The sequence below is a fragment of the Amblyomma americanum genome, chromosome 5, assembly GCF_052857255.1.
Source record: "Amblyomma americanum isolate KBUSLIRL-KWMA chromosome 5, ASM5285725v1, whole genome shotgun sequence".
NCBI lineage: Eukaryota > Metazoa > Arthropoda > Arachnida > Ixodida > Ixodidae > Amblyomma > Amblyomma americanum.
Genome location: NC_135501.1, coordinates 24,845,756 through 24,917,147, shown reverse-complemented (window position 1 = coordinate 24,917,147; position 71,392 = coordinate 24,845,756). Strand labels below are relative to the sequence as shown.

The window sequence follows — 71,392 nt, the reverse complement described above, 5'->3', positions numbered from 1 at the left end:
CGCCGAAATAAGTCCTAGTGCGGTGAGCCAACAAGTTCGGCTGCTTTGAGCGTGTCCAGCGACAATTCGTCGTTGCGTGAGCCCATACGCGTGGTGGTCCGTGAAGAGTTCCAGAAACTGACCCTCGCCTCGCCCGATCCGACAGCTGCGGCTCTTACCGAAGTCGTGCGCGACGGGATCCACCAAGCATTTTCACCGCTTTCTCCCGTCATCCCCGAGCCACGCCCCATGAGCTACGCCGCGGCTCTCCTTTCCGAGTTCCACCTGTGCAACGTTTGCCGTGCAACCCGCCGCCGCCTCCTAAACGACCTGCATTGCATCCACCGGCTCGGAAGGCGGCTGTGCGGCACACTTCTGATCGGCAGCCGCACTTCTACGATTGCGGGGAGGCCGGCCAACTGTATCACCCTTGCCCTTACCGCGAAATCGGGCTCCGGGGTTTTCTACGTGACGCTCCCTGTCCCCGTTTCAGTGAGCGACCCCACGATATAGAGGAATACCTTTCTGCCCGTGACATTTCCCCAACCCTCCGACCACAATCTCAGTCTGCCTCACGCTTCACGTCGCCCAGCCGGCAGGCTTTCGCAGATGGACTGCGGAGTTGGTCTCCAAGCCCACGCCGGGGAAACTGAAAGCGGCGACCTCATGGGAAGGTTGCTGACAGCAGATATTCCGAATGCCCCCGAAGACGCCGGAGCGTGATGCCGAGATCCCGATGCCACCGAAACCTGATTCTGTGATACCGAATTTTCCTGACACCAACGCAGTTGTCAACGCCGACCTCCGCATTCACGTTGACTGGCACCCATTGATGGCTCTAGTTGATACAGGCACGGACTTATCAATAAGAAGCAAGCAGCTCTCAGATCGCCTCAGCAAGGTGAAAACAGAATTGTATGGACCACAAATTCATACTGCTGGCAGTCATCTCATCAAGCGTGTCGGAACGTGCACTGTTCGAGTCACCATTGCCAACTCTGCTTTTGTTGTTCTGCAGCACTGCTGCAAGGGACCTGATCCTACGAATGAACTTCTTGCGGAAGCATGGTGCCCTCATAAACCTTCCTGGCCGTCTGGTAACATTTTCGACCCCTGGAACAGTTTCAGCCGGCACCGAACCACGCAGAGCGGCCCTGCGCATTATAGACACGGATGTGACCATGCCTCCGCGATCCTGTCCCCACGTTACCGTCATTTGCGACGACCAGTGCAGTGCTGACGGAGTAACAGAACAGAACACTGCGATTGTTCTCTGTCATGGGGCCTGCACCGCGAGAGGTATCGTAAGGGTACGCGACGGCCTGGCAGATGTCTTTCTAACGAATTTCGGGACCGAACGGTAACACATCACCAAAGGCACCGCGGTCGCATACTTCCAGGGCATCGCCGAAACTCACGACTGCCTTGCCCTCCAGAGCACGACATCCACCTGTCGCACACCCCAGTTGGTTCTTGCTGCGAACCCTGGCTTACCACCAACCGAGTGGTAAAGACAAGTCGGCCTTCTGCATCAGTTCCAAGACTTTCTCGTCTACTTCGGCAGTCAAACAGACACCTCTCGCTAAGAACCGCATAACAACGGACGACAGTGCCCGACCGGTTCGACAAAACCCATACCGTGTCTCATTGCGGGAGCGTGAAACCATAGCTCAGCAAGTAGCAGAAATTTCATTTCATTTCATTTTCATTTCGCTTTATTTTTCCAGAACGAAAGTTACATCCTAGAAAGTTGCAAGGGTTGAAAGCTGCCAAAAAGCATCTTGACTGGGCCCAAGCACCTCTTAATGGCTGTACGCGGCAAACGCACTTTAATTACAGAAGAATCAAGCAGAAAAAAATGTTTACCAATATATATAGGTTTAAACAAACACAAAAACAACGAAGTAAGTGACATATCGATTCAATGCGATGGAAACAATGAGCATGTGCGTTCACTAACAACAGTTTACAGACGCATGAAAATAAAGAAAGAACTCGAGAAAAGTAAACAGAAAAAAAGACACTCAATATGCATACATGGCACCGGCAGGCAACAGAGGCTCATAAAATGCAATCTGGCTATATATTAACAAAATACATGTTAATTCACTTGGTCTAACGCTACCATAACTTTGTGTTTATTAAGAGTGGTCGGTAAATTGTGTTCAAGCATTTCTACTTTATAATTATTTCGAAAATATGGAATATACCAGAGACAGGAGCTTCGGGTGTAGATTCGATTCCAAGCGGAGCTTAAATGTGCAGTACGTATTAGGAAATCTCTATCAGCAGGAGAAGAATGGTAAAAAAAACCTCGAAATGCGAAAAAATACATATGTTCAAAACTAATTACCTTATAATTTCTAAACGGAGTTTGCTTTGAAGAGATAAGGAAGGTTTCTAATGTAGCGGATCATTTTCTTCTGCAGAACCTGTATGTTTATCACACTTGTTTTTGTGGTGGCTACCCGAACAGTTACAATAATTCAAAACGGAACCTAGAAGAGCTTGATGAATTTGAATTTTCAAGTGAGTGGGAAGAAGCCAACGACATCGTGATAGAACACCTGCTACTGAAGAGAGCTTTTCAGAAACATTTTCCACATGCCGGTCCCAGCTGAGATGCGACGAGAAAGTAACTCGAAGAATTTTGTGGTTGCCGACAATTTGAATTTCTTGACCTGCGTATTTAGGAGCGTGTTGTAGTTCAACCGGCATGTTTCTTGCACGGAAAATTATTACCTTAGTTTTTGTAGGGTTAATTGGGAAGCAATTAGAGGAGGACCAGTTCTCTAGTTTCTTAAGGATTACGTTTCACTCTTCTTTTAACTTGTTTATGTCGTCACCGGAGATAAGTATACTGCTATCGTCGGCGCATATAGTAAATTTCGCTTCATCATGAATATGCACAATGTCATTTATATAGATCTTAAAAAGCAACGGGCCCAGAATGCTGGCTTGAGGTACACCGTTTCGTACCGCCAGAAAAGAAGACTGATGGTTGTCGATATACACAGATTGTTTCCGATTTTGCAGGTATGCTATGATGAGGTTTGAAGGTGTCCCACGAACTTCATGTCGAGAAAGTTTATGAGTTAACATTTGATGGTTTAGGGAATCGAAAGCATTACTAAAATCTACGAAGAGTCCGACAGTGAGAATGCCTGCTTCAATGTTTTGCAAGGATACATTCCTTAAGTGATAACAAAGCTGTTTCCGTCGACTTGCCCTTTCGGAATCCAAATTGAGCCTCAGAGAGGATTAGTTTTGCAATAAAAAAATTCCATAGACGTGAAAAGATTACTTTTGTAGCGATAGCTGCATTATGGTAGCATTTCGAGCCTTCAGCGTGGCGGCGCATTGGCGGTGGCGGCGCCGCCACCCTGTGGCTGCGCTGCCATGCTGTCACGTGGTGCGGAGCAGCTGTCGGCGGCGCGCCGCCATGACTGATCATGTGGTTCATCAAGTGGTTGGTCACGTGACCAAGTTCCACTCGGCCAGCTGTAGCTATCGCGTCGCTCCAGATTTAACCAAAGCTAAACCACCGCCAATTTTTTCCAAGCTCTGAAAAGACTGGAATCACTGATATTGGTCTATAATTGGACACTACATCTTTATCTCCCCCTTTAGCACAACTGTCACTCTTGCTTTCTTCATTTCTTCCGCGTAAACTCCTCTCGTTTCAAATACCAAATTGAAGGTTATGCAAGCACGGGTGCAATAAAAGAGTACACATTTGACTGGTTTTATCTGAATAATGTCAACATCTAAGGCTTTGCTATTATTTAAATTCATAAGGTTGTACGTAGTTCGGCCTCATTGGCGGCCTCAAGGAATATGATTCCGAAAGGGCTAGAAGATGAAGGAACGTTAGGTAGGTGCATCATAGGTGAACTGGTAGTTAAAAAATTGCTGTTAAAATGGTCAAAAAGTGCCTGACCGGATAATTCAGAGCCCTTATAGATTATTCGTTGAGTTGGTGCATTTTTCGTATTGCGACGAAACAAGTTATTTACAACTTTCCAGACAACGTCTGAATTTTTCATATTAACATCAGAAAACAGTTTTTGATCATATAAAATCTTAGCAGGCCGAAGCTCAGCATTTAGATTATTTCTTGTTTTTTTTTTCAATCGGATTAGAGGTTCTAGAGAGCGATTATTTAAAAAGACATGGTACAACTTGTTTTTGCGCTTTATCCTTCTTTTGAGCTCCGGCTTGATTCATGGCTTTCTTATTCGTTAGACTGCTTAATGTCCTTGAAGGGAAAGTGCTTAAAATATATTTCTGCAAAAACCTTGATAAACTCTGAATATGCATTATTGGAATCTTTTATATCGACTATAAATGACCAGTTCTATACACCACTGTCGCACTTGAAAGATTCAAGAGTGTCATCTGATACGTACTCTACTGTGTAGGAGTGAGTTTCATCATTTTTGTATTTGTTTCTCCCTGATAAGAGAGAAAGATGGGGCAGCAATCGCTAAGGTCATATGCAATTGTTCCAGCATCTGAAACATTGGATTCAATATCTGTAATCTGGAGATCAAGACATGATAACGTAGATACTGTGATCCGAGTTGGTGACATTATTAAGTTTACAAAACCAGTTGTCTGAAGTATGGCGGCAAAGTCGCGTGCTGCGGTGGTATTATCTAACATGTCTGTGTTAAATTTTCCCCCACATTAAAGCTGGAATTTAAATATGTGAACATAATCCAAAAAGTTTTCAAAGAAGCTTATAAATTGTGCTATATTCCTGTTGGGAGGTCGGTCCACTACTGAGATGATTTCTGAATTTACTTCTATTGTCAGTATTTCATAACTTTCATTTACCGCGGAGAATTCAAGATTCATATGACATTCCTGGCGTGTGTCAATATAAATGCTGCAGGATGGCGTTATACTGCCATCGAGGAGCCCCTGGGCTTTGCATTTGGTTTTGGTTAAAAAGAAGCAGTCTGCGATTTTGCGTTCAGTACCGGAAGCTGAACCAGGTTACAAAAAAAGACTTCTACCCGATACCACGCATTTACGACTCTCTTGACCGGCTGTTGTGGCACGCGCGCTACTTTCCTTCGCTGCACTTCAAAAGTGGTTACTGGCAGATGGAACTTAACGAGCGGGATCGCGAGAAGGTTGCGTTCGTGACGCCTGATGGTGTTTTGAGTTCAAGGTCCTTCATTTTGGTTTGTGTTCGGCTCCGGCAACATTTGAGAATGATGGACGCTGTTTTATCAGGCCTGAAATGGCAAACATGCTTGGTATACCTGAACGATGTTGTTGTCTTGTCACCAACATTCTAAAAACACCTCCAGCGCCTTTTTACCTTGCTACGGCAATAAGATCTGCCGGCCTGACGTTAAAGCCCGATAAATGTCACTTTGGTTATGAGGGGGTCCATTTCCCGTGCCATTTCGTCAGCCATAGCTGAGTCCGGCCGGATCCTTCTAAAACGACCGGCATTTTCAAGTCGTAAGCGACTACCACTGTCTCTGCTGGTTGACGAACTTACGGGATCACTCTGACCGCCTTGAGCGTTGGAGCTTACGTCTTCAGGAGTTCGACATGATCATTGTGTACAGATCGGGGTGCCAGCATAACGATGCCGACTGCTTGTCCAATCTCCAGTCGAGGTTGCGCGCAACGACGACGAACCGGACTTTCGTCTCATCGCAGCCGTAGACGCAGCGAGTATTTCCGGTCAGCAACGCGAGGAAACGGCGCGGAAACCGCTCATCGACTTCCTGGACGCACGTGCCATGGAGGCTTCCCAGCCCTTGGCAAGTACGCAGTCCTCCTTTTGTATGCGGAACAGCGTGCTCTACAAAGCCAACTTTCCTCCAACCGGAAGCGACTACCTCCTCTTCGTTCCACCGAACCTTCGTGAAGAAATCTTGCAGACTTGTCTTGAGAAGCTTACCACCGGTCACCTCGGCTACGCCCGCACTCGAATCTAAAAGAGCTATTACTGGCCTAAGCTTGCAGCGACAGTGCGACACTATGTGCACACGTGCCGCAATTGTCAACGACGAAAAAGCCCCCTTTAAAGCCAGCTGGGCTTTTACATCCCGTACAAGTGTCCAGAGTCCCGTTTCTGCAAGTTGGCATGTACCTTCTCGGCCCTTTCCCAACTTCACCTTGCTTCGGGAAACCGGTGGATCATCGTCGCCACTGATTACCTTGCAGGCTACGCTGAAACCAAGGCCCTCCAGCGCGGCACAGCTGCCGAGGCTGCGAAATTTTTCGTGCAGCCCATCGTCCTGAGGCATAGTGTCCCGGCACTTACTATCGCGGATAGAGGAACCGCTTTCACTGCCAAACTCTTGCAATCCCTCATGCGGCTCAGTGGCACTACATAGGAGGACAACTGCCTACCATCCCCAGACAAATAGCCTGACCGAGCACCTTAACAAAACTCTCCTCGACATGCTGCCCATGTACGCTGAAGTTTAGAATCGATCTTGGGACGATATCCTGTCATATATTGTTTACGCGTATAACAAGGCTCTAACAGGCAACCACGCGGAGGACGCCCTTTTGTCTGTTCTACGGCCGCAGTGTCGACAGTGTTGGAAGCAATGCTGCCCCATTATGGGCGTAAAGCCGCCGCGGTGGCTGAGTGGTTATGGCGCTCGGCTGCTGAGCCGAAAGACGCGGGTTCGATCCCGGCTGCGGCGGTTGAATTTCGATGTAGGCAAAATTCTAGAGGCCCGTGTACTGTGCGATGTCAGTGCACGTAAAAGAACCCCAAGTGGTCGAAATTTCCGGAGCCCTTCACTACGGCGTCTCTTATAGCCTGAGTCGCTTTGAGACGTTAAACCCCCATAGACCACACACCATTATGGCCGTGACCACGACGTTGACGCCGAGGAACTTACCCTTCGCGCAGAAGAAGCTCGACAAGTTGCGAGAGTGCGCGTCCTGAGCAAACAAGGCCGTGTCGCCCGATGTTACAACCGCCACCACAGACTGATGACGTTCGTCCCGGACGATAAAGTGTGAGCATTAGCCCCCATTCGACGCCGCGGTTTTTCCGAAAAACTGCTAAAGCAGTGTTTCTGTCCCTACAGAGTTCTCTGCCACCTATGAAGTTCTTCCGGATGGGGTTTCACGGACTATTCGCCGTCAGCAGAGACCAGAGATTGTTCATGTCGTGCGGATGAAGCTTTATTTTTCACGAGGCATTTACTGCTAGGTGCCACGCGTTACTCAGCCTTGATTTTTCTTTCTCCCTATTTTATTGTTAAAGCATCGGGACGATGCTCTTTCCGAGAGGGAGGGTAATGCCGAGTCTACAACAATAGCCGCTCGATGGCTGCTAGGCACGCAGCTCGTGCGCCACGCTGTTCGCTTCTGAAGAAGAAAGCGACGTTCCGTCTGGCCGTCTCGGTGTGCTGTCACATCTTGTCAAAGCTTCTCGGTGTTGGCGCTTCTCTGCCGTCTAGACGAGACCTACGAGCACCAGCTGCTACATGACAATATTTACACTGCACCCGGTATGAGTAGCTGTCCTCGGCGCGGCGTCAATGCGACGCGTGAGATCGTTACAACTAAATGACGCCTTAGTTGCGCATGGGTATCGTGTGGTTGCAATTGTACGTGGCACAAAGGGAAGAAATGAATAAAAACACAAGGCATGTAACCAATCGAATGAGGTGAAGGAACATGGAAGGCGAGCGGCAAACTTGTGCACCTTCAGTCCTGTGTTCGTAGCGGCCCCGTTTGTCACGCCGGACTGCGGCAGCCACGGGCTACCATCGATTCGGCGCAGCTGGCCCTTTGCGCCCCTCCCCCTGCCCCCCCGCCATCCATTCCCGGTAGCACAAAAGCCAAAGACACCCTTCACGTCTCGTTTCCCTCCCTGAAGGCTTCGCTTCGCTCGATGCGTCTTGCGTGCGTCCGGCACGACTCATCGTCCAAGTTGCCTTGCATTTTCGCGAAAAGGGCCACGAAGGTGTGAAAGGTCACGTTGATACATCACCGTTGCTCCGGTTGGTGGAGAATGAAAGTGCATCCGCGGTTGTCGAATGCGTGAGGTATGTTGAGCCGAAGGAGCCGGAACAAAGTCTTGCCGTATCGGGGTTACGGGGCTACGTGAAGGTTAACATGGCGCGAAATAGCAAGGACTGCGGAAGGAACATGCAGGCACAGACGAGCAACGGAGCGAATGTGCGAAGATGCCTAATGTGTATTCAACACAAACGCAAAAGCTGTATTTGACTAACGACATCGTTGAATGAGACCACCTCGCTCTTCAAGCAAAACAAGTGAGATAAAAGTTTTCAAGGTTTTCCTGACAAAGGCTAATATTGTCCCTCCACAATGGTCACAGCGACGCTGTTTGGCAATTTTGAGAGTGTATGCAACATACTCTGGTATATATGCACCAGTGAATGGTTAAGAAAAGAGCATTGAACTTGTAGAACACGCATAATTGAGCTAGTTGGTACATCATTTTAACAATTCTAAAAGCCCTGCGACAGGGGACACCAAGAGAAAGAAAGAAAACGAAGGATAAGCGCTACTATCAACTGAAGTTTATTGGAAAAAACCTTGTGTGTTTTTTTTTAATAAACTTCGGTTGATAATAGCGCTTCTCCTTCGTTTTCTTTCTTTCTCTTGGTGTTCCCTGTCGCAGCGCTTTAGAAAGTGTTAAAATGAACTTGTAGAAATCACAGAGACTACGCTACCTTATAGGGATACTGAGGACAACGCTATCATTTTTTTTATTTTGTTAGCGAAACCCGATACTTGCATGGCATTTCGTGGCTTTGTTTTCGACTTGCCCGGCAGTCAAAGATGCACTTATTGCTAAGCTTAAAGATTTTTTCCGGCCGCTCTGATTCAAACTCGCAACTCTGTGAAGACGAAATAACCGTAAAGTGAAGTAATCTGACTAAAGGTGGAATTCCTTATTACTGGTGGCGAGCGGGGCATTCCAGCAGCATCCCAAATGAAAACTACCGCCGGTTGGAGTTGAAAGCCTCTTCTAAGCCGTCGCTTCATTTACTTTCGCACCGGCGCCATGACGAATTACGTTTCCGATCCCTACAAAGAAGTTCGCGCAAAGAAATGGGGCCTGTACTTAGCGACGTCAGCCCCCCACAGCGTGCGATGCTTTTGAGGGCTGAGGCGGCGTGTTTGGCAGGATAGTGCAAGCGCCGAGGAGTATGCAGCGTCAGAAGCAGCCAACCTACTGGTGCGGCGACTTTCACCGCTGATCCACCGTCCCGACTGATGATACGTAATGTGAATTCTCTAATAACAGAATAACAGCCCAATCTGCCGCGGTTGCTCAGTGGTTAAGGAGCTCGGCTACTGATCAGGAGTACCCGGGTTCGAACCCGACCTCGGCTGCCGCGTATCGATGGAGGTAACACGCAAGAGGCGCCCATGTGGTGTGTGACGTCTGTGCACGTTAAAGATCCCTAGGTGGTTGAAATTATTTCGGAGCCCTCCACTACGGCACCTCTTTCTTCCTTTGTTCTTTCATTCCCTCCTTTATCCGTTACGGCACGGTTCAGGTGTCCGCCGATTTCTGAGACAGATACTGGGTCATTCTTTTGCTCAAAACCAACTTTCAGTTCATGTCATAAATAAGAGTCCTCGTAGTGCTGGTTATGCAGCCCAGAGTCTTGGTACGTTGACGAAGCGTACAAGTAGAGCGGTGCGTTTGCTAAGCTGAAGGTTCGTCCAACATTGACTAGCCAAAGGTGTTTTCCTCGTCACAGGTGCGTACCACGGCTTAAACTTTGTCCGAGGAGCGCTTACAGAGGCACTTGGAGTTCCTCTGCTGCTCTGCACTTGTAGCTTGAGGCATGACAAAAACGGTACCACGCGGGCACGCAAAGCGCAAAGCCGCGAAGCGCCGAAACATACCGAAACTCAGCTGGCACCCTGTGGCGCCGCCTAGTATAAGTTTTGTTCAGCTTCCAACATTCAGCTTGCTTTTTTCCCGTTTTCCTCATGTGATGAAAGTGTACTGGCGGTTTCACAACAAAATTTATACACTTCAATATCGATCAGACGCTTAATCTTCATGCACACTTGTCAGCCTCAGAGATCCGTGTGGTTTTTCAGGTATTTCGTCATCGCGCTTGTACGTGCGAAATTGGCCTGTAGTGGCGATATTTGTATTTAGTCGTTGCTCTTTTTTACCGTACAACAGCTTTGTTATCTGTAGGAGTGGTCTTTTTGTGATTAAGAACTAGAATTTTATCGATACAAGACAACTTCAGTTTCCGGTCAGTGTTAATGTAAGATGCACGATTGATGTGGTCACTGGTAGCAATTTTTAGTTTATGATTTGACTCAATGTTTTCAAAAAGCCCAACTCTCGAATTACTACCCAGATTCATGTCCAGGAGCATTGTGCAAAGTTCTTAGAACATGGTATTTGAATTTAATTATCGTGTGTACGCTCTAAGCTCAAGGCTGAGCTAGTAGTGACGTTTTCACAGACAACTGGTGCATCGCAAGAAGGGGAAAGAACCCTGTTGTGTAGGATGAGACCGAAGGAGCCATCTCTCTGAGGTCTTCCACGCTGTACATATGGTACACAGGCAGGCCCGTGTACGAGAGTTCAGGTTTCTACTGACTCTGGACTGAACGTCAGTCGATTTCAGTTGTATGGCACGTTTGACGAAACTTATTTCAACCTCTCGATGACACGATTCTGCCACGTCGGCGGAATTCATAAATCAAAATACGATTTTATTTGGACATTTCTCATTTTAAACCTACATTCCACGCCTCATATAATTGAATTCCAATTTCTTCGAGAGATTAATGTTTTACATGCGCCGCAGCTAACCGTCACACTGAGCCGAGACAGTCCAGTAGGTGATATTTGGCTTACTGCTTTATCGCACTTTTTCTTAAACCACTTCGCGTATTTCCGTGCTTGCACTTATGCGATTAATCAATGTTGTAGGTTCAAAGTCATACTAGCCACGAAATAAATATCTGAGTGATTCCAGAACAAACAGCAGCAGGAAATTCCACTGAATCATCCGATGCGGCGAGTCTGTTGAACGCCATCTTGTTAGCTGAGCCATTCAACTGAGACTCCCGACCTCAGCTTACGTGAACTGCCTTTGAGATGTCGAGGATAGTCGGCACTGCCGTGTAACACCGCTGTGTGCCATTTATTTCAACTCACGGTCAGCCGAACTGCCTCTTGAGACACCTGTGCTACAGGGGTGTGACATGGCAGGAGGACGCCCGATTCCGTGCCGCAGCACCATCAAGGCACGTGTGGCCTTCAGGGCAAGCCAATTCATTCCAAGAGACCCTGACTTGTGTATTAGGCATACCCATAAAATCAAGCTTGGCTCTAGGAGGCATCATTCTCCTCTTCTTGGAGCTTAAAAACTTAAAATTATATAAAAGTCGAGTTCCCGCAAGCATTGGTAGGATGGCAAGTTGGGATAATTGGGCTACGTTCACAACAAAAGAAATATACAGCGCGAACAGAGGCGATGGACGAAAAAGTCTATAACCCAAGCACTGCTCACTCATAATGGCAAAGCCTTTAGCGCAACAAAAACGAGGACGTGAGAGGAAGACGGGACAGCGCTAACTTTCAACTGGCGTTTATTAAAACACAGAGGCATATATGTAGCGAAGCAAGCATGGAAATACACAAAGGATACAAAAGATCACACTCTACGCATGCGCCCACCACTGCAGTCTAGGAAAGCGATTTTTTGTCAGAAAGATTAACAGAAGGCGTGCTAACACAGTCCGCTCCCCTTTTCCTAATCAACCGGGCTTCGATTATCTCACGTGTGCAGCGGTCTATACTTTTCGCCTCTACTGTGCATGCGCCGAACATGGGCGCGCATGTTTTGCTAGGAAAGTGATGACAATGTTCAGACAGGTTACCGTCCCTTGGGTTTGCCACGTTCCGTTTGTGTTCAGCAAGCCTTTCATTAAGGCATCTGCCGGTTTGCCCTATGTATACCCGACCACAGGTTAAAGGAATACTGTATACCACCCCTAGCGAGCACTCCACAAACTTATTCCTATGCTTCGCTTTACATCCCCCTGACTGTCTTGGAAAAGGGTCCTTCAACTTACACAATTTTGACAGCTTGTCTGGGGCAGAGAATGTCAACTTCACATCAACCTTTTTGGCAACCCCCTTAAGCCTATGGTATATGCCGTGCATATAAGGAATCACCAAGCACTGTCTCGGAACTCAAATTTTAATCAGAAGGAAAAACGCACCAAAGCACCTAGAAAACGGCGCATGTGTAGCAATCACATGAGTAGTCAACATGAGGGGCAAAAACTCAAAACGCGAAAAATTGGGCGGGACGTCCTGTGCCATGACTTATGGCACATCAAGTGTTGTCCAAGAACCGTATCTCCGAATCATAGTTACTGAAGTAGAACCTAATAAATTCAGGCACTTATTAACAGCACATTTTAAGGGCTGAGATATTTTGCCGTGTTTTTGAATGTGTATGCGTCTGTTTTTTTGTTTTTTCCAAGTTGTTCTTGAGAGGCTGTGTCTTTATTAGTGTTGATGCTTGTAATGATGTTAATGTTTAACAAGAACCCTGCACTTTGTATTGATTTTTGTTGTACCATTGTATATGTAACGACTACTCCCCCCCTTGTGACGATTCGTGCACATGCACCGGTCCCACGGCGAGCCGGTCAGTGACTTTTCTTGGAGACGGTTGGCCGCGCCGTCCTGACGTCGGGTCGCAGCGGAGAGACATGACCATATTTGGTTGTGGCGGAGAAACATGACCATATATGGTAACCGTCGACGGCCCTGTCGAACGACGCTTGAGTGTCCCCGTCATTATGCACCCCTCGAGAGCCACGGGGGAGTGGACAAAGGCGCGGCCACGGCTGAAGAAAGAAGCAAAGGCTTTAAAAGCGGAAGCCGACGGGAGGAAGGGGGAGAGCGATCGGGGCGAGTGGACGAGAGGGCCGGAGACGGAGCGAGGCAGAAGACTGGGGCTGCGCATTGACCTGAGCCCGGGGTCTAGCCGTCGCTAACGTTCGACCTTCGCCAAGGCGCCTCCACGCCTGGCAGCTCATCCAACGACCAGCCGAGAACGAGGGCAGCACAGCCACGAGGAACTCCCAGCCCGGCCGCTGCAGACAACCAGCCATTCATCGAGCCCGTGCCACACCACGCTGACTCAGCCCCGGCGACGACGAGCCCAGCTTCTGTCCCGTAAGCGGCATCGAGCCAGATGCTTTAATTAAATCACTTCAAAATCATTTTGGAGTCTGTGCATCAATCTCCTCATGCCCAGTGTGGACCCAGGGTCATTTTAAGAAACTGGTTCATCACATAGGTGTCAGAAGTGGGGTCCACACTTAAATCATTGGGCAAAAGCTGGACTGCACCCCCGGCGAGAGGAGCTTGAGGCACTGACTATATTTGGTCTAATATGGAAGAAGCCCACTCGAGTGCACAGCCCTTTGGGGCAAGCGTACTTGCATTAGCAAACATGGTGGAGAGATTCACTGGCGACGGTCAGGGGCCGTCTATTGTTGAATTTTTTGACATGTTGGAGCAGGTGTGCAAAATGGGCGGGTTAACGGATGTACAACAGCTGGGAATGGCGAAATGTCGCATGTCAGGGGCAGCACATGATTTTGCCTGGAGAGATGAGGGAGTCAGGAAGGCGGGCACGTTGGCTGAATTTAAAAAGCTAGCGTTTAAATATTTTGACAGGGAACCTTCTAGCGTAAAGCTCAGGCGGTTCCTCGACGCTCGGCAGAAGCCGGGGGAAGACGCACGCGCGTTTGCCTCCCGCCTTCGCTTCCTTGGGAACGAAACCCTAGCGCGAGAACCGGGGCCTGATAGTTCGAAGCAAAAGCACGCCAGAGAGCTGCTCCTGGAGCAGATGACGTCCCAGTTCATCACTGGCTTGAGGGATCCGGTGCGCAGGTTTGTTCTGTCTAAGGCGCCGTCTACTTTTGAAGGAGCGGTAAAGGCAGCTGTAGACGAGGAGCGTAATGAGTTGCTTGTCTCCAGTGAGGAGAAGGTGCGGCTTGTAACAGAGCCAAAAAGTGCAAGCGCCGACGCGAATGTTACTCAGTTGACCGATAGGCTAGACCGGCTGGAGGCGCTCCTCGCGGAAGGCCTACAGTTAAATAACAGGGGCAATTTCCGGAACCGTGAAAGGAGGCAGGTTCGCTGTTATGCTTGCAGAGGGTACGGACACGTTGCCAGGTACTGTCCCGAGCTAAACCGCGAATCTGGTACGCCAAATGGGCAGCAGCGAGCGCCGACCAACACGGGGATGGAACAAAGATATATTGTGCCAAAAAAACGCGTAGAGTCCCCCGCAGCCGAGCCGGTTGGGGGGGGGGGGGGGGGAGAGCAGTAATAGCTGTGCTATTGTAAGCGTTTTTGGAGAATCCTGCCCGATTGCCAAATTCGTGGTAAACGGGGTCACTTGCAATCTGTTGGTTGACACTGGCTCCCGGATAACGCTCCTTAAGCAAAAGTTTTTTGATCTGCTGACAAGGAAGGGAGACAGGCAGGTGCATGAGGCCCGAGAGTCTCCGAAAGTAAGATTCGTGGGCATCACAGGAGCTGACCTCGGCACGGGAGGACTGTACCTTTTGCGCTTCACAATCGGGAACGAAAGTTTTGACCATCCCAGCTACATTTGTTCCGATGCTGTGTCGTTGCCGGATGGTATATCGGGCCTCGTAGGTCAGGACCTGTTACGGCAGCATGGCATCGATCTCATATTAAGCCAGAACTGCCTTTCCTGTCGCGGGGCTTTGGTCCCATTAGCAAATCGAGAGGCCGAGTACGTTGCACGAGTGGACTATGGGGAACAGAGCACGAAACAGGGCTCGCTAACACACGCGGGCGTTAGTGTTAGGACAACGAGAGAAACAGTGGTGCCGCCTCGGTCAGAGATAATCTGTGTGGGAGCGATGTAAGCTCAGATTGATGAGGGACACATAGGAGTCGTTGAACCTATAGAGGGGCTCGCAATAGGACTGAGTGTGGCGGGCTGTTTGGTCACTGTTGACTCAAAGAAAAGGGTTCCCGTCCGCTTATGTAACTACTCGCAACAAGAGCTTCACCTGCCGAAAAACAAAAACATAGCTACATTCTCCACGGCTGAGGTAGATGAGCAGGGTACCCCGATTTGCACTACGGGCCTCGTCAATGAAAGGAAAGGAAAAGAAGGGAACCTGCAGTTTGACCTCTCTCACATCGACTGCAAAGAGCGAGGAAGAGTTGAGGCTCTCCTACAGCGCTACTCGGATGTGTTCGCTGCATCGAAGCTAGACCTGGGAAAGTGCGGAGTGATTAAACACCGCATTACGACTGGCGACTCGCCACCAGTGTACCAACGGGCCTATAGAATTCCCTACTCACAAAGAGAGGAAATGGATAGGCAGGTCCAAGAGCTAATCGACAAAGGCATTGTTGAGCATTCCAAGTCGCCGTGAGGGGCACCGGTACTCCTAGTTGAGAAACCCGATGGTTCATTTCGACTGGTAATAGACTACCGGCGATTGAATTCCATTACAAGGATAGATCCCTACCCGCTGCCACAGGTGCAGGAAACCCTCGCGCAGCTTGGGTCAGCCAAGTATTTTACAGTTGTCGACCTCGCATCGGGGTTCTGGCAGATCGAAATGGATCCAAACGATGTCGACAAAACCGCATTTAACACCCCGTCTGGCCACTTTCAGTGGAGACGCATGCCGATGGGACTTGTTAACAGCCCTGCAGTCTGGCAGAGAACTGCGGACGTAATCTTGGCCGGTTTGCTGGGAAAGAGGTGCTTCGTCTACATGCACGATATAATAATTTACAGCAGCACCTTTGCCGAACACTTGGAGGCCATTGAGGAAGTGCTGGTCAGATTGCGAGCTGCTGGCTTAAAATTGAAACCTTCAAAGTGCCAACTTCTACAGCGGCAGGTCAAAAACCTTGGACATATCGTTTCCGCAGACGGCGTAGAACCTGAAGCGGGAAAGTTAAGTAGCGTCCGCTACTTCCCTAGACCAACTGGAGTTCGAGGCGTTCGCGAGTTTCTTGGCTTAGCCGGATACTACCGAAGGCATGTGCGAGATTTCGCCCGAATCGCAAAGCCACTGACTGCACTAACAGCAAAAAACATAGAGTTCGTATGGTCGGAGGAGGCAGAGGTGGCGTTCGAAGAACTAAAGGAAAAATTAATAACCGCTCCCTTGCTAGGATATCCAAACTTCAGCCAGCCTTTCATTGTAGCGACTGACGCCTCGAAGTTTGCAGCGGGTGCAGTGCTGTCTCAGAATTTTGACGGCAAGGAGCACCCTATCGCGTTCGCGAGCCGGCAATTCAGTCCAGTCGAGCAGCGGTACAGTGCCACTGAGCGGGAGTGTCTTGCAGTGGTTTGGGCCGTGCGGCACTTTCGGTGCTACCTCTATGGCCACAGATTCAGGCTAGTGACCGACTGCCAACCCCTTAAGTGGCTTCTAAACGTGAAGGATCCGAGCTCGCGCCTCGCGCGCTGGAATCTGCAACTTTAGGAATACGATTTCGAGATAGAACACAAGCCAGGCAAGGTGCACACTAACGCGGACGCATTAAGTCGAGCTAACCTGGTACGCAGCGTGAATGAGTTTTGTCCAGCCATAGATACAAACGATCTCCGCGCCGAGCAGCGAAAGGACAAAGGGCTAGAGAAAACATTTCATGCCATTTCTGGGGGGATCGCCCGGGATCCCGACAATTGTTATTTTGTTGACAACGAAGGAACCCTACGAAAGCGCACCCGGCCTACGCGGTCAGGAACGAAGGCTAGCCAGGTGTGGGAAAGAGTGGTGGTACCAAAGTCAATGGTGCCGCACGTCTTGAGGGTTTTTCACGATGCCCCATACGCGGGCCATTTTGGAGTAATGAAGACGCAAAGGAGGTTGGAGCGCTACTACTATTGGCAGGGCATGCGTTCAGATGTTAAAGAGTACTGCGCTAACTGCCGTTCTTGCCTGGAAAGAAAAACTCCGAAAAACCGCAGGCCGGCCCCCCTTCAGGAATTCGAGGAAGTCTCGATGCCTTTTGAGAGGGTTGGCATGGATATCCTAGGCCCACTTCCGACTACGACAACAGGAAACAAATATGTACTGGTGTGCGTTGACCACCTAACGAAGTATGCTGAGATAACAGCACTGCCCGACCAAAAAGCAGAAACTTTGGCACGTGCCTTTGTAGAAACAGTGGTTCTGCGGCACGGCGTTCCGCGGCAGTTGTTAACGGATCAAGGGTTAAACTTTGTGTCGAGGTTGATGAAAGATGTGTATAACCTTCTGGGAATTGACAAAAGACAGACCACCCCTTACCACCCGGCTTGTAACGGTGCTGTGAAGAGGCTTAATCAAACAGCAAGCAAACTGTTATCCCATTATGTTTCGCGAGACCAACAGGATTGGGACCTCTGGATACCGTTTGCTGTTTTTTCTTACAACACGGCGGTGCACGAGAGCTCCGGTGACTCCCCTTTCTACCTCTTGTACGGTCGCGACCCAGACACACCGAATGCGGTGGTTGATGGACAGAGACGGGTGCCATACGGGTCACTAGATGATTATCGAGCCGAACTGACGTCTCGATTGCAAGTGGCCCATGACGTAACAGCCGAAGCATTACGGGAAGCAGCCGACAAAAGAAAAAGGCGGTTCGACACTAGGGCTAGGGCGGTTCCTTTCAGGGTGGGAGACCGCGTATACCTTCAGTGTGTGCAGGTCAAGGCAGGGTTTGCCCGTAAGTTAACGCCCAAATGGAAAGGACCTTACCGCATAGTAGAGCAGCTATCGCCGGTTAATTTTCGCATTCGGGAGATCGCAGGGGCCTCAACCGCTGTGGTCCATGCTAACCGGTTAAAGCAAGCACCAACATGCTCGCCTCTTTCTGAAACGGCTGCCTCAAGGTAACTGGAGGGGGAGGATAACCTTCGCACGGAGCCCGCCATTGTAAATAACCCTGCATTGCAGAAAAGCGGTCAGAGCGGCCGGCACAAAAATTTCAGTCCATGTGATGAACTGAAACACTTCATGCAGTCGCAGCTCGGAGGCGCCCTTCTCGAGGAGGAGGCATTCCAATCTGGCAGACGTATTCCAGCCGCTAGGTACTACCTCCGTAACCGAGTAGTGGACAGGGAGGTACCTCGCTAAGACTACATTTCCTTGTTTTGTACATTACAAGTGCGCTTCGTTTAGTTTCATTTTTTGTTCGTTCTCTTGTTTGAGATGTTGTACATACTGTTAATTATGGTCTTATATTGTGCACTCGAGTGGTATCTACGGTGAAGAATTGTTCTGAAACTCCGCTCTGGCTCGGTGCTCGTGGGGAAGAAAGGAGCGACTTGTGCGGGATACTGGCCCGAACAGCGCGGCGTGTGTGTGTGCGCGTGTGTGTGTATGACGAATTCCTAATGTTCAATGAACATTCCTTTTAAGAAGGAGCGGATGTGACGATTCGTGCACATGCACCGGTGCCACGGCGAGCCGGTCAGTGACTTTTCCTCGAGACGGTTGGCCGCGCCGTCCTGGCGTCGGGTCGCAGCGGAGAGACATGACCATATTTGGTTGTGGCGGAGAAACATGATCATATATGGTAACCGTCGACGGTCCTGTCGAACGACGCTTGAGTGTCCCCGTCATTATGCACCCCTCAAGAGCCACGGGGGAGTGGACAAAGGCGCGGCCACGGCTGAAGAAAGAAGCAAAGGCTTTAAAAGCGGAAGCCGACGGGAGGAAGGGGGAGAGCGATCGGGGCGAGTGGACGAGAGGGCCGGAGACGGAGCGAGGCAGAAGACTGGGGCTGCGCATTGACCTGAGCCCGGGGTCTAGCCGTCGCTAACGTTCGACCTTCGCCAACGCGCCTCCACGCCTGGCAGCTCATCCAACGACCAGCCGAGAACGAGGGCAGCACCGCCACGAGGAACTCCCAGCCCGGCCGCTGCAGACAACCAGCCATTCATCGAGCCCGTGCCACACCACGCTGACTCAGCCCCGGCGACGACGAGCCCAGCTTCTGTCCCGTAAGCGGCATCGAGCCAGATGCTTTAATTAAATCACTTCAAAATCATTTTGGAGTCTGTGCATCAATCTCCTCATGCCCAGTGTGGACCCAGGGCCATTTTAAGAAACTGGTTCATCACACCCTTATGTAATGCCCTAAACCAAAGGCCTTTAAGGGTAAATAAATGATGATGATGATGTGACAGAGAGTTGCTTATTTTCCTCTTGATGAAAAACACTTCCATAACCTCTCCTGTACGCTGATCGCAGCGCCAGCGAAGTACCTCGGTTCGCTAAAATATCGGCTTACACTCCTTTTTACCTTCGCAATGAGCGCAGTGTTTTGACAAAGCTGACGATGCTTTTTCGTATCCTTTTCGGCGAATACTCAAGCACCGCCCGGTTTGTCCGATATACACCTATTGGCAAGCAAAAGGAATCTGGTACACCACCAAACGCACACAATCCGCAAATCCTGATCTGCGCCGCACCGATCACGTAAAGGTGTGCATTTTTTTCTTTCATTGCTGATATCTGACCCTGTCATCGTGCAAAGGGGTTGAAGCTTTGCGGGTGCTCGCAAACCACGCCAATAGAAAAACGGCGAGCAGCGTTCCTCACATTGTGCGCAATGCGGTGCAGGGAATGGCAACTTCTGTCTTTCGGGCTCCCATTTTTGTACCTCCGTTTGTGGACCGGAGAACCCTGAAGATGGCAGTTAGTTTTTCGCATGCTTGTGTTACAACTGAGAGCGAAAAACCTGCCGCAATCAGTCGTTGCTCCTTCAGGGAAACGTCTTCTGCTATGGAGTGTGCACAAGGTATTTCTAGAGCGGGCCTTATGCAGGAGTGGGCTCTGGTGTTTTTAGCAGTTTCGAGTGCCCTGAAAAAAAAAGTTCGCTCTCGGTCTTTTGGAGCATGGTTTGTTGGCCCAACATGTCTGGCCATCCTTGATGATTAGCCCGAGATCCAGAAACTGAAGTTCACCTTTTTCTGGCATATCTAATGTGAACTTCAAACCGGAGCCGCCGCGTCGGTTCATTGGTTATGGCGCTCGGCTGCTCACCGGAAAGACGTGGGTTCGATCCCGACCGCGGCGGTCGCATTTTGGTGGAGGCTAAATGCTAGAGGCCTGTTTACTCTGGAATGTCACTACATGTTGAAGAATCCCAGGTGGTCGAAATTTCCGATGCCTTCCACTGCAGCGTCACTGAGCCGGAGTCACTTTGGGACGTTAAACCGTGTAAACCAAAACAAACAAAACGAAACCAATACAAACCCACAGCGTTTTATTAAACACTTTCAGCATATCAACTGCGCGGCTAGCATGTCATCTCTTATTTACTACTACAAGATCGACATATGTCGAGATCTTAAGAGCAATTGTTCAGGTTTTCACTGCATTCTCCCATGGTTCCATTAAGCTTATACACTACACAACTACTTGCGCTCATTCCGTTCGCTACTCAATTTTCTGCTGGCTAATACCTAACGTTTTGCTCACATGCGTAGTTTCTAGGAAATGCCGCTGGCACTCAAACGTCTGATCACCTAATTGCCGGAGCGTGCTGTCCAGCTTCGTTGTTTTAAGAGCTCTTATTACTTACGTTTGTTAAGGACGCGTCTCTCTGCAGTGAATGCCAAATTGACCAAAACAATTACCATGGTACACCACTATATCACATAGCAACAGTGAGTGCGTAGCACCTCGACAATACCATTTGTTGGGCGAATTGGTGCTTACGATGATCCATAACAGCGCGACAGACGGGAGAGAGAAAAGAGGACACAACACAGCGAAATTACTGCAGAAGAAACTTAATGTTTTGTCAATTGATTATCCTTTTAAGATAAACCGCTCGGGCGATATGATCGATTTCTTGAAATGCCACTACAATAATAAGCTGCGTGGTTTTTCAGCCGATGTAAAGGATCTGTCCTACACCTTTCCTCAAGCAGAAATTCTGTAATCTGTAAATGACCACCATGGTGCTATAGCGTTTCAAAATGAGTGCGGAATTTCCACTGGTGGCTTCCTCGAATTGCTTTCCCTCTATCTTGTCTCGATGTTTGCCGTATGGGAAGGCCAGGTTTCTATTCAAAAAGAGAGAATTTGTATTGCTTCGTGCTTAGCACCTTTTCTTAGCGATGTGTTCCTAGCTGCACGCGACAAAATGTTGAAAGAGCGTTTGGACAGGTGCAGTGTTTGTCGCATTTATAGGTTTGTGGACGACTACTTCGTGTTTTTAGACTGTGACAACATTGATTTCGAGCAGCAATTGCATGACGTTTTTTCGGTATTCTCAGAGTGCCTTAATTCATTGATTTTAACACACGAAGTACCAGTGAATGATTTTATTAGGTTTTTAGATATTTCGCTTCATTTAACTTCACCTCATGTTTGCTGGACTTTTAAGCTCCGTGGTGCAAAGCTAATCTTGCCTTTTTCATCAGCTCATTCAAAGCTGGTGAAGAGAGCCATCGCTTATTCTGTGCTTTACAACGCTGTTAAGAAATCTTGTGTGCACAGGTTGAAGCACAGCTTCTGCAACCAACTTTTCCGCCTGACAAAAGGCTGGGTACCATGCTGACGTTTTAGGTTCTGTTGCATAAAAACTGAAGAAAAAGCTCGGATTTGATAGGATAGCTGAAGCGACACAAAAAGAAAAGAAAAGGATTGCCGTGGTACCGTGTCTGCACCAAGTCTCGCACAACTTGAAAAGAATTGTTAAACATGCTGGCATGGAAGTGGTCTTCTCGGCGCCTAAGCGACTGCCTAGCCTGGTCAGAAAAGTAAATGCAGTGGAAAGAGTGCCACGCAGCCGCTTTATGAGGCACGCGAAACAATTCGTGCCTTGCCAGGAAGGAGTTGTTTATTCTCTGCCTTTGTCATGTGGCAAGTGTTACATCGGCCAAACTGGCCGATGTGTTAACGAAAGATTGAAGGAGTACGAATACAATGTCTCTCATGACGCCCCCACAGGCCACGTAGCAAAACATTGCTGACACTTCAAAGATGACGAGGACGATGACTACTCAAAAGCCTGTATTCCACTCTACAATAAATGCTCTGTGATAGCAAAGAACCGCGACTCGCTAGCTAGAGAAATAATAGAAGCCCACCTGATAGCTAGGACCTCAGACCAATGTATCAGTACTCCCTCTGTAGCACTGTCAGATAAGGAACACCGTTACCTTGATTGTGAATGCTAACTTGTGAATGCAAACTTGTGCCTGCTGTGGCGGTGATATTTCCCACGTATGACTCTTGCCTGTTGACACGTGCCTGATGTACTGGTGATTTTGAATGTCACGCAAGTCAAGCGTGCTTGTATCCTTTCCGGCCACCATGCAGGGCAGTATTTATACTGGCTGGCGGCCAATAAACGTTTCAGTTGTGAGTCAGCCCTGTGTGTTGTGTCCTCTTTTCTCTGTCCCGTCTGTCGCGCTGTTATGGATCATCGTAGCACCTCAACTGTTACCTGCTGTGTCGGTCCGTTATACAGGGTGTCGCAGCTAAATTTAGCCAAAATTTAAAAATTTGCTGCGGCACTCTAAGACGACGCGACCAAATGCATGTTGCTGGATATTGAATGGAGCAACTCACACTATTTTTGTAATATTCCTAATCACATAATTAGTCGATATTAATTGACCAACCTTACAAGCAATGAATATAGGCGAAAAATTCAAAATAGAAACTTGCAGAACGGCCCGCGAAATGTCCAACTGAACAGTTTCTAACTTTCTATCTACTACGTATCGGCTTTATTTCGCTCTCTGCAGATGCCCGCGAAATGCGAAAATACCACGTGACATGTCCACTTACGCGCTGCGATTGTAGTGCTCTCAAACGTTCCGCGTTGGAGCTAACAGACTGATCATTTAGCCCGATGTGCTGCTGCTTAATAAAGTTGACCGAGCTACAGCGCAGGCGGTGGCTGCGCTATTTACGCGAGCGCAAGCGATAAAGGTGTCTGCTTGTCGCTGTCAAGTGCCCCAATGGAAGCATACTGCCAACGTTGATGGCGCTGGCCTCTATCGCACGTACAGCCAGCTGCTGCGTCGCTGCCCTGTCCCCTTTTAAAGCGGTATCCACACGGGCGGTGTAATCCCTGTCTAAGTGACGGCGGCTGCGTACATGTTGAGAGTGCTCGCGGCGACGCAGCTTCCCGTTTTGCTCCGGCGGCCGACCGAGGAGGGGACCGTTCGGTGGCGCGCGTAGGGGTCGCCGTGAGTGGCTGTCGATGGAGCTCTGTAAAGCTGGAACCGCATGGCGCGTTTTCCGCGAGCGAAAAACGCGACGCGCGGCGAACGCCCGCGTTGCCGCCGACGCGCGAGCACGCGCACGAAAAAAGGGAGCTGCGCTTTCGCGTCGCGGCGGCATGCTCTCTGCCAGCGAGATAAATACGAAAACGGCGGGTAAACATGCCAAGTTCACACGCTTGTCGAGGCGAATGTACATACAACAAGCAGTGCAGCCACATCACGTGTGCACAGATTCAGATTTGGTGCATACCGTCTACGCTGAGGGCATCTGCTATATAGCTCGCCAAGCCTGGCCACGTTTCATGTTTTTGTAGTTGCGGTCGCGTACGTCCCACAGGACGCGACGCTTCTCCACTTAAGTTATTAGGGCCTAGTTGAAGGTTGCTTTGTCCATTTCAGGTGAACACGATTCGCGAACGAAATCACGGTAGCACGTGTTTTCTTTGACGCACGCGCAAGTTCAGCCGAGACAAAAAAAATTGCACAAAAGAGGTTCCGTCGAGATGGATGGATGGATGGATGGATGGATGGATGGATGGATGGATGGATGGATGGATGGATGGATGGATGGATGGATGGATGGATGGACGGACGGACGGACGGACGGACGGACGGACGGACGGACGGACGGACGGACGGACGGACGGACGGACGGACGGATGGATGGATGGATGGATGGATGGATGGATGGATGGATGGATGGATGGATGGATGGATGGATGGATGGATGGATGGATGGATGGATGGATGGATGGATACGGCTGAACCCTTTACATCGGGCGGTGGCTCAAGCCACCTAGCCATGTCTTGTGAAATTTTACTCCTGTCTTGCTTTTAGCCACCAATCAGATAACCTTCGCTTGGTTACTTCTAACCTCTTAAAATCCACTTTCCCTTCACTATCCCTAAACCCCAATGCCTTGGGTAAGTCAGCCCCGCTGCCTTCCACTGTAGGGTGAAGCCCTTTACAGAAAAGTATCAAGTGTACAGCTGTTAACTCCTCCTCTCCGCACGCAATGCACAAAGTGTCTATCTCCTGGTACCTGACTCTATACGTCTTAAGGCGGAACCGCATGGCGCGTTTTCCGCGAGCGAAAAACGCGACGCGCGGTGGTCGCCCGCGTTGCCGTCAACGCGCGAGCACCCGCACGAAAAAAGGGGAGCGGCGCCTTCGCGTCGCGTTTTCCGGGTTGCCAGACAACGTAACTCCCAACGACATGAATTTTCCCTGCTACCGCATATGTAATATGCCCTTAAACTTACACAACACAGCAATAGAAATAATCTTAGTGTAATTACACAACGACATTTTTTTTTCGAAGTATATTTATCAAGCTTAATTTCAAGCAGGAAGAGTGTGTGCGAAACTGCGACTATGTACTTTCTGCATGCCAAGAGGCCGCTGCTTGTTTACAACTCGACATAGAAAATGGAGAGTCAGGCGCTTACTACAGAGCAGAAGAGGCGGTCGCGTATATCCCACAGGACGCGACGCCTCTCCACTTCCGTGATAAGGGCCTCGTTGAAGACTGCTTTCTCCATTTTCGATGAACACGATGCGCGCACGAAACAGTAGCACGTGTTTTTCACGTGCGCGCCGGTTCTGCAGAGCGAAAAAAAAATGCGCCGAAGAGGTTCCGTCGAGATGCGCAGAGAGTAGGGCCATCTAGTGGCAAAACCAAAAACCAAAAATGCCACGTGACCAAATACCACGTGACTTACTTGAAATCTGATTGGCGGACGCGCCCCGGACGCGCCGCGCGAGGCGTTTTTTTCTACTCCGAGCAGCAGCACGCGGCGGCGCGATTTCGTGCTGGGCACGCGTCAAAACGACGCGCGCGTCCCAGTATCCGCGCGTCAATCGCGCCTGAATCGCGCCATGCGGTTCCGCCTTTAGTCCGCGAAACTCCAGTCCTGTCCTCAAACAACAAAGAACTTCCCCTATTATCATAGATATCTGGTGGCAAAACCAAAAAACCCAAAATGCCACGTGACCAAATTCCACGTGACTTACCTGAACTCTGATTGGCGGACGCGCCGCGTGAGGCGTTTTTTTCTACTCCCAGTAGGAGCACGCGGCGGCGCGATTTCGTGACGGATCGTACTGGGCACGCGTCAGAATGACGCGCGCGTGCGCCTGAATCGCGCCATGCGGTTCCGCATGGCGCGATTCAGGCGCGATTGACGCGCGGATACTGGGACGCGCGCGTCGTTTTGACGCGTGCCCAGCACGAAATCGCGCCGCCGCGTGCTGCTGCTCGGAGTAGAAAAAAACGCCTCGCGCGGCGCGTCCGGGGCGCGTCCGCCAATCAGATTTCAAGTAAGTCACGTGGTATTTGGTCACGTAGCATTTTTTGTTTTTGGTTTTGCCACTAGATGGCCCTACTCTCTGCGCATCTCGACGGAGCCTCTTCGGCGCATTTTTTTTCGCTCTGCAGAACCGGCGCGCACGTGAAAAACACGTGCTACTGTTTCGTGCGCGCATCGTGTTCATCGAAAATGGAGAAAGCAGTCTTGCTTCAGAATCAGCATCCCTCTTAACAGTAGCAATCGCCTCTTCTGCTCTGTAGTAAGCGCCCGACACTCCATTTTCTATGTCGAGTTGTAAACAAGCAGCGGCCTCTTGGCATGCAGAAAGTACATAGTCGCAGTTTCGCACACACCCTTCCTGCTTGAAATTAAGCTTGATAAATATACTTCGGAAAAAAATGTCGTTATGTAATTACACTAAGATTATTTCTATTGCAGTGTTGTGTAAGTTTAAGTGCATATTACATGTGCGGTAGCAGGGACAATTCATGTCATTGGGAGTTACGTTGTCTGGCAACCCGGAAAACGCGCCGCGAAGGCGCCGCTTCCCTTTTTTCGTGCGGGTGCTCGCGCGTTGACGGCAACGCGGGCGTCCACCGCGCGTCGCGTTTTTCGCTCGCGGAAAACGCGCCATGCGGTTCCAGCTTTAAGGGCCGTCGTACGATTTTTTTTTTGCGGCTTCCGCAAGGTCCGCTTCGAGAGCGGGCGTGGCGGATCCGCCTCGTCCGGCGAACAGATGGAAAGCTGGTCAACTTCAACTTTCTGGAGGACGAGCGTGTCCGGCCGGCGACCGGATTACAGCTATTGGCTGCTTTTCCCGTGACGTCAGTGACGTCTCGAGCCCCTCCGCCTCGGTTCTGCCCTGCCGGGGCAAGATGGCCATCCGTCGACTGAACTGGAGAGCGCGGCTTGGGCAGTGGCAGCGATGTCGCGAAGCATATTATATTGGCCACATCTTGGTATCACCAGTGTTCAGAGCGACTGAAAACTTCGCCGCGTTCAGCAGTGGCGAGCGACAGTTCCACTAGTTGAATTCTGTAATCATCTACGCTGACGGAGTTGACAGAGCGCCTCTTCAAACCGACGCAAGACCTTTGCAATGGCGGTGTCACGAAGTGTTTATTTCGAGCTGTTTGTGGTTATGGCAAGCGTTTTGAATTTCTGCTGCGGGTTATTTTCCTGTGCGTGCGCAAGTTTCACAGCATAGCGACAAATGTCCGCGTAGTGAAAGTGATTATGATCGGTGCGAGTGCTTTCCCTTCAAGTCAGCGATATATTCATCTGCGAAAAACGCTCGACGCACGCCGTTTTCCGAATGTTGAAATGAACTTGGAGCTGTGCAGCTGGTCGCGTCCGTTACAATGGCTGCAGTGATCGCGACCGAGGCGAGCCCACGACGTTGTTTCTGCTACATAGCAAACTGCTGTGTGTGCGACTTGACACGATGTTGGCTGCACGGCCATTGCAGTGTTTTTTGCTGCGGCAACAGCAGCATCGCCAGTCTTGTGCGTCTTGGTGCACGATACAGTAGTACGTTTTATGATCATGGGTGCGCGGGTTTCGACAGTGTGCCAGCGGCATTATGTAGCGTGTGTGAAAAAAATCGGTGCGCAGTGCAAATGTCAGTTCGGTGACACCGTCATTTTGTATGCGTGTGTGTGTGTGCTACACGTCAAAGAAAGGTGCCAAAGTGAATTAAGCTGTCTCTATGCTTTTGTTGGAGGCCTGTTTGCCAACATGATTTTGTCAGTGCCGAGCAGTTGTTGAGCAGCAGCGCTTAATGCTATCAGCTGCATTAGTTTATTTGATGAGGCATTATCGAAGCCTTCAGCAAGAGATGTAATCCATGCACATTTGCATGTCTATATGCTACCTTCATTTGTTTGCGACTGCCTATGAACACGATTATTTGCCTGCTGGGTGACAGCACTGGTTGGCCTGCAAGAACTTATATGTCGGCAATGTAGTATGCTTCCGGGATTTTCTTAGCCCTCGTCGCATTTTCCATGGGCCGAAATTTATTTGCTCATCAGTAAATTCATAACTGTACATTCCTCGCTTATCATATAAGTTATCTCACCGAAAAACAGCGCGCTTACACGGGACACGAGAAAGGAGACACGCACACACACAGCGCTGTGTGTGTGCGTGTCTCCTTTCTCGTGTCCCGTGTAAGCACGCTGTTTTTCGGTGAGATCATGTACCAATGGGCCCGGCAACTGTCCTTAATGCATATAAGTTACCTGCAACACTTATCCGATCACATCTGTATCATGGTCATGACAGCACTATTCCTGCACATGTTCTCAAACAACAGTTGCAAGGCTTTTTTTAATTCCTTGAAATGTGCTATGTACTGTTGCGTGGTGGTCGGCTCTGCAATACCAATGTGCAATCATTCCTGCGAGCCCTGCAGTATTGATGCAACTGTGGATCAGTTTAGGCTGACACCGGATATAAATTGAACCCATTTCTTTTTTGCTTGGATCGGCTGAAATGGCTGTGGCCATTATCATTCACAGATTTTCCGCTTTGCACTGGAACAAAGCTCTGTTTCTGCCTAACGTGCACACCTGAAACCAGAGCATTGCATTTTTCGTCTCGCAGTGCGCTGCGTTTAAACTTAGTTTTGTGGGCTGCGGGGAGTCATCTCTGAGGTTATAAAAGTTGTAAAGTAAGCAAGCGGTTCTGTTCTTTTCTTTTTCAGCGGATTTATTTGTTTTGTAAAATGAGTAGTGTGTACCAGGTGGTGAGTGGCCGAGCTGCGGCCAAGATTTTGATTCCAGAAAGAGAAGTGCTTTGGCAACCAGAAAGGGTATGAGCAGGAGCGATCAGTGTGCCTGGCAGTTATGGGTTTAAGGTAAGAACAGTATGAGGAACCCAGTGCAACAAATGTATATGGTTTAGTCTGTGTTTGGCTTGTCCACTCAAATCAAAACATTTGTAACACTCTTTGCGCTGTACATTATTGTCTTGTTAGCACAGCTGAGATTTTGTTCACACTGCTGTGCAGACTAACACAAGAAAAGAAAATTCAGGGGGCACTTTGTTGACCTAAAGTACGGTGAGGTGAAAACCTTTAGTGCTGTGTTGCTGCTTGTGTCACTGATGTGTGGTTAAGATGTTGAGTAAGTACACAATTGTTTGTGAATCTTAAATGCTGGAGACACTGGATGGCGTTTCAGGGGCATCTGTCTGCTTCGACGGCTGTCCACAAACACTCTCCAGCGTCCTTACGCTAGACATATATTAGTGTCGGTAGAGAAAAAAAGGATAAGTACACATGCGTTGGCAGGAAGTAGCGTGGTCGTTTGCTCGCTCGGCTGTGGATCGCAAGGATGGTGGTTCCAATCCCGTCGTGCACGATTTTTTTCCGCTGATGAAGTGAACGGTGCGACATGACATGAGACCGGGCATTAACTGAGACCATACAAGGACATGGCTGCAAACATGAGCCATTGAAGGCTTTCGCTTCAATACGTACAACAATGGGCTGTATGCAATTTCACCCTGTCCACTGTGTGATCAGCGACTTTCTGTCATAGTGAGAAGTACATGCATTCAAAAAGTGTAGTCCCCAGAAGATGTGACCCTAATTCCTGTCCATATTCATGAGTTCTGTACTACCGAGGCATGACTGTGTAGATGAAGTTATGGCTAATTATTTATATCTCATGATGTCAGCAGCAATAAATTTTTGTGTGCCCTAACTATGTGACGCAAGAAGTAAAGTCATCTTTGCAAACTTTGAAAGCTGATGAAAGAATGCGTTTTGTGGCATAGGAGTCTGGTGGTTGAAGAAAAATATTTGCCTTCACCTGACAGCACTTTTAAAGAGCACGCTGCAAAATGAGCCTTGTGTAGGTGGTAAAACTGCATTAGGAACAAGATGATGGGAAAGAACACGACCACTGCACAAGGTGGCAGTTCTAGCTCCGTTGGCCGCCAGTCACCAAGCAGTGTAAACATATATTTATTGCACGCTGTACAGACAGTTTTCTGCCTCAGCACAGTTTGCCCTCCAGATGCGTCATTCCAATAATCACCCAGGACCTGCCGATCTATTGCTGCCATTGGTGTGTGCTGCAATCATAAATTATATCATGTACTATTGTTCTGCTAAATTGTTTTGCCCCATTAAGTTGTCTCACCAGAATTGGCACGCATTTAGAAAGCATCCCTGTAATAGCCAACATGCTCTCGTTCTTTGTGCCATGCACTTCCCCCTTGATTTTTTTCTGGGTTTTGAAAAAAGCATGCCATAGGATCCCTCATCTGTGTAGGCTGATTCAGTCATGATTTAACTTGCATCTAATCATTCTGAACTGGATTCATTTGTTGCCAACCAGGCGTCGATAATCTACCCGTACTAATTCTTACTCATCCTTTTTTTTCCTGCAATCTCGGGCATCGCCCAGTGCCTTGCCTTTGGCCCTCCGCTTTTTTATTACATATATTGCAACCTCTCCTTGAATGTTTCGTCTAACAATTCTTTATTCGTAACACTGTGGACTGCCATCTTTTAATTATTACCAGTGTCACCCTTGCTGGAAATGTACTGCAACAGAAAGCACAATGACATCACTGTGGCATCTTTTGAAAAGGGCACGGTGCAAGTTCACTGCAATGTTTTTATGTTCATCATGAGCGTAGCAGTTATACATCACCTCAGTAGGCTCCCAGCTAGCAGTGTCAAAAAAGAACCAAAAGGCTGATGCGCTGCCCACGGCCACACAAACGTGCCCAGTCCACAACACAGTACCTTGGAACACTTGTTATTTACACACTCATAGGAGTGTTCTGCATTAACGAGCTTCTCTTGAATTGGTTTTTGCTGTACACACCCATTATAAGGAACCTTCACTATGCGAAGTGTTCCAAAGTTTACGGGCACATGTGATGTTACACGGGTGTCACTAAAGCAAACCAGAGCACAAAGCTTCATTCATAAAGAAGAAACAATCTGAAACATGAGAAATAGCTGTTGCAAACTGCATGTTTATTAAGTATATAAGGCGAGACGACTCCGTAAGATGGTTGCCTGCGGCGCTCATAAGGGAAACTGCATCTGCCTGTTGGTCCGCGAGGTGCAAGCACCACTGCTGTAGACTGCTTGTCACTGCACTGCCGTACAACAGGTCCCCTATCCGCCACCTGGGGACCGCGCTCTCTAGCAGGCAGGTTCTGCCGAGAGTGCCGCTGCATGGTCTGGTTTCCCAGCCGTTGAAAGGATAGGAGGCTGGAAACGTAAAGCACACAAACCCATAATTATGGCACATAAACAATGGTGCCGGCCAAGATGATAGTCGACACCGCCCAAAGATCAAGAGGAGTGGCATATACATTGGCAACAATCTCTGAAAAGGATATGCACACGGCTGCACTGTGAGCTGCAACACCTCCATACAGCTTCAAAGCGACCTTTGCCACCAGCCTGAAAAGCAACAGAGGTACAAACCGACACACACAGGCACAAACAGACAGAGGAATGAAACAAATGAAATGACGTTATGAGGCATGCCACACGAAAAAGATGAAAACGTACCGGCAACTTTCACAATACAGACTTATAAGCACATCTACACGAGACAGACGAGAGCTCTGCAGCCACGCCAGGGTACCAAATGTGGCAGGCTGGCGTGAACGTGGGCCACCCGAGCGCCTCTGAAAGGATCCGTTGAACCAGGCTCAGTCCAAAAACTGGTGGCGGCAGCAGAACAACAGCACCTTTAGGGATTCAAGAAATGGGAACCCAGCCTACAAGTGGTCAGCGCACGTAGCGTCCTAGCGCTGTGCTGCCACTGCAAGCCAGACATTGCTTGAATTCCTAAATGCAGCACACAGAACAAACGCAGATGCGGTACGAGCTCTGCAGCCAGGCCAGGGCACCAAATGTGGCCTGCTGGCCTCAACCTGGGCCATCCGAGCGCCTCTGAAACAGCCCGTTGAACCAGGCACAGGCCGGAAAATGGCAGTGGTGACAGAGTTCATGTTCCAGGCAAGTGTACCCCGCTATTTAGGACGTACAAAGCCAGATTCGAGTACTTGGTCCTGCCATGGTACACGGCCATGATCACTGAGAAAGTACTGCACGAACTGTTCTCGCACTGTTTTCGCCCGAACTGTGTAGTTGCTGCCGCACTGCCGGACATCTGAAAAGAAGGGACCTGTGTAGGCATCAGATTTCCACTGGCCATGAAGCACTTGCCCATCCTTCCCCACACTGTCAACATCAGCTGGAGAGCCATACTGAAAAATGGTGTCCTCTTCGTCATCCAGTGTCATCAGGTAGTTGTGCAGAACTACAACGGCATATACTATAGCATCCAACGATGTTGTAGAGGCCCTGATATCCTGACGAAGGATCCTCCACCGGTTAGCCAAATAACCAAATGCGTTCTCTACAATTCGCCTAGCTCGAGAAAGCCTGTAGTTAAATATCCTTCTTTCTGAATTTAGGTTTGCTCCTGGGAAAGGCCTCATGAGATTTTCAGAGAGGGGGAAGGCCTCATCTCCAACCATGACATAGGGAAGTGTTAAAGAAGTGCCTGGGAGCTGTCTTGACTCTGGTATGGACAGGCAGCCTCATTTTAACTTCTTCCCAAAGTCAGAGTAATTGAATAAGCCAGTGTCCCCCCGAGAACCACTCTCTCCAATGTCTACTAAGGTGAACCGATATTTGGCATCACACACAGCAAGTAAGACTGTGCTGAAAGGGCCCTTGTAGTTATGGAATAGACTTCCAGAGTTACCAGGCGCCTCTATGTCAATGTGTGTGCCGTCAATTGCTCCAATACAGTTTGGAAAGTTCCACTCTCAAATTCGGCAGCTATACGTCTCCTGTCGGCAGCTGTTGGCTGTGGAAGGTACAAGGGCTCGAGAACTTGCCGCAAGGCAAGGCAGGTTTGCCTCACTATACGGCTAGTCATGCTGTCAGAGATCCTGTAGGACTTTGCTATTATCCACATTGTGCAACCATGTGCCAGGTACCTGTAAGTACAGAAAGCTTAGTGAGAAGGACGAATCGAAAACTCTGAACCTACATTTAACAAATATTTAAGCCCATATGTCAAGAAATGAATAAACAAGGACAGGTTATGTTGTTGAAGTGTGTAAGCAAGAAATGCAAGCACATGCATGGCGCCAACCCTCAGATAAGTCTCAAAGAGGTCACGTGAGCATAAAATATACCTCCAGCAGCATTATTTTTGTATTCACCGGACTACTACTTCAGCAGCCTTGTCACGAGCTGCAATATAGGACTGATCTGTTGGGCTTCTTGCAGCTCACAGCTGCCCGCTTCACCTCTACCTCACATCACAGAAGTGGTCTGCTGCTGAACAAACCAGTGAGCACATGGGCTAAGCGGTCGAGGACGAGAACCCAGCAAGGCTTTCCAGTGATATTGGGTGCATAAGGTTCAATGCCCGAACATAGATCACTCAATGAAATATCTGTGCTAATAGTGAGGCATCCGATTTCATTTACCACTTTGAGGGATTGAGATAACACAAGCATTGCACTTCCTTGACTGAAGCAGATACAGCTCGCAGATGGGAAGAAAAGGAAGACCTATGTTAACCTCACATGAGGGCACTTTGGAATGCGCCAGTGAGCACAGTGGTGGAGAAACTGTTTTGTAAACGTGATAAAACAAAGGCAGTCGACTGAAAACAGCGTTAATGCAGTCTTAGCTCTGAGCTAAAGCTGTTGGTAGGCTGAAAGAATGAGCACACTTAGGCAGCTCACAGGAGCTAATCATCAGCATGTTCGAACAATCATAGTGCGAGCACTTTTACATCGCAAAGTTAAAAAAAAATGCAGTTGTTAAGTATACACTGGCAGCCATTGGAAGGCTAGACCTCCAGCTGTATGTATGTAGGACACAAGCAGAACAAAACATTTTACATATTAAATTGTCTACTGTCAACTGTCGGCCAGAAGTGGACAATAAATGACAATTTTCACCTAAATGTGGAACACTACAGGAAAGGCCCGACATGTGCATGTCGTCTTTTCTTTATGCAATATGTACTGTACATGGCACGATACTTCACGGCACTGTAAAGAAGGATGAAGAAATGTAACACTAGCCCACCTTAACGTGAAAGCCAGCTTCTCTCCGGCCGACAAACTGACTACAGTGCTTCTACGTGGCTCGATTAGGGGTCTGAGCAGCTCCACGAGACGGTCAAACCTGCACACTCACATGAGCGGAATGAAACATTTGGCTGCAAAATTAAACTGATTAATGAAATGAATATCAAGCATTTTCTACAGACAAATACCGCATATGCGCAGCTGTATGGTGCACCCAGCAACGAGTGTCGAAATACAGAGGTATATGCACGCTATATCGCCCGCGTATCAGCCCACATTTATTACTGCTGAAGCCGCGGCACTGCTGAACGCATGATGCCGTTGTGACATTCCGTGTGTGCTACGAGGATCCACGTTCGACGGCGCGGCGTAGACGGAGACCCGTGACAGCGGCATCATCAATTACCCAGCCATGCTCTTTGAGTGACGACCAGAAAAACCGGACCCGCCGCCGCCCCGGGGAAACAGGCTTTATCCTCCCCAATTTCCGGTTACATTCCAGGACAAGGGAGCTGTCAGCGGGCCAGAGCGCGCCGTACCACAGCCGACGCTATGCGCTACCACGAAGACGACATTCTTTCCCTCCCCCCCCCCCTTTGTCGTGGGCTATCGCCGGGAAGGCACCCACAGCTTCCCAGAAGGGCCGCGACGGACACCTGTCGTGGCGGACAGGCAGTACTCGCCAAGAATGTGGAAAGACAGGCGCTAGTGAATTAGCTCCGAAGAGAGAGCCTGTGTATACTCTCACTTGAGAGAGAGTGGTGGCGTTTTTGTTGTTTATTTAGTTTGTATTGTTAACAGACTCTGGGTTCGAGGCTAAGCCCAACCCAAAGGGGTGGTCCCCATCTCGCATGTTATTTTGGATTGGAGAATTGATGCTTTGGGCGGGCCACTGGAAATGACCGCCCTTAGTCCTTTGTTAATCAAGTGCTTAAAAGCACATGTAAACGGATGCAGTCCAGTCTGAGCTGGGGGCTCCATGCTTAGCATGTAATGTGATGCTACTTAGGCACTAACCTGCCCGGTCGATGAGTAAAGTAGTGCAAAGTTTGTTCTGTTGTAAAATTATGCTCTGCTGTCATCATCTACAAGCTCGCCTCCTGTTTATCTTCCAAGCCGAACGACACTAGAGGAAGGGTTTGTGAACCATCCTCGAAGAAACGGACGACTATTGAAATTCTACTGCATACACGCTCAGGACGACATCGTTAGCGAAGAGGGCCTTCAGCGCCGAAGCCCGACGGCGTGCAGCTTCTGCCAGCAACCGCTCGAGCCCAACTCCGGAGCCACTCCATCGCCCCCATGAAGTCGTCGGCACGTAAGCTCGGACGCCCCAGCCTCTGATGTATAACCTTAATCATGTGTAATTATTGAATATACCTGTTTGTTTAAACTGAGCCATACGGTGTCTCTTTGCCTCTCCGTCCCGTGTGGACCTGCGCATTATGGGGGTCATCACACTGGTGTCAGAAGTGGGGTCTCAAAAGCAAATGTCCTCTGAATGCTGTGGCATTCATGACTTCAAAATTGTAATCAAAAGGGAATCACGGGACTGATTGTGGGACTTTTACCCCCATTTGAGAGGCTTGAGGCACTGGAGGGCTTGAAAAAAAAAAATGACTGTATCCGAGGGAGCTCCCACTCCACAGCCGTCGCTCGGAGCAAGCATGCTGGCATTAGGAAGCGTCATTCCGACGTTTACGGGAGATAAGACAGGGGTTCCAATCTGCGATTTCTTTTCCATGCTAGAAGAGATTGGGAAAATGGGGGGATGGTCCGATGCTCAAATGCTGGGAATGGCGAGGTGTAAGATGGCAGGAGCTGCTCATGATTTTGCATGGCGAGACGAGAAAGTAAAATCCACAAAATCATTTGCGGAATTTAAGAAGCTCGCGTTTGAGCATTTCGACACTGAACCACGTCACGTGCGGGTACAGAGGTTCCGTGACGCCGGACAAATGGTAGGGGAGGACGTGCGAACATTTGCGTCGCGGCTTCAGCGCCTTGCACGCGATACGTTAAGCAGGGAGGAGGAAGGAGACCAGCTAAGGAAGAAATACGCGGAGGATCTACTTAAAGAGGATATGACCGCTTTGTTCGTGGCTGGTCTGCAAGACCCCGTGCGCCGGTTCGTGCTCTCGCGCAAGCCGAGCAATTTCGACCAAGCCGTGGAGGCCGCATTGGATGAGGAACGAAATGAGGCGTTAACGACAGCCGCAGCGAGAGTACGCGTCATAGAGAGAGCGGTGCTCAACCCTGAGGTTGCTCTCTTGACAGAGCGGTTAGATCGCTTAGAACAGCTGCTATCTCAGCAGGTAGAACGCCAGGTTGAAGCGCGCGCTCAACAGCGCCCATTCGCGGGAAACCGGAGACCGCCACAAAGCTACAGGCGCAGTATGCGAGATTTTAAAGAAATCGTATGCTTCGCTTGCCAGGGTCGCGGACACATCGCCAGGTTCTGCCAAAACGTGCGCCGTGGGGAGCCACAAAGAGAAGCAGGCGAGACACGCCCTAGGCAAGCCTACAGCGGGGCTCCAGATACCGAGTCAAAAAACTAGTTAGTCCTCCCCAGCCTGAGGAGCGTGGGGAGGGAGCAGTAGATGATGAGGTGGTGGTAGTTTGTGTGGCCGACGAGGCATGCCCTGTTGTGCGTTGCAAGTTAAATGGTTGTTGTATGGAATTGTTGATAGATACGGGGTCAAAGGTGACATTGCTTAAGGAGAGCAGTTTTAACACGCTTCGAAGGAAGGGGGACCGCGAGGTGTTGGAAGCGTCTGGTGGTATGACAACCAAATTTGTAGGCATAACGGGGGATCCTCTTGGCATAAGTGGACTCTACCGGTTACACTTCTCTCTCGGCGGAATTGCATTGGAGCACCCCTGCTACGTATGCCCGGACACGGTGTCTCTGCCAAACGGAGTGTCAGGTATATTAGGGCAGGATTTTTTGAGAAAAGGGAAGGTAGTAGTCTCATTCTCTGAGGAAGAGGTTAATGCGGGCGGCTCAAAAGTTCCGTTTTTGAACAGGAGAGGGGCTGAGATTCGCATTACCGATATTGACACCCGTCAAACAGTGGGATCATTGGAGAAGGTATATTCGCGGGTTGCCGTCCGGCTGGTCGAGGAGGCGGTCGTCCTTCCTTGGTCGGAGCACATTTTGTACGCGTTTGTGCCTTCAGATGTAGAGAGCGGCGCCGTGGGAGTGCTTGAGCCGGTCGACTCTCTCAGCAATGGCCTGAAGGCAGCCGCGTGCCTCGTGACAGTTAGTGACGCCCACAGAGTGCCCCTACGGGTGGTTAACTGTAGCCAGCAGCCACTGAGCCTTCCCAAGAACAAAACATTGGCTTTCTTCACCTCTGCGATAGAGCAACGTGAGCCCACCGATACGGTACTCGCAACTGTAGAGCATGCTAGTCCTTCGGCTGCTCCAAAGGTGTCGTTCGATCTTTCTCACGTAAAATCCAGGGAGAGGGAGGCTCTGGCTGGTTTGCTGAACGACTACTCGGAGGTATTCGCCGCGTCCAACCTGGATTTGGGCTGCTGTGGCGTTATAAAGCACAGGATAGAAACCGGCACTTCATCGCCCGTTTACCAGCGTGCGTACAGGATTCCTTACTCCCAACGTGAGGAGATGGAGCGGCAGGTGCAGGACCTGATTGATCGCGGCATTGTCGAACACTCAAAGTCACCCTGGGGAGCACCAGCACTATTGGTGGAAAAGCAAGATGGCTCGTATCGATTGGTAGTGGACTACCGCAAACTAAATGCCATAACTCGCATCGATCCATACCCCATCCCCAATATACAGGAGACGCTTTCTCAGCTGGGCTCTGCCAGGTACTTCACGGTAGTGGACATGGCGGCGGGATTCTGGCAGATAGCAATGGATCCGGCAGATGCCGAGAAAACGGCATTCAACACGCCCTCAGGGCACTATGAATGGAAAAGAATGCCGATGGGTCTGGCCAACAGCCCTGCTGTCTGGCAGAGAACCGCTGATGTTATCCTGGCAGGTCTTCTGGGGAGGCTGTGCTTCGTGTATATGGATGACATTATCATATACAGTGACAGTTTTGAGAACCATTTGCGCGATATTGAGCAGGTTTTGGTGCGACTAAGAGCAGCGGGTCTCAAGCTGAAGCCCTCTAAGTGCCAATTCCTCAAAAACGAGGTGAAATACCTCGGGCACGTTGTTTCAGCTGACGGCGTGCGACCGGACCCTGAGAAACTAAGGTGTGTCTCGGATTTTCCATCCCCGACTAGCGTCCGCCAGGTCCGGCAGTTTCTCGGCCTGATCGGTTACTACCGAAGGCACATAGAGGAGTTCGCCAAGCTCGCTAAGCCGCTCACCGCCTTAACAGCCAAAAATGTCGCCTTTCGCTGGGACGAAAACGCGGAGAATGCTTTTGGGGCCCTGAAAGGGAAGCTAATGAGTGCACCGCTGTTGCGCCACCCGGATTTTAATTTGCCCTTCGTTATGGCCACAGATGCTTCAAAGTTCGCAGTTGGTGCCGTGCTATCTCAGATTATCGAGGGCAAAGAACATCCCGTTGCTTTTGCTAGCCGACAGCTGAGCCCCACAGAGCAAAAGTACGGAGCTACGGAAAGGGAGTGCCTCGCCGTTGTCTGGGCAGTAAAGCACTTCAGATGCTACCTTTACGGCCGCAAATTCAAGCTAGTCACAGACTGCCATCCTCTGAAATGGGTGATGAGTGTCAGGGACCCTAGCTCGCGACTCGCTAGATGGAATCTACACCTGCAGGAATACTGCTTTGAAGTTGAGCACAAGTCAGGAAAGACACATCTGAATGCTGATGCACTCAGCCGCACAGCTGCCGTGGCAGCTATAGAAGAGTTTGTCCCCGTAGTCGACCCCGCCGAATTACGCACAGAGCAGTGCAAAGATCCTGACCTGAAGCGAATAATCGAAAGCTTAGAGGGCGCACCGTCTCACCCCGAACAGCTAGGTTATTTCATTGACAAAGACGGCACCCTGTGTCGGCGCACGAGGCCAACCAGGAAAGGGAGACCAGAGAAAACCGCTTGGGAGAGAGTCGTCATACCTCGGTCGTGGACAGAAAGGGTTCTTCGCGCGTTTCACGATGCGCCATGCGCCGGTCATTTTGGCGTAGCGAAGACACGCAGGCGTGTGGAGCGTTTGTACTTTTGGAGTGGCATGCGACAGGATGTTAGAGACTACTGTGCGAAGTGTCATTCCTGTCTCGAAAGAAAAACACCCAAGGGACGAAGACCAGCTCCAATTCAGCCGTTCCCTGAGGTTTCGGCTCCCTTCGAGCGGACAGGTATGGACATAATGGGCCCATTGCCCACGACCACTTCCGGAAACAAGTACATTTTAGTATTTGTCGACCACCTTTCAAAATACGCGGAAGCGGTAGCACTCCCAGATCAGAAGGCAGACACGGTTGCAAGAGCATTTGTCGAACAGATCGTGCTCCGACATGGACCCCCGAGGCAACTCTTGACAGATCGGGGAACGAACTTCGTGTCGCAGCTAATGAGGAGAGTTTGCGAGCTGCTTAAGATCGCTAAGAAGCAGACAACACCGTACCATCCGGCTTGCAACGGCGCGGTGGAGCGACTGAACCAAACCGTGGCCGGGTTCCTGTCGCATTTTGTTTCGCGCGACCAGCGGGACTGGGACTTGTGGCTCCCGTATGCAATGTTTGCCTACAATTCCGCAGCACACGAGAGCACGGGCGAATCGCCATTCTTTCTTCTCTACGGCCGAGACCCGGACCAGCCTAGTGAAGTGCCAGAGGGCCCCCGTCGTGTCCCATACGCTTCACTGGACGACTATAAGGTTGAGCTAGAATCGCGCTTGCAAGTGGCGAGGGACATCGCAAAGGAGTCCTTAAAGAAAGCGGCGAAGCGCAGGAAGGAGGTGCACGATCGCAGTGCTAGAGACGCGCCGTTTGATGTGGGGGACAGCGTGTACATTGAAAACTGCCAAAGGCAGATTGGGCTAGCTCGTAAGTTCCAGACGAAGTGGAGAGGACCGTGCGAGGTTGTCGAGAAGCTTTCTCCGGTAAACTTCAGAGTCCGAGACGTGAACCGGCGTTTGATAAGGATACACGCAAATCGCCTCAAGTCGGCACCGGTTCAGTATTCACGAAATGAGGAAAGGGAAAGCGCGGATTTTGATGGGGACAGAAGTGAAGCGGAGCGCGCAGATAGTTCGCAAGAAACGCCCTCTCCTGCATTTGTTCGGCAGGCGCCCGAGGTGACGGCCGGAATGCCACCGGATTTACTTCATGCATTGCTAGAAGAAGAAGCGCGCGAGGTTGCCGCGCAGATAACGCCAGGAGAGGCTCCTGCCACGAGCCCTCGCGAGTCCCAAAGCAGACAAAGGGGCACAGACTTACTTAGTATGACTCATGAAGGCCGATATCCGCTGCGAAATCGGAAAGCTAAGTCGGACTAATGGCGTAAACAGAGCGGAGTTGTGAACTGGTTAGAATTGTGTAATGCCACAGCTCATAACATTGCTATGTGCTTATGTGTTAAGTTATCGGAGTTGGTAGTTAAACCTTTCTGTCATTAAGTAACACCTTCACAGGAGAGCATGCGGAGCGCATGCAGAACCTGCCCTACTTCCTTTCGTTATCTATATTTTTGTCTGTGCCGTGATCGTGCTAGAAGTGGGAGCTCCTTTAACTGTGGTAAATTTATTACGTCCAGTTTGGACTAGAAAAGAGAGGCTTGGGTGCTGAGTTTCATGTTTATCTGTAAAAGAAGATCAGTGCTGCCCCTGGAGACGCCAGTATTGACAGCGGAGGCATATGGTGTTGTGCAGTGGTGTTGAGTGCAGCGAAAAGTGTTTTGTCGGACGCACTGTGCGAGGCGATTCAGAAAGACAAGGGGAGCTGCGTGGACTCAAATGTTCGGAGAACATTCTTCTGGAGGGTGAGCGAGTGTGACATTCCGTGTGTGCTACGAGGATCCACGTTCGACGGCGCGGCGTAGACGGAGACCCGTGACAGCGGCATCATCAATTACCCAGCCATGCTCTTTGAGTGACGACCAGAAAAACCGGACCCGCCGCCGCCCCGGGGAAACAGGCTTTATCGTCCCCAATTTCCGGTTACATTCCAGGACAAGGGAGCTGTCAGCGGGCCAGAGCGCGCCGTACCACAGCCGACGCTATGCGCTGCCACGAAGACGACATTCTTTCCCTCCCCCCCCCCCTTTGTCGTGGGCTATCGCCGGGAAGGCACCCACAGCTTCCCAGAAGGGCCGCGACGGACACCTGTCATGGCGGACAGGCAGTACTCGCCAAGAATGTGGAAAGACAGGCGCTAGTGAATTAGCTCCGAAGAGAGAGCCTGTGTATACTCTCACTTGAGAGAGAGTGGTGGCGTTTTTGTTGTTTATTTAGTTTGTATTGTTAACAGACTCTGGGTTCGAGGCTAAGCCCAACCCAAAGGGGTGGTCCCCATCTCGCATGTTATTTTGGATTGGAGAATTGATGCCCGACGGCGTGCAGCTTCTGCCAGCAACCGCTCGAGCCCAACTCCGGAGCCACTCCATCGCCCCCATGAAGTCGTCGGCACGTAAGCTCGGACGCCCCAGCCTCTGATGTATAACCTTAATCATGTGTAATTATTGAATATACCTGTTTGTTTAAACTGAGCCATACGGTGTCTCTTTGCCTCTCCGTCCCGTGTGGACCTGCGCATTATGGGGGTCATCACACCGTGTCCGCGCGGCCAAGCCAGAAAATTTGAAATTAAAGCAACAAACTTGAGAAACCGCTGTCTTTTTCCATGAGCACCACTCTCGAGCCTGCCTAGGCGGTGTGCTCCCCTAAACTTAACGATGCAAAGACGCCAATGCCTATGTAATAGTAATATTTGCGCGCGTGAACACATTTTTCATTCTAGGCCTGCTTCTTTATACTAATGGCGATTTCCACTGGTCGTACTGGCGCAGCTTTTCTTGCTCCGCGACGACGGATTCGAGTTCCACTGGTCGACCTGGACCGACCGCGCGAATTCCGCTGGTCGTTTGGAGCAACTCCGTTCCATACGGAGCGCTGGTCGACAACGGTCGCTGTGCTCCGAGGCGGTTTGGGGCGCTCTTTTGCGATTCGAGCGCCTCGCTTCGGATCCACCAGTGGAATTCGCCATAAATTTACTTGTTATAAAGTGTTCACATGACGCGAAAACGCGCTTCCCCGCTCCCGCATTACCGCGAGTGTCGGCACTGCACCCGTCGAGAGCGTCCATGTGACAACGCGAACGCACGTTCGAAAAAGGCAAGGAAGGTATGAACTTCCGCACTGTACCTTTCCACGGACATCCGGAAGTACTGGAAGAAGTCTGTGCCATCTCCATCCCTCATGTCCCAGACTAAAGTGAAGTACTCGCCCAGTTGGCGCCGATCTCGCAGAAGACGTCGTATAGGCTTGCGCCTACGCCTACGCTGCAGCGACGAATTGTGCAACTAATTGCCAGTTCGCCCCGTTTGTGTTGGCCATGTACCGACGCAAAATCTCTACACAAGAGCTACTGATCTGGTTGCTGACGAGAGCCGCCGACAACAGCAGGAACTTCAACACGCACACCATGGCGATGCCGAGGCGCAGCCTACTAGGCCTAGGTGCAGGTCGCCAAGGAACGGAAAAAACTACCACGTGACCACGAAAAGAGGTTATCATTTGGGGGGAGCGCTCGTACGGGAAGTAAATAGGGATGGGGGGGGGGAAGTGCAGTGTGCAGGGATACAGGGTTTGGAGAGGGGGCAGGGAAGGAGGCAAGGGCGAAGGCAGTCGGCCGCCTCTGCGATGCGGGAGCCCGTTTCGGCGCGCAGAGCGATGCTGGCGGTGCGCTAAAGTGGTTATTGGGAACTCTCAAAGGGGGGGGGGGGGGGAGAGAGAAGGGGGGAGGCGCAGACCGGTAACTGCCTCCTTATGCAGGGGAACACCGCAACTGGGCTGCGCGGGGAGGGGGAGAAAAGATAGAGCAGAGAGGGAAGCGGGTCTGGTTGCAAAGGGCAGGAAGAGAGGAGGGAAGGGAGAAGGCAGTCAGCGCGTACCGATCTGTCCCTGCGATGCGCCCGAAGAGATGGCGGCGCGCTCACACTACACAGAGGGCGGCGCGCGGCCTCGGGGTCAGTTTAAAAGCGGCCGGTAATGGCCGCCCTATCAATAAAGCGGATCAGGTGGCGTAAAGCCCTGCGCGTTCCCCAGGCAGATGCGGCCGGGAACAGTAGTTCTCCCGAGGTAGCAGAGGGAAGCACCAACTCCCCATATTCTGTGCGCAGTGCGGTTCGCGGTCCCGAGAATGCGGGGCACTCACATAGTAGGCGGTCCACTGTTTCCAGCGCGCCGCAGTCAGCACAGAGACCGTCCCCCGACGCCTCCGATGCGCTGGCGGCGTTCGGCAGTCCACACACAGCCAACTCTGATACGCAGCAGGAGACGTCTAGCCCTGGTGCCGAAGTCCACGAAGCTTATAAGGCGCGGAGGGTTCCCGGATGCAACACGGGGATCCGGGTGTCCTTCCATCAGCCTACAGTGGATGGTGTTGCGGGCCACGTCAAAGGGCGTCACGGCATCGCTCTCGGGAATCGCACTGTCCCCATGCGCGTTCTTCGCTAGCCGATCGGCTGCCTCGTTACCGGGCAGGCCAATTTGCGAAGGAACCCATTGCAGCACGATGTCACAACCCCGATCGCGCACTGCACGCAGTTTGGCAGACAGTTTCGCCACACAGGGGGTGCCGCGGTCGGGATGACGTAGTTGCAGCAGGGCGGCACGCGAGTCACTCGCTATCACCACAGCTGTCATCCGGGACTGTCCGGCGATGATGTCCGCGGCGAGGTGGAGCCCAGCCAGCTCGGCCACAGTCGAAGAGAGGCAGTGCGGCACTCTACACTGTCGCTCGATTCCAAGAGCCGGGACGGCGCAGGACGCTGTGGCGGACTCTCCATTATCCATCACAGAGCCGTCTGTGTAGAGGACCACTCGGTCTGCATAGTCGCCATATAGACGCTCGGCCGCCTCCTGAAGGATGGCACAGCGGGAGGTGTCGCGCTTGGATCGCACTCGCGGTAGTTCCGTCTCTATGCTCAGCGGCCGATCTCGGTGTGGCGGCGGCAGGGCAGGTGGAGCGATGGAGCAGGTTAGCGGCGTCCACTCGTCAAAGAGGCGCGCCACGTGCCCCATGCGCGAGTGCGGCGAATTGCGGAGCCTGGCTATGAATTCTGCTGTGCCCTGCGCACGGTGGAGACGCTCGATGTGATTGAGAGCCGCTCGCTCTGCCCGGAGTGAAACCGGCCAGGCCCCGAGCTCGGCGTAGGTGGGGCCCACCTGCGAGGTGTTGTGGAGTCCCGCAAAGCGACGCAAGGCCTTCCTGTGGTCGGCATCCAGCTGTTTCCACTGCCAAGCGCGGACACCAACCAGCGGGAGCGCATAGAGAGCTCGCGCCACGGCTATACCTTCGTACAGTTGCCTCGCGAGTGGTATTGAGATTCTCTCGCCGCCTGCGAGGAGGCGGGCAACATACCCAGTGATGCGGCGATTCCCAGCTCGGAGTCCTTGCACCGCCGTTTTCCACCGCAGCGCGTGGTCAATGGTCACCCCCAGGTACTTGACGCTGGTCTGCCAAGGGAGTGGGCTTCCGAAGAGGTGGAGCCGTGGTGTGTTCTTGCGGTAGCTCGGCCGGGGGTGCACCATCATTGCCAGACTTTTCTCAGGCGAGATGTTTAGGCCGATGTTGCCCAGGTGGTTGACGACCGCATCCAGGGCATTCTGTAGTGCCGCGCGGACAGCTGGGCTTTCGTAGGTTGGACCGGAGGCAAGGATCGCCACATCATCCGCGTTGACCGCCATTTGGGCGTGGTGCCGGGAAGCGGGGAGACAGCTATCCCGTTCCTTTTTAACCTGGCGCTTGCACGGCTGGCGGTGCGCTCGCGCCGGCTAGGTTGCCATCAGCCGGAGAAGGCTATTCGACAGACGGATATGCCGGGCGCGCCAATCGGCATGCTGGGACCATCCGCCTCACTCGCAAGCGCCAAAGTGATCGTACAACACCTTTCCACCTCACGTCCGCCTGGCGGCCGAAAACTAGCGGACCGCTCTCGAAGCGGACCTTGCCGAAGCCGCAAAAAAACGATCGTACGACGGCCCTTAGGCCACATTCTCACAGCCGGCCTCCTCTACGGCGCGGCGACGACGGAGCCAAAAACCACGGCAGCAACGGAGAGAGATGGATGTTCATGGGGAAAAGGAATAAGAAATTGGGGTGAGCACGAGGCGTGCGGTAATTTCTCTCTTTCAGGGGAGGAAATGGTCGTTGCGCCGCGCTGGGGGAAGGTAGGAGGGACAGGATAGAGGGAGAAAGTAGAGCTCGCAGACGCGCAGTCGCGATTCCCGTGTTCGCGTATTCGGGCCGGGAGGGGAGGCCGCGCCAAGAGCAGAGCGCCGATGCGCACTCGACAGGGAGACAGAGTGGACAGAGCCGACTGAGAGGGCGATAGGCGTGGTTTGGAATCACGCGGACAGCAGGGAGGCGCAGGTCTCTCGGCCAATAGGGAGGTGGCAGGATGTGCGCGTGGATCCAGGCAAGCGCTGGTCGGCGTGTTTACCGAGCAGAGAATGCGGGACAGCAGGCCTGAGTCGATAATCTTGGTACACTGTTACCGTTACCCATCACCATCTGACGTACATGTGCGGCACTTCAAAAAGGTGCGGTTTGTTGGGGATATCCGCCAGGAAGGGGGAGGTTAGAACCGCTCCAGTAGTTGGGCATCTCGTACTTATTGGAGCAGAGCCCTGAAGGCGCGTCGCGCTTTCTCGCGCGGGCCGGCTGGGAAAAGCAGTCGTGCGCACTCGCAGGGTAGGGCCAGGAGTCTGTAGCTTGCCTCCAGCACTTCTCTGTGCTTGTTGAGGGCAGGACACTTTGATAGGAGGTGATCCAGCCTTTCCACTTCTCCACAGTCTTTGCACATGGGGCTGGCTGCGCCTCGTAGACGATGCATGCGCTCGGCTGTCCAGACGCAGCCTATGCGCATCCTAAGGAGGGTGGTCCGGGCAATGAGATCTAAGTCACGGGAGCTTATGGGCTTCGGTGCTTTGCCTGCGGCTACTCTGGCATCCGGGTGTTGTGCGATGATGCGGGCTTTGATGTTGTGCCGAGCCACATCGAGGGGGGATATTGCAGTGCACTCCGGTGTGCCGTCGGCGTGAGCTTGCTTGGCCAGTTGGTCAGCCTGCTCGTTGCCGCTGATTCCGACGTGGGACGGGAGCCACTGGAGCAGAACGTCGCGGTCGAGTGCTCGTTCCTGGCGTTGCTTGTTGTCCAGGTTGGCATACATGGGCAGTGTATGGTGCGCCCTCCGCAGCGTGGTGAGCGCAGCCCTGGAGTCGCTGAGGACGACAGCTGGAGAGAGGTCTGGTGTCTCCAGGATGAGATCAGCTGCCAAGTGCAGGGCGGCAACTTGTGCGGTTGTGGACGAGGCACTGCATGTGAGGCGGCTCTGCCTGGCGATGCCGAGAGAAGGGACTACACATGCGGCAGCCGCTGATGCGCCTCCTTCCAGCACGGATCCGTCGGTGTATACGCCCTGTGCAGCGCCTATAGGGGCGCCACTGAAAGCCGCGTAGCGGCGGCCGTTGGAACTGCAGGCGGGACGGCGGGCGAGCAGTGGGCCTCACGCGGCAAGCATGGCTGAGGTGCGTGCGTGCGATTTGCCGTTTCTGCGTGTTCCGGACGGTTATTTCTCCGGTGAGAGTGTGCGCAAGGGGACAGCACTTTATAATAGTGGACATGTGTCCGACCTCACGACTGTCTGGGACGTCATCGTCAACATACGCGCCAAATGTCTGCCGCAGACGAGCATCAACAAGCTTGCCTACGAAGTGGAGCTCATTGTGAGTATGCCCTCTAATACATTCATTCCTTGCCGCTTCAGCCAATGTTTTTTTCTTTGATTAATGCACTCGCTTTTTCCGCTTGCATGACGCCTATTGTTACAGTAATTTGAGGGAGTGCCGTCCAACCTGCCAGAGACTCGTGCAGGGTGCGGTCGCGCGAAAAGCCAGCGAGTGTGCAAAGCAGCACGATGGGCGCGAAAAAAACATCTCGGGTTAGACTCCGGCAGTAAGGGCTGAACGTTTTTATTCTTGCACTTTACCACTGCCCGTACAGCTCGAATTTCACGTGTTCCGTCGTTAAAAAAGAGCGTTTCGATGATTGCAAGACAGCACGCGAGTGAGATAGTCGAGCAAATAGCTGGAAAGTTGCACCGCCGGTAGCAAAAAGTTTTTAAATTTGATAAATATTTTATTTTTAGTGTCGCTCTCATTGTTATTCATATCACCCTCACTCCCGAATGCATAGTTGAGGCGAAAGATTTATCACCTGCCCTAGCGCCCTTAGTCTAAAGTGCACAGTCTGCAATTGCTTAATCACTTCATTGCTTAATCTGTGTAGCACCGTCTTGTCATTGCTTTTGCACATTCCAGCCAGATTACTGGAACAGTTTCTCTACCCTTCAAATTACCTGCACAGAAAGTTTCCAAAATATAGAATTTGCAAAAAAAGTTTGTTCAGGCTGTGAGGGCTGGTGAAACAAAGTAGTCGATTCAAGCTTGCTACAGGGCAGCTTTACAAGTGGCATTTTATTTTTTCCCACAGGTGCCTGATTTCTTGCTAGAAGATGCAAAATGTACTTGCAAGGCGGGACGGGGAGGACGCTGTAAACATATTGCAGCTGTGGTGCAATATGTGAACTCAAAAGAGCACAGTTCTCAAACAAATGACCCGAGGAAGTGGGGAAAACCTTCTGTAAAAAGCCTCGGAATTTACCAAAAGGGAGCATGCCTGGAAAGCTTCTATGGGAAGCAAGTGGAAGAGGTGGTTGCACTACCACCAGCGCCCCCCCCCCCCCCCCCTGTTCAAGATGCGACAACAGTGGCTGCTCTGCTTGACGGCCTTTGGGGTGAAAATTGCTCACTTCTCACGGCAGTCAGCAACGAGCTCTCCCCTCAGATTTTAGCAGAAGGAGATGAAGTGGCCCAGCACCCTACACCAGTTGTAGAGGGAAACATGCGCACTTCAGCTCTTTACCGGTCAGTTGAGACCTGGACAAACACAGACTCTGAAATGGAATTTTATATGTCAAAAGTTGTGGCTACTCCTCATGACATACTTCATACTGAAGCAATAACAAGGGAACCACGCAGAGATCTTGCTCATTGGAGAAGTATGCGAGCCATTCGCATATCTGCAAGTAGCCGGCCGCACACAATACTAAAATCGAGACGGGATCCCATTGCAGTAACCGAAGGGTTTCTAAAAGACACAAGATTCTGGTCCCCTGCCACAGCATATGGAAGTGCCTTGGAAGCTGAAGCTGTGAGATCATTTGAAGAAGACATGTGCATTCAAGTCCGTACTTGTGGGCTTGTAGTGATGCTTGAACAGCCGTGGCTGTGCTGCACACCTGATGGCATTGTACCTCAAGAACCGGTGCAGGCCCTACTTGAAGTGAAATGTCCTTACACATGTAAGGACAAAAATATTGTCGAGTTCAGCGAACAATCCTGTAACGTACCTTACTTAGTATTTAAAGACTGCAGGCTAGAAGTGAAAAAGACGCACCAGTATTACACGCAGATTCAGATTTCCCTGTATGTTCTTGGCATGCAGAAGTGCTTCTTTTATGTTTACTCGAAGAAGCAGCAAATTCTCATTGAAGTTAATGTGGATGAGAATTTTATTGCCACATCTGTCCCACGGTTGCAGGCATTCTACTTCAAGCATTTCCTCCCAGCAATTACTAAATCATCACATCAAGCTCTGAAATAAGAATAAACTTTATTTCTCAAGGTCAAACCGACATAAGCATGCATTCTGTCTCACTTTCAACGCAACTGTTACATGGTATGACTAAAAAAATCTCTCTTAATGCTGCATGATTTTGTGAACCAGCAATAGACATTACAAGATCCAAAATGCATTTACTTTCAGGCATGGTCCTTTGCTTTCAGAATTGGCTTTTGCAGATTCGCAAGCACCCCGCACATGTCTATTATTTTTCCGACATGAGGAACAAGGTCTGAGGAAAGCTTATGAGACAAAATTCTGTATATTTTTATCCGTTGGATGGACCTCTCTACATGAATCCGAGCACTTGCGACAGTGTATGTGGTATTCACCTCTTCTCGGGTAAATGGCTGATTAGGGCGGGCAAAAACTGGCATTTGGAATTTTACACCATGCTCTGCCAGCATGCTTCTTATCTGAGGAAACCCTTTATCAGCCAGCACAAGATCCCCAGGTTTTAAAAGGTGCAAAATTCCACAGTCTGAGGTGATAAATGAATCTGTGGCACGACCACCATAAGGCCTTGAAAGAAAGCTTATGATGGCGCTTGGTGTGATGCCTACTAAAAACTTGACAGTAAAGCACCCTTTATAATTTGAATACATTAGAACGCGTTCATGCACAGTGTCTGGTGCCGCACAAGCAACCTCTGTGCAGTCAATAATGACCTGACAGTCTGCAAAATGCGGCTTAAAGCTTTCTGGCATCATCATCTGATTAGTTGATCGTGAGGGCCAATATATAAGGGGCCTCAACTTTTCGTGCAAAACATTCAGCACGGAAAAGAAATACCTAGAACAGGTGGTCCTGTGAACACCAAATAATACTGCCAGAGAACAGTATGATAGATTTAGTTTTAGCTTCATTAAAAACAGGAAACGTTTGTTTGAAGCACTATCTCCTCAGATCTGCGTGCTTTAAAAGATTCAATAACTATTCCTCGTAGCTTTTCAAAGACTGGGACTGAAATGCCTCCAATCGATTTGAGTATGTCTGCAGCCTTGTCTTCGCTACAAGCTGCAAGTGTCTCATAGCCTTGAAAATTTGGAGTGTTCGAGTTCGACACCACTACATTCATCGGGTCACATGCAGTGTCTTTCAGCTCTGTTGTTGTGCCCCAGGAAGCATCTTTGGTGCTCTTCTTCATAGGAAGGACGGCCTAATGGAAATTCAATTCATTTGTTAATTTTCACAATTCTTCAAAAACAAGAAAAATAAATTGTGTGCCTCTAGCATGCAGAATCAAGAGACATACGGTAGATATGTCCATGAAATTAGGAAATTGAAACAGAAGGAATACAAACAGAAAAAAAGAATATAAAATCGGGTCAAGAAAATGGTGAGTAAGATATCAAAACCATGAGATATGGCCGCCCTTAATTTTAAATTTCTGTGCATGAGGCAACTTGTTTTTGCCTGAAATTAAATCTCTTCAATCCACACCTTTCGCGCACAGAAATAGAATCATGCAGTGTGCAACAATGATAAACAACCAGTCACTTACTTGCGTCTCAGCATTGCAGTCTTGCATGCAGCAAAAGAACAGGCTTGGCATGTCAAGTTCTGTTTTCTATGCACAAGGGTCTGTTCGCAATCCGACCTGTACAATGTATAAAATGTGGAACCCTTGTTATTTTAAAACCTCAGTAATGAGCCATTTAAATGCAAGTCAACCAAATCACAGCAACGCAGTTCCCTATGCCATCGTGTGGCACCCCAGCCATGGTGCAGTGTGACAGCAGCAAAAATAAGAATCAAATGATTTTATGTTTATCACATAATGTGAATAAACATGGAGTCAAGTAATCAGCACAGAAGACTACAGGCCTGCTATACTTGTCGTCACTTTGATCAGTTCTTGGCAAGACTTATTACTTAATGCTTGAACGCCAGCTGTCAATTTCTCATATTTAGCATTCAGTGACGCAGCATCAAAATTGTCATTTGTTTCATGCATAAAGTTTTCTGATGCAGCAAGAAATTACTGCTACAAAGGTGCATCAGTAAAGCAGCCCGGCAGTGAAACCGGTTAAAAAATTAGTCTCTCAGGTGCATGAGTAAGTGACAGCTGTTGTGTAGCAGTAATAATTGCTTTTCTCAATAATGACAAAGGGCAATTCATATACAGACTCTTGCCGCTTCTTGACATTTAAAGATAAACATCCATTTGCAGCTATGAAAGAAATTGTATTTACACTTCTCTTTTCCACCTCCATACTGCAGTCATCCATGGCATCCTCAAGTGGTGGGCTATCCGAAGGAACGCTGTCCTCCTTTTGCTCACGTGCACGCAACCTGCAACCATAACAAAACATAAAGTCCTCTCTTATATAGTAATGGCCTTTCCCCAAGGAACAGCAGTTCTGATATATATAGCTATGCACAGTAAATGGGACACTCTTCTGTATGCACAAATTGTGCCTTTCTTACCTTGTGCCTCTGCCTGCATGATAAAATAGACCTCTGAGCTGAACACAGACCACAAAGTGCAATTAAGTTCCTATTCCCTCATCACATTGCCAAGAAATTTCTTTGATAGTAACGTAAAGCAGAGGATGAAGTGAATGTAAAATAATTTACAATCTTGGCGGGTACTGCCTTCTAGACAGGGATTGTATGTATAGGTTCTTTGAGATCCAGCAGTTATTTTTAACCACCTATGTTCTTTAACACAATTTCGTGGAATGTGCCAGAAAGTCTGAATAATCTTGTCATTAAAATACTTGTCTTAAATTAAGCAACAAGCAATTGTAAGCTACCAGTGCCATCAAAGGACAGTGGTGGTTTAGTTAGTCTCATTTTCATACACTTACTCCTGCATACCACGCCTTTGTGGAAATACCAGAAACAAGCACATTTATGACGCTGCAGCTCTACCCGAGTTGTCTCCCATAAGGGAGCAGAAAATATCTATTGTCAAGTTTATTTTTACCTTTGATACCTCTTTGAACTTCCAGGCTTTGGGCATCTGTACCCATTTGGGAATATGCTGGGAATGTATGCAGGACTTCTCGGATCATTTGACCTCTCGCCGTGTAGAAAATGTTTGCTGCAGATCCTGGTGTTTTTCGTAGGCTCCCATGGGCTGCCATCCTCTCTACAAGATCCATTAGATAACAGAAAGGTGCATGAACTAAGCAATTAGTTGAAAGGGCACATGACACAATATTAACAGAGTGAAATCAAATGCAAAGCCAGGCAATAAATATTACTGGTAAATCACATGTTAAATTGAATTTTTTTTTCAAAGTAGAGATGGTTTATCGAGTTTAACGTCACAAAAACCTCAGGCTGTGAGCGACTCCGCAGTGAAACACTCTGGATAATTTCAACCATTTGGGGTTCTTTAACGTGCACTAACATCGCATAGAAAACGGGCACCTAAGCATTTCTTTCGCGGCTAGGATCGAACCCAGGTCTTCCGAGTCAGCAGCCGAGCATCTAAACCATAGAGCCACCGCGGCGGCTTTCAGAGGCGAAACAAAACCGCAATAAAGCAGCATGAAAACATAGTGATTCATTTCATGCAAAAAAGAGAACCACGCATGCTAGAACTACTACAAGGGTTAATAAAAAACGAAGGTCTCACAGAGTTTACAACTTCTTTCATTGTGACCACAACGCGTAACATAGCCGGGGTAGAGAGATTACGCATTCACCGCAGAACAAATGTTTCGAAGTTCAGGCGGTTACTGTTACCGCGAAGTCATGCTAAAAGCATTCAACACAAATGTTGTACCCCCTATCTAAAGCTTTTAATGCCCACAGGTGTCACGTTGATGCTTAATTCTTGAAAGGCACCGCGACCTTGTTTTTAACATGGAGCATTTTGTTCAAACCATCTAAGCGCAATGAGCACATCACAGCTTCGCTAGCGATTTTAACTGTTGACGAGGCGAAGTTTAAACGGGGAAGCGTTCGCTAAAGGTCAAGCGCTTCAAGCAAGACAAAAAAGAAAAGAAAAACGATCGAACGCTGAAGCAAACATAGCGCGGTTTCTCACCTTCTGCGTCGTACAGCCGCGATCCATCGCCGCCGTCGCTCTTGCTCGTGAGGCAGGACCGGAAACTTATAGAAGTGCGTTCCTGGCGAGTTTTTGTAGGTATTCGAGCAGCCAACTACGCAGCAGTTGTTTCTCGACATCGCTGAAGGCTGACAGCAGCGTTAACCACAATCAAGAACACCCGCACGACCGCACGCGCGGGGACATGCATAGACGCTGGCGGGAACAGCGCCCGACCGAGCCCGCCTACACTTCGCGGTGTTGGCGACAGGCGGCGCTACCGGCGTTTTGCTCACGGCGTATAGAGGCGGTATCTGCCCAAAGCTTTTAGAGAACTACGTTTAGGCTAGCACATCATGGTGTAAGTTTATCGATATTTTTCACAACTCCTTGTTTTTCAAGGATGTCAACCTCTTCCTTCACCACATTACGAGAGGCTGGGAAATGCTACAAGGTATGCTAATTGTGAAAGGCTTGGTATTTGGCTGGAGTCCGATAGTGTATTCTGCACCGAAAGTCCCTAGGCCATCAGATTTCTTGCATTTGCAACTGAGAGGGATAGGCACCCTGACTTCCTTGAGGAGAATGTTGAAGTGCATCTGCAAAATGAACAACTCCAATACCTGTTATGCTGAGTAACCAAGAAGTGGTGACGGCGACGACAGCAGGACATAGATTCTCTGTTTCTAAGTGCAACCCTTCCATTTGAGAATAGTGAAAAATTGACCAGCAACCCTCAGCTGGCAGTTGTCTGGCCCGGTGAGAGTCCCCTTCAGCGTGCCCAGTGGCGACGGAAAGCCTGGAAAGGTGTCGGGTACTGCAGTCACTTCTGCACCTTGGTCCACTTCAAATTTGGGAGGAAGTCTGTCGACCTTCATGCGCACAAACTTCGTGTCAAGTCCTTTCCGCCTTGATGGGACAGACATTGCGTGCAAGTGTCTTGGAGATAAGCGTTGCTCGGCGAGACGGACAGTTTTGCGGAGACGCTCTCATAAGGTCCTTTCTTTTTGCAAAACCTACATACAGCATTGTGCACAGGGCAGAAGGCATGCACATGAGCTTTGGGTCCACAAAAGTTGCAAAGCTTCATCTGTTTTTTGACGTGTGTCTGTTGGAATGTATTTGTGATGCACGTGCCTGCGTGCACAGTCAGAGACCCATCTTGTGCCCCTTCCTTTCTTTCCTTCTGTGCGTCCTTGTGCAAACAAGCATGCAAAAATGCTTTGTCAAGAGTCAGATCTGGCATGCGACACAGCTGTTCTGAAAGCTTGGCGTCGAGCAGGCCAACAACAAAGCCGTCAATTTCCAGCCTGTCCTCGACAGTTAAAGGCCCAAAGTTACAGCTTCTTTACCATCGAACGCAGGGCAAAGTAGAATGCGTCTACGCTCTCGGATCGTTGCCGTATGTGCTTATGAAAGCGAAAATTTCTGCAATAAGCTGTGAAGTGTTGCTTGACTTGTGTGTACTCACACATTCCACCTCTCAGTGCCGAAGTGAATTGAGGACATGGTGCACTTAAACTCCCGCACACTAGAGATGCATACGAACCTTGACTTCATTCATTGCCAAAGACGCTGCCGTAGCAACAGAAAATCTTCAAATTGTTCCACCCGTGATGACCAGGAAGCCAGCTGATCGAAGTTGGATGCTGGTGGTGGTGCTAGGCCTACCAAACCGGTGAACTGAGGTTACATGTCAGACCGACAGTGGAGTATAACGATGAAGCGTGAGCCTTCACTACGAAGACGATGGTCTTGAATTAATGTAGCTTGAAGGAACTTGATCCTGGATTCCAAGCAATTGTGACGCCATGTGGTAATGGCAGCGTTACAGAATTCAGTCGGCCGCTAAACATAGCCTTGATTTAGGCTAGCAGATGGAGCCACAGGAACCGAGACGCTCTCAACACCAGAACGCAAAAAGCATTTATTTCAGCCAGCGTGAGTAAAAAGATTTTGCTTGGTGCACACGCAACTGGTGGAGATGAATTAAGTGGGCTCCATACTTTGAGCAGGCACGATGTTTACAATGTAAAGTGCAATTTTCATATTGGATATGAAGAGCAGAAAGACCCAGATGAGTTTGTCAGCATGAAGATGTGGATTGAATTCAGGGTTCTCCCCAGAAAATTTTGAGAGGTGGACATTTGAGGACCGGGGGGGGGTGTAATAAAGAATAATGAGAACACAGCAGACTTCCAAGCACAGTCGCACTATGCAAGAGGCATTTATTTCTGCATATTTTGCATATTACACCTTCGGCCGCCGATTCTTCATCTTGGCCCACTTTTCCACTACTATATCGTATGGGTAGCTGTTGACTTCAGGCCCTTCACACGCGATACGAATCAGACAGTCCAACGACTTCTCTTTCAGGCGATTTCGCAGTTGAGTCTTAATAAGCTTCAAAGCTGAAAAGTCTCTCTCGCAGTCTACTGTGTGTGGTGGGAGCACAAGGTACGACCCAGCTATGTGCGCCATAAGTGGGAACAGCTCTTTCAGTTCATGTGCCACAAAAAGCAAGAAGTCTTCTGCTGGCATCTTTTGCACGTGCTCAGACACAAGCACGAAGTTTTCAAATGCAATCCACTCTGCAAGCATGTCCTGGGTATAGGACTTGCCAAGAGTGGGGCACAGCTTCTCCAGAGCATTGGCAATTTCAATGCCATTGCCACCCACCATCTGTTCGTAGTTGCTGCGGGCAAACACAGTAGAATAACTTGCCAGTATAGGGTGGTCTTGGAACCTGTCCTTGATATTTTCTACCAGCTTGTTAATAAATGTTGTTTTGGTGGTCCGCAGCCATTCCTCCGATTCTTCTGTGGCTGTCAGCTGTATGTCATGGCTAACATAAAAGTCATTCACCTTTGTTCGACTGTTGCCCTGTGCTTCCAGGGTCTTTATGCAAGATTCGATGAGATCTTGCACAATGCCCACGTGCAGTGTCGACTTCTGAAGTGCTTTTGAAAGCCTATCAATGCATGGGAGAAGCTCACACATCATCAGTAGGGTGCTGACAAACTTCACATTCATCACAAACTTGAGCAGTCCTGCTGCCTTGATGTCATTGCGTTCTTCTGCCTCCCTGGACAGGCTGACTATGATGGCCGAGAAATTAATGCGGATGGCTTTGCATGACCCTCCAACGCCTAGCCATCGGGTGGTAGATGGCTCAATGAACTTTCCTCCACCTTGGTGCTCCAGAATTTTTTGTACAGCACTCAGTCCAGCTGTTCGAACTGGGCTGAATGCATAAAAGTTGTACAATTTCTGCAACAGTTCTTTAAACTTGTTGACATATGGAACTGCTTTGGATGCCTGGCATGCTGCTAGGTTGAGCTTGTGTGCCGCACAGTGTATCCCTACAGCTTGAAAGCTCTGGGGTGCTGTTAGAGCCTTTTGCTTGTCAATTAACAACTTCACAGCTCCACCCTTCTTTCCTGTCATAACAGGTGCACCGTCAGTTCCAATTCCGCGAAGGGTGTCAAAGAGTAGGCCCTTCTTGGCCATAAAACCTTCCACGGCACATGCAATGTTGGTAGCATTGAGAGCTAATGCTCTTTCATCATTAAGATGTGGTTGGAGGATGTCCAGCACTGGCAGCACATCAATCATGGCCAAGAATTTCACTTTTAATTCCCCATTGAACATGTACCTGCAGTGGATGACAAGCTGCTCCAGTGTTGTGCAGTCGGTTGTTTCGTCGAACATAAGTGCATAATGCTCACTCTGCCGAAGTTCGTGTAGGATTTTGTCCTCAATAACATCCGAAAGGCAGGTTACCATCTCCTGAATAGACCTCTGGCTGCAGTACGTGGCGTTCTTTCCGGTTGTTATCTGTGCTTTCACATCAAGCCCAAGCAGCGAGAGCAGACCGAGAAGCGGCTCGAAGTTCGCAGTGTGCGGTATCCGGTGTTTGCACAGGTAATACATAGATGCGAATGCGTGCTTCATAGCGTCGCGAGAGACCGGCAACTGCAATTTCTCAAGCGGCGACACTGCTACTTTGCTGTGTGCTTCAAGGGCTATAGCGTCGCGGTGCGACTGGCACGCTTCGTGTTTACAAACACTTTCGAGCCGGATCCTTTTGCAAGGCTCTGTGTTCCACACTGGCTTCTCGAAAGGCCTCTTATTATATTTTATGCACAGCTTGCAAAACATCCCACCTTTGATGTTGTCGTAGAAAAGCCAAGGACGGTCAATAATCCAAGATGCGTTGAATACCGATGCGTGCTTGCTGTCTTCGCCAGTATTTGGTACACTGCATGTTGCTTCAACGCTTGATGTTGAACTGCCATCATTATATGTATTTGATTTCTGCCTCTTCGACGTGGCCGATGTCGGGGGCTCAACAACGTCCACATCGGTTGCCATTGGCTGTGCATGTTGTTCTTCGGTACCACCAATAACGTTTTCGGTCACTTTCGGAGAAAAAAAACGACAGCACAGACGGGTGTCCAACTTTTCTCTTCGGACCCATCTTCAGCGCACGGCACAACTCCAAATACTTTGTTTGTTTCGTTCACATGTGAACGCTAAGGGCTAAGGACGCCTCGCTAGCGCTAGAACGCACAAAGCCAAGTCCGAATGCGGAGCGGTCAGTGGCGCCGCACTGTGGTGAAAAATGGAACGTTTTGAAAGTGTAAATGCGGAAGACAAATAGGCGCTGTGCTAATGCTAATATTGCACGAAAAGAAAAATGCAGCTGTCCAGAAACATAAACAATAATGAAATCAAGTAAAAGAAAGCCGCCGTAAGCGTGAGCAGCACGATCAGTATCGGCGCGCTCGAAGGTCACCTACCCGGACGTACCAGCGATCGCGGCTTCGGCCGCTTATCTGTTTTTTTCAGCAGCGTCCGCTTCGGCGCAGGCACGGTTGTTGCTGCGACGCGCGTCTTTTCTTTCCTTTTTTCTCTTTCCTCTTATCTTTTAATTCTTCTCTATCTGCACGCGGCAGCGGTGGTGGCTCGGCTCGAGCCAGTAGGCAAGCCCGTGCAATTTCCTTTTCATCCTTCTCCCAGTCACAACAACCCGTGCCGCCAGCTGTACAGCCTGTGTCTCTAGTTTGTGAGCGTGTACGAACAGCGCGCTTGTGTCCACTATAGTCCCTAGGGACCGTATGTCCACTAGAATGGACTTGTGGAAGCCGGCGCCTCGCGCTCGTAGCGTCCACATCAACAGAAAGTGGCCCCCGAGTCCCGACTGTAGCAAAATTTAAGCCCGAGAGGTGGGCGGGTGGTTGGAGACGCGGGCGGTCGGACTGAGAGGTGGGCGGCAAAACCACTGCCGCCCACCGTGGGGAGAACACTGGGATTGATGAGTTTCAAGAAACCTCAGCTTTGCTGTATGCTTATAAAGAGCTTCTTACAGAACAAAGCATAGAGAAGTTAAAAACAGCTCTTATGAATACCACACGGAGGGAATTCCTGCTCGATAATGGTAAGAAAAGTGTGTACACAGGCTCTACTCATGGCAACTAATTCTCATTGCTGCAACTAACAACATTGCTGGTAATTAGCGACGACTGGTCAGGTATTCCACGTGCCTACCTGCTCTCAAAAAGTACTACGGAGGACACTATGGTTGCTTTTTTCAGGCAATCAAAGACACACTTGGTGAGGCACTTTGCACTGAGCTCTTCATGTCAGATGGTGCGCCAGCATATTACAATGCTTGGGCAAGGGTAATGGGAGCCCCAGAAACGCGTGCTCTGTACTTCGCATGTGAAGCGTAATTGGAACTTGCATGTCAGTAAAGTGACCAAAATGACCTTCGTGCAAAAGGCCCAAAATTTCTTTCCAGCACGTGAGTGGGACAACAACACAGGCTGCGTAGAGTAGCAGATCGTCCTCTACTGCGGGCTGTTGACAACGCTCGTAGAAGGATCTCACTTCAAGGGGTAAATCTCGTCGAGAAGGCCTTTCTTTTGTGCAGAGTTCTCGGAGATACAAGCACACACAATCTGATTTTTGGGATTCTTTCAGCCACTCAAGGCAGTGCTGCTTGATGGGAATGGTTGTCCTTACCTTCCTTGTGACGACGCTGACAAAGGTTAGCAACTGCAAGTCTTTGATGGCGGGCTTGCCAAGTCAAGGAGTGCGGACATCTTGCAGGCATTTCTATTAATCAGGTGTGGCCGCTGCGGCAGAATATGACGCTTTTTATTGTGACAAAAACTCTGAATACAGACCCTGGTATTGTCTATACAAGCCACCTTCGATTTCTCATCAATGTCCCTTTAAGAATTAGTAAACTAAATGTATAGAATGACCTATTAAAAAGGCTTGTTTTTGTGTGATCGCATGCACTACAGCTAATAATATCTGTCATCATAACATCAAGTGTTCCTCAATGGCCTGTATTAGGACCTCTCTTCATAATCTATATTAATTCTCGTGATGTCATAACATCATCTTAGTATGTTGCAACCTTTGGCAAACAGCCTGAGACCTGTGCACCCCATCCCCCAACATTAATAACATTTCTGCTTGGTGCAACACTTGGCTTATGAAGCTTATTGTATTCATATGTAAAGTACTTTGTGACATGAATGCCTGACGAAGCTAATATACATTTATCGTTTTTAAAGGGCTCTACAAGAGTGCTCTCAATAAAGGTGCAGTATGCCTTGGATGTTAAAGGTCGACACAATGAATATCCTGCAGTAAAAGTTTCGAAGTCCATGATCCACTGCATGGGGCCGCATGCAAGAACAGTTCTTGCATTGACATTGCAGGCTGAAGTAGACTTTATGGCCGCATCAGTTGTCGAGAAGGCATTCACCGACCACTTCGTACATCCACTCAAGCTATATGAATCTGCCTGTTTCCACCGCCGGATGGAGCAGCTGGGCGAGACCGTTTTTTTTTCAGTGCTGTCCATACAGTGGTTAAGCACTAAGAGTACGCACCATCTGCTACTGAAGATAGGCTTCTTCCGAGATTGCTTCATCATCGGTTTGCTTGACTACAATCTTTAAGACCAGCTCTGTTGGAGCCCGAAGTTGTGCGAGGCATTTGTACAGGGCGCTGCTCTGTCCCATTATTTTTTAAATTGGCTTGGTGTGTGATTTGAGAGGGAAAACACAGAGGTCGTTTTTAATTGCAGATACCTGTAGAGCTACACAGCTTATATCCTCTTTAGAGGCCAGTCTTGCGAGTGTCATGACGAAATATGCAAAAAGGAGTCGCGAATCACTGAGACTGACAACCTAGCATGAAGGTTACGTTTTTTAAAAAATATCGAAGTTTTGTTCTGAAAAACTGCTAATGCACCTTTATCATGCGGGGAAGATGGTGAACAAGACATCCTGAATGTTGTAAGCCAAAGAAAGCCTGTAATTGGTTGCACAACAGGTGGCCAGCTGAGTTTCGGAACGTTTTGAGGTCCCTCGCGGCTATGCGCTTTGTGTGCCCACGTGGTTTCGTTTCACATTCCTCAGTTTACAAGGGTGGGGCAGCAGCGGACCTCTAACCCCCGAATGCAGAAATGTAACTTGGCTCGCGCTTGGACTCAACTTCGGCAAGTCGAGTCGAAGCACCAAGGCGGCTTCAGAACGGCCAAGTTGGGTTTCGTGTTTCATAGATGCTCAACCTGACTTGCTTCGTCAAGTTAAGCACGTGCTTGAAAGCGAGGGCGCATTGCTCGTCTGGGGATGAGAGTATTGAACAATCTATTATAATAATGCCCATTTTGCTCCTATAAAACAACGCATCTCGTTCAGCAGTCATAAACAGGCACTAGGTGTGAGTGACCCGCTGAAAATTGCTAACAATAAAAACTACATTTCAGTGCTACCCGCTGCTTCCACTTGATTGACGTTTTTGGCTGGCAACGTGCTCCAGATTGAGCCAATCCTAGTTGAGCCATAGCCAGTTTTTCCCATGCTTTTCCTGCTCCCAGCGGAGACCAGCGCCTCAGTTCACGTTCGAGGAAAAGGAATTGGTATTGTGTTTGGTTAACGCACGTCGGAATATATTAGAGTGCAAAAAAACGATGTGTCGTCGCTGGCAAAAAAAAAAACGCCACTTGGAAGGAAATTGCCAGGCTGTTTAACAGCAATCACGGGGCGACCCGACGTGACCCCAATCAGCTCAAGAAATGCTGGGCCAACCTAAACAAAAGTCGAAGGAAGAGGACGCGAGGAAAAAGAGAGATCGCCACAAGACAGGTGAGCGCGGCTTGCCGGCCGTTTACAAATGTTTGTTCCTGCATGCTTTGTATGCCATGGATAAGGGCATGATTATTCTACTTCGGTCGGCGTAAGCAACGTGTACTGGAATGCATAGTTTTTTAGGAACAGTGTGATAACACGTAAATGGGCACGTAATAACGTTTCGGTGCAGTGTACTCTGCTTTATTTACAAATGCAGATGAATGCAGCCTGCGTTAATCGTGTAAATAATGCCCAAGCAGTATCCTGTACAGCCTCCGTAATTTTTAAAAACTACAGAGAATGTTTGCTACATTCAAGTCAGTACGAAGGCATGCGATTTCTGCTGCATAGAAGACTATGATGAGCGGGCAGTGCAGTGGGACGGAGGGCTCGCGCCTGGCCAGCAGCGAACTGACAACGGACGATTTTGCTCGGAGTTGGTACCATTCGCATACTATCGCGCCGCGAAGCCAAATTGGGTGCACCGTAGACCAGACGGTGTCTACACTGGCGACCTTCATGTTCATGAGGAAACTTGCCGCGCTATTGACAGTTGCTTGGTACTATTGAATAACCGGAAGGCTGTACATACAGCTACCTACCTTTACTCATTCCTGGCACTGCTGGGACGGGTGGCACAAAAACGTAGCGAAAACAACACACAGTTGCATGCATTGGTGTGCCTTTGGTTGCTTTTGTGTGGCACTTCATGAACAAAATATTTTAATGGCGCATTGTCTATAAATTAAGAGTAGCTTCACTGTGTGCAGTGTCTTTTTTCTTTTCAGGAGGAGGGTCAGCTCAATGCACTGTGAGCGCTCAAAGTGAGCAAGTCATTGCTGTTGCCAGCCACATAATGACCAGGGTAGGCAACCAGACTGACTCTGATGGAGGCATCGACCTACCACCAGTGGCAAGTTTGCCTGTTATAAGATTGTTGCAGCCAATGGTGGATGGAGCAGGCAATGAAGAATTCCATTATGCAGGTAAAGAAAGCACTTTGCATGTTGTAGAAAAACAGCACTCCTCTCTTTATATTCCTTTGATGACAACGGCAGCGTGTACTGTCAATTGACGCTGTTGCAATGTTTTTTATTGCCTTGAACCTGCTATGAGGACTGTACAGTTCATGTACAACAAATTATAAAAATCTCATTTAATACAACACTGTTGAAAGCTGCTCTACATGTGGTTGGCTGAATGTTTGTGCAGATAAAGGCTGCATTGGTTGACAGTGCGAAATGATGACCTGCTCCAAGCTGCATGTTGTTGGACAGCACTCTGAAGGCATTTTGTCTTGACGGCTTATATTCATGTGAGTGGTATGCTGTGTTCCTGTAGCGGAAGGCGAGGAGTTGGTTAACCGTCGGACACCGAGGGAGCAAGCATTCAGTGCTGCAACCTGAACTGCATTCATTATGACATTCTCTCCTGATGATGTTTTTGAGTCTTGTTTGCCATTCCTGCCTCACTTTAAACGAATGCCAACTTTAATGCAGTTTCATTATGCATGCACTCCTTCACATAAATTTTCATATTTCTGTGTACTTGTACATGATGGTGCTCCAGGGATAAGGTAACAACATTCTTGTTGTGAATAATGGTGCAGCTTGCCTATGTGTAATGCTCAAAGCCTTTTCGAATTTGGCTGCTAGTTTCAAGGAAATTGTTAGTTTTGCAATGCAGAGGTTTCACTCGAAGCGCATGTTTTCTGTAGCCCTCAGGCTCAGGCTGCAGTATTTGTCACCTTTCTTGTATGCCTCACCTTGGCATTGGTGTCGCATATATGCGGCGAAGCAAGCAGGCAGGCATTACAAGGAAACCTTTGCAAAAAAAATGAAAGTGGATTAGCTCAGCTACTCCAGGATATACAAAGTGAAAGCTGTCGACATTCATTGGCATTGACAAAGTTCTAGACGCTGATGATTTTGAAGAAAGGAAGGGCGTATAACTGGCTCCCTGGGCCAGAGGACACGCATGAGAACAAACTAGCAAATATACTAAAATTGAAAAGAAACCCATTGAATGAGCAAAAAAGCTGCAGGTGCAGAGTTAGAGGATAACCACATTTGTAAAACTCGGGGCCTGCGTGACTATCACTACTGTATCAGCAGAAAAAAATAAAGTGAGGTCATCAGGCATAATTCAGAGTGAAAGGTGATGAATATGGCAGAACAAAACAGAATGACTAAACTGGGGCCCCCAGAAACAACGGCAGCTATTTGGCGCTGAGAAGGGCAAGTGGTGCCTTATATAAGAACATTATAAAGCTTTCGTTATAATGTCTCTTCACCAATTGACCCAACAATCTGTGCTGTTGAGGCAGACAGCTAATGTGTTGTAAGCTTAGATTTGTCCAACTAATTTTTACCTTTTCTTTATTACAGAAGACGACTGGTAACCTCCGCTCGTGGATGAGCCGCAGTCACCAGCGGCTGCTGTTGGTAAGAGTGGGGCAACTCCAGAAGCAATTGAGCAGGAGAGCAATCTCTTTTTTCCTGCTGTGCAACCTGCTGATGCTTCCAGCACAGCTGCAGCAGGCTGCAGCAGTGCTACAGTTGTTTTTGGAGCTGCCGCTGGTCCCACTACTGCTGAAGCAGTGGCCACCGGTGACGCTGGCAGGGCTCCAAGAGGGCGGATGGCCCTTTTAGAAAGGTCTCTGGCAGATGAGGACGACTATAGAGCGGCCTTACTGCGCGAAGAGCATGGACTGCGTCTGCAGCTGATGCGAGAGGACCACAACAGTATTCTGCAAGAGCGGCAGGAGAAAAAACTCCTTGATATCCAGAAAAAAAAATTGGAAATCTTAGAAATTGAAAAACAAATCAAACTTGAACAGCTTCGTAGGCTGCGAGAGGCACCAGAATAAACGGTGCCTATGACTGAATGAAACTGGAATGCTGTGTGAATGCTTGCACAAATATTATGTGGCAAATCCACATAACTACACTTCATTTGCACATGTACCGTTTTAAGCACATGACTCGGTGGGAACAGACATACAGCCCCGTCATCACCTTGCATGCAAGTCTGACAAGCTATCGCATAGCAGGAGGCAGGTAGGATGGTTGCGTGGTACTTCTGCTGCTATCGCTATATGGATCTTTGGATGCAAACAGCAATTTATTCATAGAAATACGCATTGCTGTATGCTACAAATATGGCTGCTCTAGGAAGGAAAAACCTCCCCTGGCATTGCTTGCAAAACCAACCAGTAGGGAAAATTGCAGGCCACATTGTTAAAGTTTCCATGTATAAAAAGTCAACAATATTGGCTCACGCAAGTCAACACCACATAAATGCTCAAAGGCCAACACCGCTCTCTACTCCTTCCATTATCTTTGCTGTCTCATCTAACCTAAACCCTCGCAGCTAGTGCCTCCTACTCAAGAACCGAAACCCTTAAAGAATGCGATTCCTCCTATGCCGTCTACAAGGTGGGCCCATAGCTTGAGTCAATACAATGCCACATCCTCCCGCTTTGCTGAAGTAATCTATTGCTTCAAATATATGGCCACCACATTCCTGTGACAAGCCGCACTAGGCATGACAAAAAAAAAAGACTATAAAGAAGCATGCATCAAAGAAACACTTGCTGATGGCACCCACGTTCTGCTATTTCGAACCCCGCCAAACCATGTAACAATTTCAAAACATGCCAGTTCTCGATGAGTGGAATCAGCACAGTTCCAAGAAGGCCGGCTCAAATGCAAAGCCAGATTTAAGCTGTGACAGCCAACCAGTAACTGCATGTACAAATCAAAAGAACCGCTAGTCCAAGTGTTCGCATGTAAAAGATTTCACTACAACACTTGCGAGCTGGAAGTAGCTACGTACTCATATCACAAACCATTCATTGAACCCTCAAAACAAAATGTTGCAAACACTACTGGGGTCATAAATTATCTTTCAGTGGTCCACCATGACTGCGGCAGCAAGGCGTTCCCAAACATCAGTAGTGCCCGCACACAATGATCTCGACTAACTGTTGGTGTTGGCTCATGACGACTCACTTTATGATCTAGGGTTTGTATTCAGCCATGCAAAGCAAGGCACCTAACAAACACCAGGTGCATTTGGCTCGAGAACAATGAATATTGAGTGCAACTGCTCGCAGACAGATTGTGTAGCCTTAGCAAAGTTACAGGAGTTCTATGTACGACCATGACCTTTACACTTGGAAATTAAAAATGCTCACAGGTCACACACTGTAGGTTGGTATGTTTCACCATGACACAACAATGCCTGGAATCCTCTCCGCACATATGCTGCTTCTTTCGCTTCTTCCTCTGTGCCAGTTACTGCCCGTTATGCAACTTTGTTGTAAGAGATTGAGCTGGACGAGGCATGTGGATCATGTCAGGAAGCCCATTTCAGACCTAAAGAATCGACCTTTTGCACCATACAATGACAACAACCAACTCCCACTTTGAACAGAGACGAGAGAGAGCGACAATGCACAACAAACCACTCGAGCATCGTTCCTTGAAAAGAAGGCTCCAGTGTGACAGCTGAAGGTTCGACCGTTCTACACCATCTTGAAAGCAAACCAAATGAAAAGAATACACTCAAGTTTTTTTTTACCTCAATACAGCCAAAAAAAAAGTGAGAAATTTAATAACTGATTCATAACACACCTCTGTTGGCAAGCCAGAAAACAAAACTTCGCAGTGATCTGGAATTTCATCATTGTAGGCAATTGGGAACGTCTCGTTTTGTTGTAAAAGGGATATTTGAAATTAATGATTGTGCAATGGGTTTTCCGGGCAGAAAGTACAAAGCGCAGAACAGCGTTCACAGACAGTCAACGGTTCCACCAGCACCAACCCGAAGCACGCGCTCGCCGAGAGCAGTCCCGCTGCCACATGGGCACTTCTTTGTCATTACAATTGTGACATAAAAACAAATTTATACTCAACACATGGAAGACATGCAAGAGCCCAAGCTTGAAGTGCAAGCAGGGTGAAAGTAGAAAAGACGAAGTAGCAGAACTACTTGCTGTGAGGAACCTGAATTCCATGCCGCTACCAAAGCAGCCACACAAATGTTTGCTCTGTGGAAAGGTGCACAAGCCCTGCGACTGCTCCACCTAAGGCCTAACTGTTGTACTTTACCAAATCTGGTAATTTTTCACATGCGTGTAAGCAAAGCCGCCAAGACAGCAGCTCTTAAACAAATGAACTGAGCGCCTTTAAGACCCTCAGCAGCAGGGTCAACAAGAGCTTTTCTGGTATTCGCCTCCTGCAAGATCAATACAGCGTTCTTGAAAAATAGCATTTGAAATAGAACACTATAGCAAGAAATGCAGAACCTAGAAGTGGAAGAGTAGCAGTTTGTTAATGCAACAAGCTCGCAACTTAAAAGCTTCCGAAGCTGAGAAAAAATTCTAGTGTAAAGGGGTGTATTCGCAGTGAAGGTCTGCGGTCGTAGATCAGAGAGCGTCATGATGAGCACACTCTCAGGAGTCACTCAGGATCCCCAGCTGCACTTCGTCGACCTCTTCGTCCCGCCGCTTGAACTGCTGCTAGTCGTTCCCATTGCTCTAACATTTCTTTAGTTCCTGCACAAAAGTTGGGATACGGGTAGCATGAGCAAGTGCGCATTATAAACATGCTTTATTCAAAATGCATGGGACAGTGTTGAGAACTGTGCATTTCTTACCTATGTGAAGCTCTTCTGGATGAGCACCCGTGGTGCCTGCATTCCCGACAAGCTGTCGCTGACAGCATCAACAGGTGGCAGGTGCTCTGGCCGCCTCGCTGCTGTCGTGCTGGTGCGAGCCGGTGGAGCGTCCTGGATGGGAGCGCTTTCAATAGGAGGCTGTGGCTCCTTCATCAAACATGCAAAGTTCTGCAGGGCTGCACACGCTGTGATGATCACTGCAGCTTGTTTCGGCTTGTGCTGGAGCCCCATATCCAGACAAGGGAAGCGGCGCTTCCAGACACCGAATGTCCTTTCGACCACATTCCGTGTCTTTATGTGGGCTTTTTGGTACCTGCACGTATAAAGGAATACTGCGTTGATTTAATGCCACAGCTCGAAAGTGTGGTCAAGCTTTGTCAACTTTGTCATGCACTGTCATTGGAAACATTAACTAACCTTCCTTGCGGTGAATTTGCACAGTGATTGCGTGGTAATATAGCGCCTAGAATGTAGTGCTACTCTTCATGGAGCATGGAGAACGAAGCTACACTCTTCATGGAGTACAAAGCTACATTATAAAGCAGTAATAAAACAAAATGCTGGGCCTCGATCGCATATTCCGAAGAGAAACATTTCGCTATGTGGGACGCCGTAGTGAAAGGCTCCGGAAATTTCTACCACCTGGCGTTCTTCAGCGTGCAACAACGTCGCACAGTACACAGGCCTCCAGCATTTCGCCTCCATCGGAATGTGAACGCCGCGGCCGGGATCGAACCCGCGTGTTTCGGGCAAGTAATCTTGTGACTGTACGTTCGTAGCACCGCGGGGAAATAAATAAAATGACAGCACATACACGACGCGAACGAATACGAATGAGCTGAACAGTGGTAACTGTTCAGAGAATTTCAATTTTCATTGCTCACCTGCACATTGATGGAGAAATAGCCTTTGCGGTTTCGGTAGACTTCCGCATCTGCACCACCCAGGCTGTTGATGCGGACATGCGTGCAATCTATGCAGCCGGTCACACCAGGGAATTCACCGATCTCATAAAAGTCCCGCATCAGCTTTTCAAACTGCGAGACGGCTGAAAACTGCACCAGCATCGGGCGCAGGTGCTTGGCAATCAGCAAGGTGACCTTGCCAACTGCGCGGCACACCGTGGGCTGCGAAATCCGCACCAGATCCCCGGTGACGGTTTGGAAAGTACCGGCCCCATAAAACCTCAAAGCCAGGAGTAGCTGCAGCATCGGAGGAACAGGCTGTCCCCTTTTGTCGGGACTTTCACGCAGGGGCAACACGGTGAGCAGCTCCCGCACGGCGTTCTTGGAGAACCGATAGCGGGCGAGGAACTGCTCGTCGTCGTAGGGCTCCATGGGGTTCCCCCGATCTCGTAACGCTGGCCGTGGAATCTTCGGCAACGAATGGGCCTCAGAAAATACTACGTCCATGGCGTGGCAAGCGAACTCGAACGCAGCTACCCTCCGCGCGACGTCCGATCGGTAGGTGGCCATGTTGGAAAATACAACGAAGTCAGCTTCAAGCAAGCTCCTCAGCCGACTTGAAGTTGGACCGAACTAGGATCGAGCCAAGCCGGTTGCAAGTCGCACTTCAAGCCGAGTTTGGTTTATGAAACACGATGGAGCTCACTTGAGACCGATGGAAGTTAAGTTCGAGCCAAGTTACATTTCTGCATTCGGGGGTAAGTGCTCCTTGGACGAAGTTCATGCACCATCAGGCACCTGCGACAAGGAACACAGCTGCGGCTAGCTGATGTTGCAAACACCTCGATATATACATTTTTACATAGTTCGAAAGAGTGAATCGGAAGCTGGCTGATCACACGCCAGATCGCTGCTTAAATAGGGTCCGCTGTCCCAAGGTCCCTAGTTGGGGAATTTAGTTCATTAAAAATGCGTCCAATCACTGTGACGTAGGACACGTGTCCAGTCTTTAGGGTCCGCGTTCCAGGACGCCCCCAACAACACACTCTTGCCACTTCTGGCAGATTATGGTCCGCGCTGTCCAGGCAACAGTGATGAATAGCCCGAAGGGGGTCCCATGGCAGCGTCGAAGGTCAGTCACCTGCACTTCACAGCGGTAGCATGGGAACTAAAGGTTGCTACTGCAGTTTGCAGAAGCTTCCACGTGTAGCGTGGGAACTAAAGGTTGCCACTGCAGTTTGCAGAAGGTTCCATGTATAAGGAAAAGCACTTACCCCCGAATGCAGAAATGTAACTTGGCTCGAACTTAACTTCCATCGGTCTCAAGTGAGCTCCATCGTGTTTCATAAACCAAACTCGGCTTGAAGTGCGACTTGAAACCGGCTTGGCTCGATCCTAGTTCGGTCCAACTTCAAGTCGGCTGAGGAGCTTGCTTGAAGCTGACTTCGTTGTATTTTCCAACATGGCCACCTACCGATCGGACGTCGCGCGGAGGGTAGCTGCGTTCGAGTTCGCTTGCCACGCCATGGACGTAGTATTTTCTGAGGCCCATTCGTTGCCGAAGATTCCACGGCCAGCGTTACGAGATCGGGGGAACCCCATGGAGCCCTACGACGACGAGCAGTTCCTCGCCCGCTATCGGTTCTCCAAGAACGCCGGCCGTGCGGGAGCTGCTCACCGTGTTGCCCCTGTGTGAAAGTCCCGACAACAGGGGACAGCCTGTTCCTCCGATGCTGCAGCTACTCCTGGCTTTGAGGTTTTATGGGGCCGGTACTTTCCAAACCGTCACCGGGGATCTGGTGCGGATTTCGCAGCCCACGGTGTGCCGCGCAGTTGGCAAGGTCACCTTGCTGATTGCCAAGCACCTGCGCCCGATGCTGGTGCAGTTTTCAGCCGTCTCGCAGTTTGAAAAGCTGATGCGGGACTTTTATGAGATCGGTGAATTCCCTGCTGTGACCGGCTGCATAGATTGCACGCATGTCCGCATCAACAGCCCGAGTGGCGCAGATGCGGAAGTCTACCGAAACCGCAAAGGCTATTTCTCCATCAATGTGCAGGTGAGCAATGAAAATTGAAATTCTCTGAACAGTTACCACTGTTCAGCTCATTCGTATTCGTTCGCGTCGTGTACGTGCTGTCATTTTATTTATTTCCCCGCGGTGCTACGAACGTACAGTCACAAGATTACTTGCCCGAAAGACGCGGGTTCGATCCCGGCCGCGGCGTTCACATTTCGATGGAGGCGAAATGCTGGAGGCCTGTGTACTGTGCGACGTCGTTGCACGCTGAAGAACGCCAGGTGGTAGAAATTTCCGGAGCCTTTCACTATGGCGTCCCACATAGCGAAATGTGTCTCTTCGGAATATGCGATCGAGGCCCAGCATTTTGTTTTAGTACTGCTTTATAATGTAGCTTTGTACTCCATGAAGAGTGTAGCTTCGTTCTCCATGCTCCTTGAAGAGTAGCACTACATTCTAGGCGCTATATTACCACGCAATCACTGTGCAAATTCACCGCAAGGAAGGTTAGTTAATGTTTCCAATGACAGTGCATGACAAAGTTGACAAAGCTTGACCACACTTTCAAGCTGTGGCATTAAATCAACGCAGTATTCCTTTATACGTGCAGGTACCAAAAAGCCCACATAAAGACACGGAATGTGGTCGAAAGGACATTCGGCGTCTGGAAGCGCCTCTTCCCTTGTCTGGATATGGGGCTCCAGCACAAGCCGAAACAAGCTGCAGTGATCATCACAGCGTATGCAGCCCTGCAGAACTTTGCATGTTTGATGAAGGAGCCACAGCCTCCTATTGAAAGCGCTCCCTTCCAGGACGCTCCACCGGCTCGCACCAGCACGACAGCAGCGAGGCGGCCAGAGCACCTGCCACCTGTTGATGCTGTCAGCGACAGCTTGTCGGGAATGCAGGCACGACGGGTGCTCATCCAGAAGAGCTTCACATAGGTAAGAAATGCACAGTCCTCAACACTGTCCCATGCATTTTGAATAAAGCATGTTTATAATGCGCACTTGCTCATGCTACCCGTATCCCAACTTTTGTGCAGGAACTAAAGAAATGTTAGAGCAATGGGAACGACTAGCAGCAGTTCAAGCGGCGGGACGAAGAGGTCGACGAAGTGCAGCTGGGGATCCTGAGTGACTCCTGAGAGTGTGCTCATCATGACGCTCTCTGATCTACGACCGCAGACCTTCACTGCGAATACACCCCTTTACACTAGAATTTTTTCTCAGCTTCGGAAGCTTTTAAGTTGCGAGCTTGTTGCATTAACAAACTGCTACTCTTCCACTTCTAGGTTCTGCATTTCTTGCTATAGTGTTCTATTTCAAATGCTATTTTTCAAGAACGCTGTATTGATCTTGCAGGAGGCGAATACCAGAAAAGCTCTTGTTGACCCTGCTGCTGAGGGTCTTAATGGCGCTCAGTTCATTTGTTTAAGAGCTGCTGCCTTGGCGGCTTTGCTTACACGCATGTGAAAAATTACCAGATTTGGTAAAGTACAACAGTTAGGCCTTAGGTGGAGCAGTCGCAGGGCTTGTGCACCTTTCCACAGAGCAAACATTTGTGTGGCTGCTTTGGTAGCGGCATGGAATTCAGGTTCCTCGCAGCAAGTAGTTCTGCTACTTCGTCTTTCCTACTTTCACCCGGCTTGCACTTCAAGCTTGGGCTCTTGCATGTCTTCCATGTGTTGAGTATAAATTTGTTTTTATGTCACAATTGTAATGACAAAGAAGTGCCCATGTGGCAGCGGGACTGCTCTCGGCAAGCGCATGCTTCGGGTTGGTGCTGCTGGAACCGTTGACTGTCTGTGAACGCTGTTCTGCGCTTTGTACTTTCTGCCCGGAAAACCCATTGCACAATCATTAATTTCAAATATCCCTTTTACAACAAAACGAGACGTTCCCAATTGCCTACAATGATGAAATTCCAGATCACTGCGAAGTTTTGTTTTCTGGCTTGCCAACAGAGGTGTGTTATGAATCAGTTATTAAATTTCTCACTTTTTTTTGGCTGTATTGAGGTAAAAAAAAAACATGAGTGTATTCTTTTCATTTGGTTTGCTTTCAAGATGGTGTAGAACGGTCGAACCTTCAGCTGTCACACTG

At 49.5% G+C, this 71,392-nt stretch overlaps 3 protein-coding genes and 1 long non-coding RNA gene across 4 annotated transcripts; all 4 read right to left on the bottom strand.

Annotated features, from left to right (window-relative positions):
* Positions 1-43,026: 43,026 nt before the first annotated feature.
* LOC144133745 (uncharacterized) lies at positions 43,027-44,526 on the bottom strand. Its single transcript, XM_077666867.1, has one exon. The coding sequence runs from the start codon at positions 44,524-44,526 to the stop codon at positions 43,027-43,029; it is 1,500 nt and encodes a 499-aa protein (XP_077522993.1).
* Positions 44,527-45,452: 926 nt separating this feature from the next.
* LOC144133744 (uncharacterized) lies at positions 45,453-46,496 on the bottom strand. The gene is made up of 2 exons (XM_077666866.1): positions 46,474-46,496; positions 45,453-46,176 (listed from the first exon to the last, which is right to left on the bottom strand). Exons 1-2 carry the CDS (start codon positions 46,494-46,496, stop codon positions 45,453-45,455), a joined length of 747 nt encoding a protein of 248 aa, XP_077522992.1.
* A 4,220-nt stretch (positions 46,497-50,716) lies between these two features.
* Positions 50,717-52,776, bottom strand: LOC144134605 (uncharacterized). Its single transcript, XR_013315166.1, has 3 exons — positions 52,527-52,776; positions 51,456-51,620; positions 50,717-50,818 (listed from the first exon to the last, which is right to left on the bottom strand). It is a non-coding gene; the product is annotated as an uncharacterized LOC144134605 (long non-coding RNA).
* Positions 52,777-54,676: 1,900 nt separating this feature from the next.
* Positions 54,677-56,455, bottom strand: LOC144134604 (zinc finger protein 862-like). The gene has a single exon (XM_077667486.1). It carries the CDS (start codon positions 56,310-56,312, stop codon positions 54,777-54,779), a length of 1,536 nt encoding a protein of 511 aa, XP_077523612.1. The 5' UTR covers positions 56,313-56,455; the 3' UTR covers positions 54,677-54,776.
* Positions 56,456-71,392: the final 14,937 nt, after the last annotated feature.

Bases quoted from the DNA above. Each gene is read 5' to 3' on its own strand.
- LOC144133745 (XM_077666867.1), bottom strand. From the start codon at position 44,526: ATGGCGGTCAACGCGGATGATGTGGCGATCCTTGCCTCCGGTCCAACC.
- LOC144134604 (XM_077667486.1), bottom strand. From the start codon at position 56,312: ATGGTAACCTGCCTTTCGGATGTTATTGAGGACAAAATCCTACACGAA.
- LOC144133744 (XM_077666866.1), bottom strand. From the start codon at position 46,496: ATGACGTCCCAGACAGTCGTGAG. The intron at 46,177-46,473 runs GTCGGACACATG...CGGCATCGCCAG, and splicing joins ACGTCCCAGACAGTCGTGAG to GCAGAGCCGCCTCACATGCA.